General features: G+C 49.4%; 4 protein-coding genes across 5 annotated transcripts; 2 read left to right on the top strand and 2 right to left on the bottom strand.

The window, feature by feature from the left end:
* Positions 1-1,641: 1,641 nt before the first annotated feature.
* HINFP (histone H4 transcription factor) lies at positions 1,642-8,437 on the bottom strand. The gene is made up of 9 exons (XM_063178365.1): positions 8,248-8,437; positions 7,356-7,582; positions 5,319-5,430; positions 4,715-4,867; positions 4,123-4,200; positions 3,894-4,014; positions 3,651-3,789; positions 3,431-3,555; positions 1,642-2,891 (listed from the first exon to the last, which is right to left on the bottom strand). Exons 1-9 carry the CDS (start codon positions 8,414-8,416, stop codon positions 2,381-2,383), a joined length of 1,635 nt encoding a protein of 544 aa, XP_063034435.1. The 5' UTR covers positions 8,417-8,437; the 3' UTR covers positions 1,642-2,380.
* A 1,745-nt stretch (positions 8,438-10,182) lies between these two features.
* POU2AF2 (POU class 2 homeobox associating factor 2) lies at positions 10,183-20,898 on the top strand. 2 transcript variants are annotated; one of them, XM_063178457.1, is made up of 5 exons: positions 10,183-10,452; positions 12,405-12,505; positions 17,146-17,188; positions 18,192-18,496; positions 19,941-20,898. In XM_063178457.1, the coding sequence occupies exons 1-5, from the start codon at positions 10,443-10,445 to the stop codon at positions 20,337-20,339; spliced, it is 858 nt and encodes a 285-aa protein (XP_063034527.1). In that variant the 5' UTR covers positions 10,183-10,442; the 3' UTR covers positions 20,340-20,898. The 2 variants fall into 2 exon arrangements, with proteins under 2 accessions (XP_063034527.1, XP_063034526.1); XM_063178456.1 differs by having other exon boundaries at positions 12,396-12,505.
* Positions 20,899-23,714: 2,816 nt separating this feature from the next.
* POU2AF3 (POU class 2 homeobox associating factor 3) lies at positions 23,715-30,597 on the top strand. Its single transcript, XM_063178304.1, has 6 exons — positions 23,715-23,908; positions 25,990-26,107; positions 27,663-27,735; positions 29,063-29,289; positions 30,048-30,172; positions 30,284-30,597. The coding sequence occupies exons 1-6, from the start codon at positions 23,715-23,717 to the stop codon at positions 30,363-30,365; spliced, it is 819 nt and encodes a 272-aa protein (XP_063034374.1). The 3' UTR covers positions 30,366-30,597.
* A 15,150-nt stretch (positions 30,598-45,747) lies between these two features.
* Positions 45,748-58,762, bottom strand: POU2AF1 (POU class 2 homeobox associating factor 1). The gene is made up of 5 exons (XM_063178381.1): positions 58,558-58,762; positions 50,295-50,422; positions 49,322-49,364; positions 48,969-49,243; positions 45,748-47,861 (listed from the first exon to the last, which is right to left on the bottom strand). Exons 1-5 carry the CDS (start codon positions 58,571-58,573, stop codon positions 47,550-47,552), a joined length of 774 nt encoding a protein of 257 aa, XP_063034451.1. The 5' UTR covers positions 58,574-58,762; the 3' UTR covers positions 45,748-47,549.
* Positions 58,763-60,948: the final 2,186 nt, after the last annotated feature.

Here is a 60,948-nt window from a genome sequence, read left to right as displayed (position 1 = left end):
GAGTTGAAATCCGCCTCGGGCCGCCCGCAGTTCACTGAGGACAGGGATGGAGCCAGGGTGGCAGCCCGGGCAGGGGGACAGGAGTCCCCAGGGCTGAGGGGACAGGGGCTGCGCCCTTCTGGCCGCGGGACAGCCGCAGGCGCCACCAGGCAGGGCTGAGCGCGCCCCAGGCTGTGTCCCCGCCTGGCCCAGGCTGCTGGAGGCGCTCACACTTTGTGTAAGTGTGGCACAAAGCCCTGCAGCATCCCCAGGGATCCCCCGGCTTTACCTCTGCAGAAGGATTTGTAGCCCAGCCAGCAGCAGCTGCCGTTCCCACACTGGCTCCTCTTCAGCTCCTTGTGCCGCCCCTTGCAGCCCCCCAGGCAGATGGGGGCCGTGCCAGACCAGTACGTGTCCAGGTCTCCTGGGGCCACCGGGGCAAGGACAGCACTGCCAGCCCTGCCCAGCCCTCCTGGGGCCACCGGGGCAAGGACAGCACTGACCCAGCCCTGCCCAGCCCTCCTGGGGCCATTGGGGCAAGGACACCACTGCCAGCCCTGCCCAGCCCTCAGAGCCCCACAAAAGCCACCCCAGCCCTCCCCAGCCCTGCTGTGAGTGCAGCCACTCAGCTCCCACGTCCCCGTGCCAAGCCTTGCTCTTGCTCTTTACTGGGCACCCCATAAACCTTTCCCTCATGCCCCAGACCCCCCGTTACCTTCTGGCTCCTGGCAAGAGGTGAGCGTGGCCAGCACAGCGAGGAAGAGGAGGCCCAGTGCCATCATCTGCCTCCTCCCCTCGCCCCTCCAAGCCCAGAGCCCTCTGTGCTCGCCCAGGAGAAAGTGAACTTGGTTTGCACACACCCCCCAGGCCCGGGATGCTGCAGGACGGGGGGGAGGGAGGAGACATTGCCTTTAATGCCAATCCTCTCCCCAGCAGATAATCCCTGGCAGCTGAGCCTGCCCGAGGCGGTGTTAAAGGGACACTCCAGCAGCAGCCCCAAGGCAGCAGCAGCAGCAGCAGCACAGCCCTGCCTGGGAGCTGCAAACAGAGCCAGGCTGGAAGTGCTGCGAGCGCAAACCTGGCACGGGGCCCTTCTGTCCTGCCCTCGAGGGCAGCTGAGCCCAAGGCAGGGGCCAGGCTGGGCAAGGCAAGTGCCCAGGGCAGGGATGCTGTGCCCCCAGCAGTGTGTGCTCCCAGGGACAGCTCCTGCCTCTCCCCGCAGCTCTGGGATCAAGGAGTTTTCCCCAAAATCCAGAAATTCCAGCAGCTTTTGCTCAGCTGCTTGAGAGGGAGCAATGGGGAAAGTCGGTGCCCAGCCAAGAGCAGCACTGTGTCCCCCTGGGCACATCACCTCCACACACAGGGCAGGGAGGGCACTCCAGGGACCCCAAATTCACACTGTCCTTGTCCAGCCACTCAATAAAGGATGAGCTGGCTCTGCTCCCAGGCCCAGGACACTCCCCGTATTCAAACAAACCCTGGGGAGGCACCAAAACTCAGCCCCACAGCAGGACCAGAGTGCCAGAGCTAAACGCGGCCCTGCAGTGCCACCTCTGGGGAGCAGCACACTGCAGTGCCAGCTGCACAGTGCCAGGAGAGCCTGGCAGCTCCTCAGTGCCCACCTCCCACCCTGCACCACCCCACAGAAACAGCAGACACCGCTGGGCCTGGCAGCCTGATGTTTATTTGTCTCGCCAAAGCACACCCTGCCCAAGCAGGAGCCCAAACCCCAATGTGGGGAGGACACCCAGGGGATGCCAAAAGCAGCCAGAAGCTCCCAATGTCCCAGTGCTGCCCTGGCCTCCTCCCAGAGCTGGTTCTGGGATCAGGGGAGCAAACACCACCAGCAGCAGCAGGTGAGACAGGAAATGTGTGTAGGAAGTGCTGATGAAGGCATGAAACCCCGGAGAAGGCATGGATGGGGCAGGACAGGCCTGCCAAGGGCCACACGTGTTCCCAGGGAAGAGGCTTCAGCACCAGAGTGTGCTCCACACACCATCCTGCCCGGGGAACAGGCTCAGAAGGGCACAGCTGGTGAGCACTCCACCCTGCCAAAGCTCCCAGAAGGGTGGGAGAACCCTGACAGACCCCAATCCCCAAAAGGAGGAGGCAGACAGCTCCTTCCAGCTCAGATCACACCTGGGGGATGTGTCCCTCCCCTGTCCCCATGCTGACCAGAACCAGCAGCACATCCTCAAGCCCTCCTCCAGCAGCACATCCCAGGAGGCTGAAACTGTGCTGCAGAGGGGCAGCCCCTCACAGATCTGGATACCCTGCAGCCCCTCACAGGATCTGGATGATGCCCAGCAGCCCCTCACAGGATCTGGATGCCCTGCAGCCCCTCACAGGATCTGGATGCCCTGCAGCCCCTCAGAGGATGTGGATGATGCCCAGCAGCCCCTCACAGGATGTGGATGCCCAGCTCCTCAGCTGTTTTCTGCAGCCTGTCCATGACGTTCTCCTCCAGCTCCAGGGCTGCAGTGCCCTGCTGCTCCGAGGCTGTGCTGGCCAGCACGTAATAGACAGTCTCACTCTGGCCCTGCTCGTTGGTCCTGCTCACCACACGGATGATGGGGCTGCTGCTGCTGCTGCCTCCTTGCTCTGAGGAGGAGGAGGATGAGGAGGCAGCTCCTGGGAAGGGGCTGGGCCGTGCTGGCTCAGGGCTGGGAGCAGAGCACAGGGCAGGGGGCACAGGCAGCTCTGATGTGTTCTCTGCTGGGGCAGGGTTTGCTGGAGGCTCCAGAAGGATTCCCTGCAGGCTGCCCTCGCCCTCAGGCAGCACCATGCACTCGCTGGAGCCATCCAAGGCCTCCCCACGCTTCTCCCTGTCCTTGAGCAGCTGCTCTGTGAGCTCCACGCTCTCGTAGCGCACCAGCTGCAGCCTCATGTAGCCGTCCTCGTGCTCCCTGTACCTGGGCACAGACAGGAGGGGTCAGCCTGGCACATTCCCCTTCCCAGGAGATGGGCAGCAGCCAGGGGAAGGGCACAACAGCCAAGGTTCAATCCCCGTGCTGCACAGATGGTGTTTCAGCCTCTAGTCCCAAAGGCACACCCACGTGGCAGCTTCTGAGCTCTGTGCCACGCACAATGCCCTCCCCAGCCCACCTCCTTCCACCACTCTGCTTCACTGGGACCATTTCATGTCCATCCTCTTCCCTCCCAGCTTTCAGGCTCTGGAAACCCTCTGGAGTTTCCTACAGGGGGTGCAGCAGAGGTTTCTGTCCCAGGACTGATCTCTCTAGAGGGGGACACCCTGCCAAGCTCAGAAGTGTCCCAGCAGAGGGAGCAGTGATGGCAGCACTGCCCTGGAGCTGCCAGCCAGCACTGCTCAGGGCTCACTGAACATTTACTGCCCTCCCAGCCACTGGGAAAGGGTCCTGAACACATTTACAGAGCCCAGGCACTGCCAGCACCCCGCAGGATGCACTGAGGAGCTGCAGCTGAGCAGTACCTGAAGCGAGGATGTCCTGAGGGCCATTTGAACTGGTGCTTCTTCCTGAGGTGCACAGTGAGGTTGTTCCCCCGTGTGAAGCACTTGTCACACACGTGGCACTTGTACCTGGGCTCGGAGTCACCCTGAGGGACACAGAGCGATGTCAGCACCCACAGGGGCAGGGAAGGACACAGAAAGCTCTCTGAGAAGAGCAATGCAAGCTCTGCTGCCTTCCCACCTCGTGGACCTTCCTGTAGTGCAGTTTGATGGAGCAGAGGGAGCGAGCAGAGAAGCTGCAGGCCTCGAACTCGCAGCGATACGCCGGCTCCTTGCTGTGCGTGTCCAGGTGCTTCCGCAGGTCAATGAGGTTCTTGCAGCTGGAAGCACAAGGTGAGGGAACAGAGCTGCAGCACACACACACACACACACACACACAGAGGCCTCAGGGGGGTCTGGGGAGGGGGCCAGCCCTGGCCCTCACCTGTAGTCACAGTAGTCACACTTGAAGGGGCGCTCCTCGCTGTGGCGGAAGCGGATGTGGTTGCGCAGCGACGAGGGCAGCGGGCAGGTCATGTCACACAGGGGGCACTTGTAGTGGTTCACTGGGCCAAAAACGGGGAGAGATGCCAGCCCAGAGCAGGGCAGGGCAGAGCACACAGCCCAGGGGCTGAGCTGGGAGCAGGGCCACTCACTCACTCTCACTCACTCACCGTGGTTCCTCATGTGGTCGCGGAGCAGCCTCTCGGTGGCGAACCTCTTGGAGCAGTGGGAGCACTGAAACCTCTGCTCTGCACCAGGGGCAGGGAGGGCACAGAGGACATGAGGGCAGGGAGAACAGCACGGGGAGCAGTGAGGAGAGGGGTTCCAGGGGGCTGCAAACCCTGGTGGGCAGCCCTGGGTCCCCGCAGGAGGAACAGCCTCCATCCTGCCTCTGCCAGGAGACACTTCCCAGGGGACACAGACTAACGGTGGGCCAGGGGAGGTTCAGGTGGGATTTCAGGAGGAATTTCTTCAGGGAAAGGATGGTCAGATGCTGGAAGGGACTGCCAGGCCCTGCCCCCTCCCCTTTGAGGCCCTGCCCACTCGCTGCCGCTGCCCAGGGGGGTGGGAGAGTCCCTCCCCTCACGGCTGGCTCACAGGTGAGGATCAATCCCAGAGGTCTTTTCCCATCTCAGTGATTCTGGGGCTGCCACCACTCAGCAGCCAAGCACACCCTCCCTTGGCTCACAGGGTTTAGGCACCTCCAGCAACCCCACCAGCCCAGGGCAGCCCTCCCCAGCCCCTCCCTGCCCCAGGGCTTACGCTCCAGGGCGGTCTGGCGGCGGATGTGGTCGAAGAACTTGGTGTTGTTGGCAAACATGCCCCCGCAGGTGGGACAGGCCACCACCTTCTCCTGCGTGTGGCTGCGCAGGTGCTCCCGCAGCTTGCAGCGGCCCTTGAAGCTGCAGTTGCAGTCTGGGGAGGGACAGCACAGCTGAGAGCCCTCCCAAAGGACACAGCCTCACTCAACAGCAGATTCCTCATCCTGTTTGGGCCAGCAAGGCTCCAAAATCCCCACAGAGCAGGGTGAGATCAGCACAGGGAGATCACAAGTGGTTCTAGCACAGTACAACCAGTGTGGCCCCTCAATCAGTTAAAGCAATTGCAAACAGAAGAAATTAATGAAAAAAGTCAAAGTAAAATAAATCAGCTGTAGCCTTTTCTCCAAGGTACTGATTACACATAAATAGGAAGTTCTGAGCACTCAAGTGGATTCCCTGAGGGAACTTCTGCAGGAATCTTTCATGGTCAAAACCATGGAATTTGAAAACCTATTTTTGAAGGCCAAGGGGCTCTCTGAAACCTGTTCCCATGTTTGCCACCCAGCCCAAAGCTGTGAGGAGAGGCCCTGCAGGCTCCCACAAACCTTTCCAGCCACAGAGCAGCACGTGGTTCTCCTTCCCTGCTGCCTTGTACTCGGAGCAGAAGCTGTGATCCTCCACGTGCCGGTAGAACCACTCGGGGTTGTCAAACGACCTCTGAGGGGACAAGGACACGCAGGACAGGGTGAGACAGACCAGAACAAACCCAGATGCTCCCACATGGCTCCAGACAGAGCCTGTAGTTGTGCAGCACAGCGGCAGAGATGATATTTTTGCCGTGACAATGGGAGAGAATGATGCATCTGACTCCACCTTATCAGAAGGCTAATTAATTACTTTATTATACTGTCTTATTCTATGTTATATTGCACTATGTTTCATTACAGCTAAACTGAATCTGCCAAGCACTCAGCTGCACTGAATCTCGTGACTGTCAGCCCACAGTCCTGACACACACACACACCTGGCCCTGACAGGCCAAGGAACCAAAACCCCATCACTGTGGGTAAACAATCTCCACATTGCATTCAGCTTTGGCACAAACACGGGCACAGCAAATGAGATAAGAATTGTTGTGATCATTCTCTGAGGTTCAGAGAATGTGAAACCCAGGAATATTCTTGGGAAGAATTGTGCCTTGCTTTTCTCTGTGAAGAGAAATGTGGTAACACGTCACGGTCACATTTTCTGAAAAATCTCTTTGCCAGGATTTCTTCTCCAGGGAAGCTGAGAAGCCTCAGAGAAAAATGAAACCAATAATTATCTGATTGCTTCTCCTGTGTTTGGCTGCTTTGGAATGTGGTCTGCAGATTTTTTTATCCAACTGGTCATTGTTTGATTGGCCATTAAGTAAAAACAACTCACATGAAACCAATCACGGCCAGCTGTGTCAGACTCTGAGGAGTCAGTCACGAATTTTTATTATTCATTCTTGTTAAGCCTTCTGTCTGTATCCTTTACCTTTCTTTAGTACAGTTTTAGTATAGCATATATATAATATATATAATATAATGTAACATAATGTAATATAATACAATGTAATATACAATGTAATGTAATGCAATACAATGTAATGTAATGTAATATAATATAATATATCAGCCTTCTGAGAACATGGAGTCAATCACGAATTTTTATTATTCATTCTTGTTAAGCCTTCTGTCTGTATCCTTTCTCTTTCTTTAGTATAGTTTTAGTATAGCATATATATATTATATATATATAATATAATGCAATGTAATGTAATATAATACCATGTAATATACAATGTAATGTAATGTAATGTAATATAATAAATATAATATAATATATCAGCCTTCTGAGAACATGGAGTCAGTCATGAATTTTTATTATTCATTCTTGTTAAGCCTTCTGTCTGTACCCTTTTTCTTTAGTATAGTTTTAGTATAGCATAATATAATATAATGTAATGTAATATAACATAATGTAATATAATGTAATGTAATGCAATGTAATATATAATGTATGTGATATAATGTAATATTATGTAATAGAATGTAATATAATGTAACATAATGTAACGTAATATAATATAATGTTATATTATATTATATTATATTATATTATATTATATTATATTATATTATATTATATTATATTATATTATATTTACACATTCATATATATTAATGCATATATAAATGTATAAAACGTATTATATATTAATGTATAGTATAACATATAAATATATTAACTATAATAAATATAATTAATATTTATTATATATTAATTATAGATTAGTATATATTAGTATGTATAATATATAATGTAGTATAATGTAGTATAATGTAATATAATATAATGTAATATAATGTAATATAATGTAATATAATGTAATATAATGTAATATAATGTAATGTAATGTAATAGAATGCAATGTAATGTAATGTAATGTGATGTGATGTAATATAATATCATATAATATAATATAAGCAATATAAGATAATATCATTATTACAATATAACAACCAATCAGCCCCTGAGCACATGGAGTGAGACTCACTCCTGTCCCAGCCCCTCCTGGGCTCCCCCACAGCAGCCCCCCGTTCCCCGGGCCTCACCTCGCAGTACTCCCAGAGGCACAGGAAGCTCTCCTGGATCTCGGGGATGATGTTGTGGCTCTGGAAGTCCAGCTGGCAGTGGCTGAGCTCCGCCTGGCCCTGCAGGGCCCTCAGCCCCCACTGCTTCAGCTTGGTGTGGTAGCAGTGGAAGTAAACGTGGCGCACCAGCTCGGCCGAGCTCGCCGGGGAGCAGAAACCACAGTCCTGCCACAGGCACGTGTACTCCTCTGCAACGGACAGACAGGCTGCTGCAACCGACAGACAGACAGACTGCTGCTCTGGAACAGACAGACAGACAGACTGCTGCTCTGGGACACACACAATTCCTCTGGAACAGACAGACAGCTGCTCTGCAACACACAGCTGGTCTGGAACTCAAGCAAACAACTGCTCTGGAACACAGACAGCTGCTCTGGAACTCAAACTGCTCCTTTGGAACACAGACAGACAGACAGACAGCTGCTCTGGAACCCAGACCGCTCCTCTGGAACACACACAGACAGACAGACAGACAGACTGCTGCTCTGGGACACACACAATTCCTCTGGAACAGACAAACAACTGCTCTGGAACACAGACAGATAGCTGCTCTGGAACTCAAGCAAACAACTGCTCTGGAACACAGACAGACAGCTCCTCTGCAACTCAAACTGCTCCTTTGGAACACAGACAGACAGACAGCTGCTCTGGAACCCAGACCGCTCCTCTGCCCCACACAAGCACAGCTCAAAGGTCTCTCTAAGCAAATCCGCTCCTCAAGTCCCTTCCCTCTCGCAGTCCCTGTCCTGCTGTTCCCTGCGAGCACAGCCCGACCTCCCTGGCTGTCCCTCCTGTCAGGGGCTCGTGCAGAGCCACAGGGCCCCCCTGAGCCTCCCTTTCCCCAGGGCCTCACCCAGCGGGTCCATGTCGGCGCTGGGCCCGCCGGAGCCGGGCAGGTGCTGCTGCAGGTGCTGCGCCACATGCGCGCAGAACTCCTCCATGCCCGAGGCCACGAAGGAGCACTGCTGCCACTCGCACTGCAGCACCACGGCCGCCTTACCGCCCGCACGGCCGGGCGCCATGGCCGGGCTGCTGCGGGGCCGCCCGGGGCTGCCGACCCCGGCCGGAAGCGGCGCCGGGCCCGGCGGGAGCCGCGGGCTGCGGGGAGAGCGGCGCCGCCAGCCCGGCCCGCCTCGGCCCCGCGGGGGGCCCTGCACCGCGACGCACCGCGCGCGCCCGCCCGCCAATCAGCGCGCAGGAACCCGCTGACTGTGCCCGGAGGCTGAGAGGTCCCGCCGGGAAGCAGCGCTATGGCACAAAGGTTCCCAGGCTGTTTGGGGTCGTGGGTAATGGCAGTGTGGAAACGCCAATCGCTTGCTTTTAAAATTTAAATACTTTAATAGTAATAAAACAGTAATAAAAATAGAAATATAATTAGAGTAATAACAATTTGGACAATTTGGATTAGGACAATATGAGACAATAAGAACAAAGAGTTACAGACAGTCTGGGTACCTTTTCTGGGCAAAATAAGCCCAAAAAAGGCCCCACATTAACAGAGGATTAACCCTTAAAAGCAACAGCCTGTTGGATATTCATACAGCTCATCCATGATGCATAAATTCCATTCAAACACAGGATTCTGGCTGGGCAGTGTCAGCTTCTTCCCCTGAATCCTGGTGGCGTCGCTAAGCCTGAGCGAGGCAGGAAGAAGTTCGTTTCTTCTGATAAGGGAGCAATAAATTTACTTCCTTGTCAGAATAAGTTAATAATAAATAAATAAATAAATAAACAAACAAACAAACAAATAAATAAATAAATAAATAAATAAAAGAATTCCCTTTCTCTCTGAAAGATTTAGGTGTCCTGTGGCTGCTATCTCACAGCAAGTCCTTCCTTAAAAAAGGTATCTTACCTAGCATCGTTTCTATTTTAACATTTTGTTATAACCTAAAACTATATTTAACACAGCACTCAAGAGAATTAACACAGCATCACTTTCTAACACAACACATATAATATTCATTTGAATATTTGTGAAAAGCCAATCATAAAATACCCATTTTATTGTTTACATTTCGTTTCTGAGGCTTCTCAGCTGCTCAGGACAAAAGATCCTAGCAAAAGGATTAAAGGATTTTTCATAAAATGTCTGTGACACCCAGAGTGTGTCGTGCCAACACACAACAGCCTCTGCCCTGATGTGAGTGGCAAACACGTGCCCAACTCCACCAAACTCCCCAGAAAATGTGGGTGTGGTGATTTTTGAATAGAAAACCCCACGCAAGAGGTTTTCATCTCAAAGAAGCCTGGCTGAGCTTTTGTTCTCTCCCTGTTTTCAATGGAATTGCTTTGCAGCCAGCACAGCAAACACCTGCCCTGAGCAGCCACAGGATGGGGATTTAACTGTGTGAAAAACGCCAATCACTTGTTTTTAAAAGTTTAAAAGTAATAAAATGGTTATAAAATTTCCTTTTTCCTTTCCTTTCCTTTCCTTTCCTTTCCTTTCCTTTCCTTTCCTTTCCTTTCCTTTCCTTTCCTTTCCTTTCCTTTCCTTTCCTTTCCTTTCCTTTCCTTTCCTTTCCTTTCCTTTCCTTCCTTCCCTTCCCTTCCCTTCCCTTCCCTTCCCTTCCCTTCCCTTCCCTTCCCTTCCCTTCCCTTCCCTTCCCTTCCCTTCCCTTCCCTTCCCTTCCCTTCCCTTCCCTTCCCTTCCCTTCCCTTCCCTTCCCTTCCCTTCCCTTCCCTTCCCTTCCCTGAAATTTCTATCCCTGAAATTTCCTTTCCTTTCCTGAAATTTCCTTTCCTTTCCTGAAATTTCCATGGAATGTCAGCTCAGGCAGGAAGGAGCTCCTGGGGAAGGACCCACACTGACCATGCAAAGTGGAGCCAAACACAGATCCAGGGATTTGCATTTAAGCAAATCCCAAACGAGGCACGGTGCTGGAGACATCCCTAAATTCTAAAAACCCATTTCCGCCCGGCTCAGCTGGAACTTCCCCAGGGAATGATGAGCACGGGCTTCACTCTGCTCTGGGAAGCTGATGAGGGACAGATCTGCCCCAAATTCCTGCAGGATCTGGGAGCTGGGACTCGTCAGCAGCACCAACAATGGAAGCAGGTGAGTTCCAGCAGCTCAGCTCCTCAGAAACTGAGGAATCTTCATGGCAATATCAGGGAAGGAACAAGCTGTGCTGTCCTTGGGCTCCTATTGAAAAAAAAAAAACGCAAAAAAATCTGTCTAGAATAGACATGTGACATCTTAAATGTCCAAGAATTTAATAGTATCAATTAATATTCTGCCTTCTCCAGAATGAATTTATATTCCTTCACAGGGCAAAGCTTTGTTCCTATTTTTATTTTTTTTTTCAAAAGGCCGTTAGATCAAAGTGATGTGAAATTGGATTCAGTTTGCTTGGAAATGATTTAAACTCAGGCCTGAATCAGCATTTTCTTCCCCAGTGCTGCCAGTGGCAGAGTTGTCTGAAGATTTTTGGATAATCCACTGGCACCAACAGGTCCAGCTGTGTGACAGCTTCAGCCCGGGGTTAGAGGGCTGAGTGAGGCTGAATTAAAACAATTTGGGCAGAGGAATAAGTGAGGATGTGAGAACAGAACAGCAGAGGGCTGTGGAAATGATTTTCTAATGCCTTCAGAGCACAGCAAAGGTGTCAGGAAACCTGCAGAGCACCAGGCCTGCTGGAATTCCTCCACCTGGGAGAGCTGATGTCCGTTTCTGGCCACTTTTGTTGCTTTTTTTATTTTGGTACTCTCATCTCCACCTCATTTTTGGGAATCTCTCCCTTGCTTTGTGTTTGCTTTGTGCCTGGCCTTGGCTGAAGCTCTCTGGTCAGCACTCAAACACCAACATAAAATTCCTCTCGCCCAAATTTGCAGCTGCTATGACCTCAAAAATAATAAAAAACCCATTTGGGGCAAGGCCAAGGCAGCAGTGTGTTGTTTAAACCCTCCCACCTCTCCTGGTATGTGCGTGTGTGCACCTGGAGCCACAATGGCACCAGAAACGGAGCCAAGGGACACATCCTGAGGGGCAGAAGAGCCAAATGATAAATCCTGGAGATCAAACACATCAGCTGTGCCCTGGCAGTTTGCTCTGCCTCGGGAGAGCGTGCCTGTGTGTTTTCCGAGGGATTAGCTTCAAAGGCAGGCGGGTTTTTTCCGGGATAATTCAATAAAAGCCCCCGTGGATGCTCCTCCCTGGCTCCACAGGTGCCAGCTGGGTTCAGGCAGGATAAAAAACTGTCCCTGCATTGTCCCCCAGCTCTCACCTGTGCCACAGTCTCTGTGCAAACCCCCAAATCCAGCCCGGGCTCAGGGGGAGGGCAGATCCCTCGTGCCAAAGCCACCCAGAGCTGGTTTGGGCTGTGCTGGGCTCCAGGGCAAAAAACAGAGCCAGACCCTGCAGGTGCCAGGGCAGGGAGCCTTTGTGCCTTCCCAAAAGAATATTCGATTAATATCAACACACAATATTTTATTGATATTAATATTAATATTATCTATTTATATAATAAATATATTTTCTATATTTTCTCTCTACATATTTCTATATATGGGAATATATATAATTTATTAGATATATATATTCCCATTATATATATATATAAATATATAGAAAATTAATATATTAGATATATTATATATTAGATATAATATATATTAGATATAATATATTCTTATATATTATCTATTATATATAAAATATATAATGCATATAATATGCAATATACAATATATATAATGTATAATATATAATATATAATATGTAATATATAATATATAATATATAATATATAATATATAATATATAATATATAATATATAATATTGAAAATATAATATATATATTATATAATTACATATATAATATATAATAGATAATTTCCATACCTAGAAAGATATCTGTTTCTAGATTACAAATACTTCTGTATATCTAGATCTAAGAATTGCAGATTTGTACTTTCCCCTCCCAACCCGACGCACAGAGGGGCTGAATTTGCCTCTCGCGGCTGCTCTGTGCCCTCCCTGAACCGTGCCCTCGCTCAGTCCCTGCAGATTTCGGCAAACGCGTGTACCAAGGGGTGCGAGTGAAGCACACGGTCAAGGATCTCCTGGCTGAAAAGCGATCCCGGCAGAGCAGCGGCTCCCGCTTCAGCGTGAGTCCCGTCCCGTCCCCCACCCCCTTTTTAACCCCATAAATTCCCTCATCCCACCCTCTGCTTCAAAACCAGTCTGGGACACTGCCAATATTGATAGAATTGATATAATTAATATAATGCATGCCCCAAAACATGATGGCTCCTTGACTTTCAGATCTCTCAACCTCAAATGCCTCAAAGCCCTTTTTTTCCCCCCTTTTCCAAGCATGGCAGTGATGTCAAATTCCCTTTTCCTTTCACATCCCACGTGTGACCCCTTCCCAAGCCAAGTTCCTTTTCCAGCAGCTACACTTGGACAAGTCAGTGCCCTGAAAATATCTGTCCTTCCCCGAACGCTGAGCTCCTTCCAGCTCCTCTCAGGGCGCCAGGGGAGCTGCAGGGATGTGATGGGCTGGAAAGAGGCCAAGCATCAGCTTGGAAGAGATGATTTCCTCTTCAAGTGCCTCTATGGCAACAGCAAACCCAAGTCCTGCTGCACTACATTGGCTTTATGTCTCAATTGCCAGCCAGAAAAGTGAGGCTGTCCCAGAAGGGGACACGATATTGTGATGGCAGGATGTGGTGGCATCCAGAAGGGGACACGATATTGTGGTGGCATCCAGAATGGGACACAATATTGTGATGGCAGGATGTGGTGGCAGCCAGTGGCACAAAGAACCTTCCCTGGGTGCTCCTGGCACTCCCCTGTGCTGGGCAAAGCTCCTCTCCTCCAGCTGGGGCAGTGGCAGAGGAGCAGGAGCAGGAGCTGTGCCCTGCAAGGAGAGAAAGGGAGCAGAACCTGGGATCACTGACAGCAGAAATTGGGAGTTCTGATGCTTTTTTCCCCAAAAACCATTCACCTCTGCCTTCTTTTTTATACTGAAGGAGTCTCACAGTGACTTACTTGCTGTGACTTTCAGGCCCACTAACTCTGCAACAAAACAGGCAGGAAAAAAATCCCAAACCAGGATTGGGCATCACCAAACAGCAAAATCCAGCCACTCATCCATCCCCACAGGCTCAGCTGCTGCAGGCAGGCAGAAGCCCCCTGAGGGAAGAGTCACAGGGCAGGGCACACTCCCAGCAGGCAGATATTTAGGAAGAGTTCTCTTGGAATCTCTCGCTGATCAGAGTGACCCTGAGAAGAGTTTGAAAGTCTCTTTTCCCAGCCCAGAGCTTGAAGAAGGAGTCAGGGCTCTTCATTTCTCGGTCCCAAAGTTGTTTATTGTATCTTATGTATAAAAATTTTTCTCCTGCCCTGCTGAGGTCCATCCAGCAGGACAGTTCCAGGCACTCTGCCTGCCCCAGGGCAGTGTTATGTCTTTATACTAAAAACTACCTGCAATATTTACAATTACTTTCCAATACACATCACCTGTGTTAGACAGTGAGCTTCTACTCTAAACCAATCCCAAAGTGCCACCATCACAGCAGAAGATGGAGGCCAAGAAGAAGAAAGAGAAAGGCTGGACATGCCCAGATCCCTCCATCTTGCCCTCTGAACCCTCATAGCAAAAACCCCAAAATCTACTTTTCCACCCTGTGATAACTTCACTATTATTCTACCTAAACTGCTGTGGCTTGCTGATCCTCATACAAGGTTGGTAATTTGCTCCATGGGTCATAATCAAACCCACGGGGGCATTTTGGGCTCTGTGCCAGGGTCTCTGAGCCCCCTGGCAGGGTTTGGGCTGCTCAGGACAGCCAGAGGGATGTTCTGGGTCCTGGCAGAGTTCTTGGGAAGCAGCTGAGAAAACAGCTCCTGTTGGTGCTATCACCAGTGACCTGCTCCCTGTGCGGAGGCGGCAGCTTCAACAGCCACAGAGGAAACGCCCTGGGACTGTAAAACCCTCCTGGCTTTATTGTCCTGGGCTTTGTGCTCAGAGCCCAGCATTGTGTGCGTGTGTGATGCAAAACCAGCCCTGCTGCTCATTCCCTGCGAGAGACAAAAAATGATTGTGCAGGGCAAACATCCGTATTTGCTTGGACGTATCATGAAAAGAGCAGCTGGGAGTGCAGCTCTGTTTGTCTGGCAGAATATAACCCAGAAAACAAGCCAGGGGCAGATAACTGAACACCCCTGTGGCTGTTGGTGATGCAGGGTCATTTAGCTGCATCTTTTGTTTGAGGGTGATCTTTGCTCCAGAATTAAACCAGCCCTGGGCAGTTGTTGGTGCCAGGCCTCTACCACCACCCTAGCCTGAACCTCCTCACTCATCCTCCTCCTTACCCTAGGAATAGTCTATGAATGAATTCAAGGCGGATTAGAATGAGCAGAATAACAGAAAGTTAGTCTAACTTTGAGTTCAAGGCAGATTAGAATGAGCAGAATAACAGAAAGTTAGTCTAACTTTGAGTTCAAGGCAGATTAGAATGAGCAGAATAACAGAAAGTTAGTCTAACTTAGAATTCAAGGCGGATTAGAATGAGCAGAATAACAGAAAGTTAGTCTAACTTTGAGTTCAAGGCAGATTAGAATGAGCAGAATAACAGAAAGTCAGTCTAATTAAGACAGTTGATTTCGACTAAATAAATGATAGCTCCCACCCTATAACTTTCTTTATGTCCTACCTCCATCTAAGCTTCTCCTCAGCCTTCAGCCTCAGCAGAGCAGAGTTTTGGGATGAGGTTTCAACAATTTCCTGGCAGCCAGGCCCTGCACACATGGAGTGATGGAAATCAGGGGGTGCTGTGAGGAAACCCACCCAAAATCAGGGCTCAGGGCTGGGATTTAGGGAGGCTCTGGATTTTCCTTTGCGTAGGGGGAAACCTGCAGCTGTTCTCTGCAGGGTGAAAGGATTCCTGTGAAAAGATTCCTGTTTTCTCTGAGGTGTGGAAGGGGGTACCTGCACAGGTGAAGCAGTGCAGCGCTGTGGTTTAAAGAGGATTCATTGCTCAGCGCTCCCAGGGCAGGGACACACAGCCAGCACTGCCCTGCCCAGGCCCAGCTTTGCTTTTAGGGAGGATTTCTGTTCCTTCAGCTGCTCCACTCCCCCAGAGAGGGCATGCCCTGATGCCAAAGCATTGCCACAGGGCAGGGCCAGCTCACCATTAGGAGCTGGATCCTTGAATTTCGGCAGGTTTGTAGGGGAGTTCGGAGGCAGTGAAGCAGCAGAGCAATCCTGGGCAGGATCTGTGGCTGGCCACGGGCAGGGCAGGCTGAGCCCAGCTTATCAGCAGCTGGACACACTCTGGGCCCCAGGGAGGCTGAGCAGAGCTGCACGAGATCCAGGCTCCCATTGCCATGGCAGGCAAAGGAAGCAGAGCAGGGAGGAAATGAACTAATGGGTCTCAATTAAGGCAGATAAGGAGCAAGGAGGGGAATGAAATGCAGGGCTCTGCTCTGATGAGGCCAAGGATGGGCTGCAGCAGAGGCTCCTGCACTGAATTCAGGCAGACAAAGCCCTGGTGGCTCCTGGCACCTCTGGGACTCCTCAGCACAGGTGTGTACACACAGCCAGGCAGGTCCAGGGGCTGTTGAACAGACAGGATCAAAGATTAAATGCTCTGGTGACTGGAAATGATCCCTGCTGGAGGCTGCCAGCCGTGCCCAGGGAGCTGGCAGAGCATCCCAGCTGCCATCCCTGCAGCCCCTTGTGCTCTGGGCAGCAACTGAACCTCCCAGCTTGGCTTTTCCCTCTAAAAGTGACCTGGATTTGCATGGGATGGCTTCAGCTGGGGACAGGTGCAAGCCCTGCCCGTGTGACAAGGACACTCCTCTGTCCACAAGCCCACGGGCTCCTTCCTGTCACCTCCTGTCACCTCCTCAGCCCGTGTGGCCCGTGCAGGCTCAGGGCTCATTTCCATGGCGCAGCAGGGAGCAGCTGCAAACCTTCCCTTGCAGCAGAAGGAAGTCCTCAGAGCTGGCAAATTTAATTCAAATCTAAACCTCGAAATTTGGTTGCCTGCTGCGGCAGGAACCTCCTGTTTGCACTATGCAAACTGGACAGAGCGTGCCACCAGCATGGCAGGGGACAGCAGAGTGACAGCAGAGTGACAGCAGGGCAGCTGGGGGCTCTCTGTTCCTTTCTGGAGCCCCCAAAACCAGAGCTCAGGGGGATTCCAGAGGAGCAGATGCCTTGGCCAGGTGCTTTGTAAGGAATTAGGCGCTGGGAGCGCCACTCCAGGGGTAATTCTCTTTTACCTGGGAACAAGAGGAGAGGATGATGATGATGATGATGATGATGATGATGATTATTATTATTATTATTATTATCATCATCACCATTGCTGTAGGACCCAAACAGGATTTAGGAACTCTCCACCCACCCACCCTGCCAGGAAGGGCCAGGTAAAGCAGCCCTGGGGCAGCAGAGCCAGCCCAGCTGAGCTGGAATCTGCCCCTTTTGGCCACTCAGATCTCACATCTCACCTTGCCTGGTTTGTGCCAACACCCAAGGACTCCTCAGTGCTCTGCCTGCCTTGAGGAGCCTGTGGGACAGGAGGAAGGAGCCAGTTATGCTGATACTCCTCCTCTTAGCAGCTCTGCACAAGACCTTCACAATCTCTGCTTAGCCTACATCTGTTAATTCCTGTGAGGAAATCATGGAGTTAAACCCCTCACAGCAGCCAGGCTGAAATAATGTGTGTGAATCCCACTCAGAGAGCCGCCTTGCTCTGGAAAGTCATTCTTTCAAACATCTCTTTATCTTTTGCAGGGCAGCACCAGCACGGCACAGTCACCCTTTGGCCAAATGCCAGGTGAGGTTTGCCCTCCATGCTAAACACCTTCCATGCAGGTGGGAGGGTTGGCACAGCCCTTCTGTTCTCCTCCAGAGGATGTGGAACAAGCCCCAGAGCAGGGCCACCCCTCAGAGGGAGCCCAGGAGGAAATAATTAAAAGAATAAAAAAAAAAAAAAAAGAACAGCAATAATTTGTATAAAATCCTCAAACTGAGTAATTAAAGCAGTTCCCACCTCCTTTAGCAGAGGAGCTGTGCAGAACCCCTCCTTTTCCTCCTGTGTTTTCCCATTTTCCCTGGAGCTCCTTCTCCTCCTGTGTTTTCCCACTTTCCCTGGAGCTGCAGAGAGAAGGCACAAAAGCAGGAGCTGTTTCATCCCTTGGCTCTCGGGCAGGGAGAGCAGAGTGAGGCTGGAACCTCCTCCCCAGGGCTGTGGCACAGCGAGGAGGAAGCACAGGCTGAGCCGACCTCCATCCCCCTGCCCTCCTATTTAAAGCTCCCCCAACACTTTGGGTTTGCTGCAGATGGAGTCACCAGGTGGAACCAACAGCACCTCTGTGCTCACACACCTGTGTCAGGGCAGGGCTGTCACCCTGATTTTTTAAGATTTTCTAAGCCTTCTGATGTTTACATTCTTGTAGCAAACTTTCTCACACACTTTCTGTAAATAAAGTGTGTTTATATATTCATTGTTTTGCATTCCTTCATGGAGGAGGAGAAATTTGATGGGCTGTTGGTTTGTCCAGTGTCATTGGAGAGGCGGCACTGTCACCCTCCAACCCACTGTCACTTTTGGAGATCTATAAAAGTTGGAGTCAGAAATTAAACTTCCCTTTTTACCTTGAGAGCAGCAGTGTGTGCTCACGTTGTTTCGTGTCCTACAGTGCCACAGGGTTGGTTCCTGGGTGATGCTGGAGAGAAAAGAGCTCTGCTTTGCACCCATAGAGGTGTCCATCATTCTGTGGCAGCTGTTAGAATTTTCTTTACACTTTTCCCTTTCCCTCCCCATTTTCTGTCCCCAGGCTCTCCCACCACCCCTGGTTACTACGGCGTGCGCAGACCCTTCCCACCCGAGCTGGATTTCCACGGCACCAAGCAGTTTGGCAGCGATGCCTACCCCTCCCCTCTGGCCTCCAAGCCCTTCTCCTGCGACCCCTCTGCCCCCCAGGGCTGCCCAGCCCTCCTGGAGCCCTATCTCAGCGAGCAGTTTGGGGATCACCGTGCTGCTCCTCCTCCTCTCCCGGCTGCCACCAGCTCCTTCTTCAGCGCTCCGGCCGTGCCCCCTCTGCTGCCATCCTTCCCCAGTGACACGGGACACTTCCTGCTCGTGAGTGCCTCCATGGCTCTGTCCCCAGGGCAGGGTCACCCCCTCTAATGTGGGGTTCAGCCAGGGGGGCTCATGGGGGACGGATGTGGCTGTCCCAGGAGCAGCCATGGCAGGTGGGACAGGGCTCTGCAGGGAGGGTTTTTCTCTTTGGTTCCATCTAAATGTGGTTTTTCTCTTTGGTTCCATTTCATTGTCCCCTGTTCCTGTTGGAGACATCCCTGGAGACTCCCATTCTGCCCTGAACAGGACACTGCCCCCAGGCTCGGGGTGGGATTGTGCAGGGCCAGGAGCAGGATTTGATGGTCCTGGTGGGTCCCTTCCAGCTCAGGATAACTCTGTGATTCTATGGTTTTATGAATCCCTCCCTCCCTGAGGTTCTAGAAACAGCGCTTGGTGACTCCAGGCTCCCTATCCCAGCTCCACTCACAGCCCCACCACAGAGCTCCTGGATCCTGTGGGATCAGGGCTGCTCAGTCCTACTGGGACCCTGCCCCAGGCCCTGCTGCCAGGATGGAAGTTCCCTTCCACACTTAAAACCCCAAACACTGCTGATAGGAGGGATGTTCCCTTCCACACTTAAAACCCCAAACACTGCTGATAGGATGGATGTTCCCTTTCACACTTAAAACCCCAAACATTGCTGATAGGAGGGATGTTCCCTTTCACACTTAAAACCCCAAACACTGCTGATAGGAGGGATGTTCCCTTTCACACTTAAAAGCCCAAACACTGCTAACAGGATGGACGTTCCCCTTAAAACTTAAAACACCGAACACTGCTGATAGGATGGATGTTTCCTTTCACACTTTAAACACCAATCACTGCTGATAGGAGGGATGTTCCCTTTCACACTTAAAACCCCAAACATAACTGATAGGATGGAAGTTCCCTTTCACAGCTCAAACCCCAAACACTGCTAACAGGATGGATGTTCCCTTGCACAACTCAAACCCCAAACACTGCTAACAGGATGGACATTCCCTTTCACACTTAAAACCCCAAACACTGCTAACAGGATGGATGCTCTCTTTCACACTTAAAAGCCCAAACATTGCTGATAGGATGGATGTTCCCTTTCACTCTTAAAACCTCAAACATCACTGATAGGATGGATGTTCCCTTTCACAGCTCAAACCCCAAACACTGCTAATAGGATGGATGTTCCCCTTAAAATTTAAAACACCGAACACTGCTAACAGGATGGATGTTCCCTTTCACACTTAAAAGCCCAATCACTGCTGATAGGAGGGATGTTCCCTTTCACACTTTAAACACCAATCACTGCTGATAGGATGGATGTTTCCTTTCACACTTTAAACACCAAACACTACTCCAGAGCCACAGAAACCCTTTGGGCATTCCCAGGGATAGATATTCCATTGCCTCCAGGACAGGCTTTTGTTCCTAAGCGTTCTCCTTGCCTTCTCTCCCTGTTTCCCTGCAGAGAGAGCCCTGGGAGCAGCCCTCACCCGAGAGCCTTGGCCAGCCTGACAGTGCCTGCTCGGAGCCCCTGCAGGCACTCCCTGCCACCTCCAGCTGCCTCTCCCTGCCCGAACCCGGAGCCGCTTCCCCGTTCCGAGGCTCAGGTTGGAGCCCAGCCCTCCCTGGAGCCCAGGCCTACCCTCTGCACCCCCTTGAAGACGCTCACTACTCCCCCAGCTACGCTGCCACCTCGCCCTACAGCCTGTCCCCGTTCATGGCTGTGGCCAGCGAGCCCTCCAGGATGAGCCACCTGTGCCCAGAGCCACCCTCGGAGCCACCACACCTTCCCGAGCACTCTGCCTGGGCCAAAGAGGATGGAAGTGCCCTCTGGGGGACTTATGAAGGCAGGAGAACTTACTGAGGAGAGAGAAGAGCTGGAGGAAAGAGAAGCAGACCATTATAAAGCAAATTTTACCCTCATTCCTATGGTGGTGTTCGCAGGGGTCCCAGGACGAGGGAAGAGATGAGAATCTTGACTCCATCTTTCAGAAGGCTGATTTATTATTTCACGATACATATTATATTAAAAGAAAATGATATATTAAAACTGTACTAAAAGAATAGAAGAAAAGATTTCATCAGAAAGCTAGAAAAGAATAAAATGATAATAAAATCTTGTGGCTGCTCACAGCCTCGACACAGGAGGCTGTCATTGGTCATCAAGTAAAAACAATTTCACATGTTAAGTAAACAATTCTCCAAATCACATTCCAAAGCAGCAAAACAGGGAGAAGCTGAAGCTTCCCAGCCTCTCAGAAGAAAAGATCCTAATTAAAAGATTTTTCAGAAAATATCTCTGAGACACCTTCCTAAAACTGCTCCTCCAAGCGTGATGCTTTGTGCTCTGGTCAGAAACACAATCACTGGACACACCACACTGAGCTCGGGTGGTGCCTTCTGGTGCCTCCAGAAAGGGATTTCTCCCAGCCCCACAAGTAAAATACCAGCCTGAAAAACCACAGTAAAATACCAAGTTGAAACCCTCTGTGCTCTTCAGGTTTTTTCTGCAACAAGGATCCCTCCTCAGGGGGCTTTGCCAGCCTAAATGGTCTGGGGGCTCTGGAGGGTGTGGGCACTGCCCTGCCTGCTGACCCGTGCCCGAGGAAGCCTCACCATCCCTGAAGGGCACCAAATACTCCATCCCTGACACCCCTTTTACCCTGAATGAGCTCACAGCACATCCACACCCAGCTGGTGAGCTGCTTGGGGACATCCAGGAGGGCTGGCACTGCCAACGGGACCAGTACCCAGCCCCAGGGGCATCCAGGTGTGCTGGCAGTGGAAGTGGGAGCGATAGCCAGCCCTGGGGGCACCCAGGTGGGCTGGCAGTGCCAATGGCACCAGTCACCAGCCCTGGGGACATCCAAGTGGGCTGGTAGTGCCAATAGGACCAGCCCCGGGGACACCCAGGTGTGCAGGCAGTGCCAATGGCACTGAAAACCAGCACCAAGGGCATCCAGGCGGGCTGGCAATGCCCATGGCACTGGTAACCAGCACCAAGGGCATCCAGGCGGGCTGGCAGTGCCAACGGGAGCAGTACCCAGCCCCAGGGGCATCCAGGTGTGCTGGCAGTGCCAGTGGCACAGGTCGCCAGCCCCGTGGCCGCTAGAGGTAGCTCTGCACACACGAACACCGGCATGGAGCCCTCCCAGAGCTGCACACCCTGCTCTGTCCCCGGAGGGGTCACCCCCTTCGGCCCAGCTCACCCCTAAACCTGGCACCCCCAGCAGCAGCAGCAGGAGGAGGCTCTGGAACATTCCAGCCCCAGGGAATGTGCGGGGATGAGGCGCTTCAATCCCTCCTTGCCTTTCCTCCTTAAATCCTGGGGAATTTGAAGCTTTCCCAGCCCCTTCCACTCAGAGTGGCAGCTGTGGAGCCTCCAGGGGTGACCCTGCCCAGCCAGAGCTGTTCCCCCATCAGCTCACGGTGTCTGCAGCTCTCCTGACCCCACATACAGCCCTGTTCCCCCCAAACCTGAGCCCAGTTTGAGCCTTTTCCACCCCACAGCTGTCAGCATTGCTGGGCTGAGCCCCAGCGTCCATCTGATCTGCTCCTTGTGCCAGGTGAGCAGGGCCACCAGGCCAGGGTGGCTGTGCTGTTCCCAGGCCCCGGGCAGAAGCAGGGACAGGGTTTTGAGGTGTCTTTGAGGTGTCTGACCCACTCAGGCATTCACTCCTAACCCAGGCAGGGTTTTCTTCATCCTGGAAAGGCTCTGCAGCCCAGGAACAGCCAGAACTCTGCTGGCTCCTGAGGGCACCCAGCTCCCCCAGGGCTGGAGCTGGCAGCCTGCAGGCTCTGCTCTCTGCTTTCGGGGGTGAACAATCGCCACCCCAGCACCCTGCAGCCTGCACACACCCACAGCAGCTCCAGCCCCACTGAGGGAAGGGTTTCAGATCCCAAATTCCTCAGTGAACCCCCTCCCCTCCCTGCACAGCAAATTCCTTAGGTGGGCTCCTCTCCTGGTGGGCTGTGTCCCTATAAAGCTGTCCCAGGCAAGGCTGGGACTACCAGGAGCTGCAGGGGCACATTTCAGAGGCAGGAATGGCCTCACTCCCCACAGAAATCAAGTGTTATTTGTTCAACTTAAAAGAAAAAAAGAAAAAAAAAAAAAAGATTCGGCTGTGACGACAGCCAGCCTGAGCTGCTGGTAGATGATTAACAGCCTGGCCTGCTCTCTGCCTCACTCCTGCCCGTGCCTCAGGCTGTGGTCCCCAGGGAAAAGCTTAAAAACAGCCTAAAAACCCAATTCCAGCAGTGCTGGGAGGGGATGTTCATCCCAAAACTCTGAGCCACACGCTGAGCCCCACAGCTGCAGCTCCCAGGGCAGGCCAGCACCGGGCTTTGTGAGGAAAAGGCCGATTTGTGCCGCACAGACAAAAAGCCTGAACTGGGGGAAAGCACAAATAAACTCCAGGGTGAGCCCAGCATCCAGGCAGAGGGAGGGAATGCTGTGGGGACAAGTGGGGCCCAGCTAACTTCAGCCACCCGGGTGCCCAGGGCAGCCTCTTTGTTAGGCCACGCCTGCCCGCTGCCATTTGGGCCCCAAAACCTCAGCATTTAGCCTTAAAATGTGAAAAAATGTGTAAAAAGCAAGTCAGTCCGTTGCAGAGTGCTCAGTGCAGGTAGCAAATGAAATCTGAGAGGGCTGGAAGCCAGCCTGTGCATCTGAGGGGAAAACACCGAGCTGCTTTGGAGGCATCTGCTTCATTCAGGGAAAGATGGATAAAACCCTGCAAATGTCCCAAAAGCAAAGGGTGGGGAGGGTGACCCCACCAAATCCTATTCCCCCAGACCCTCTGCTAGATGGGGATGTGCTCGGTTTCACAAAAAGATAGCCCATTTTGTGGAGCCTTTGAATATTCAAATTGAAAGTATCGCGCAATCATTGATTGTCAAATCATTGGTTTCTAGAGGTTTTAAATACTTGGCATTAGGAGAGAAAAACTCAAACTTATACCCGTAGGGATAAAACAATAATATTGTCGGGATCCACCTGCCATTGCCACCGGGCAGGCAGGTCCCCTCACCCCCAAATTTCGAGGCTGACTCCTCTTGCCCCCTTGGCCAGCTTGTGGGGCCGGGGCCACCTCTGCTGCTGCACCGGGCACCTGGCGAGGCGCTGCCCGCTCCGGCTCGGCATGTCCGGTAAGCCCCGCTCCGTCCGCACCCCCGCCGCCCCCGCACCCCGCTTTGGGGCCGTTTCGGGGTTCGCCGGGGTCACTCCGGCAGCGAGGCGATGCCGCCTGCCAAGGCAGGAGGGAGCGGGGAGGGCGGGGAGGAGGGAGGGAGGAGGCACGGCACGATCGGCTGCTGCCCGCCGGGTGCCAGCGCCGGGTGCCGGCTCGGCACGGGGCTCCGCGGGCACCGAGCGGGGCTGCTGCCGGGCTGGCACACGCGGCCGGGGGGGCACAGGGGACCCCGCACATCTGGGTGCCCGCCCCGCGCATCTGGGTGCCCACCCCACATCCCTTTGTGACCACACCGCACCTCTGGGTGCCTTCTCTACAACTGTGCCCACCCCGCACCTCTGGGTATCTTTGCATCTGCGCCCTCCCTGCATCCCTGTGTGCCAACCCCACACCTCTAGGTGTCTTCTCTGCATCTGTGCCCTCTCTGCACCTCTGTGCCCACCCCGCACCTCTGGGTGCCCTCTCTGCATCTGTGCCCTCCCCACACTCCTGTGTTCCCACCTCGCACCTCTGTGCCCTCCCTGCATCCCTGTGTGCCCTCCCTGCATCCCTGTGTGCCCACCCTGCATCCCTGTGTGCTCTCTCTGCATCTGCACCCTGCCCTCATCCCTGTGTGCCCACCCTGCATCTCTCTGTGCCCTCCCCACACACTCCACCCCAGCCACACCGCCCCTGAATCCCAGCCCCACTGTCCGACCCCGAGTCCACCCCCTGTCCTTGCCACCCACCCTCCCAGCCTTTCCCTCGATGCCCAGCACCATCTCTGTGCCCCTGGACCCCCAGCCCCATCACCCTGCTCTCTGTGCCCCAGAATCATCACTCCGTTCCCTGACCCCCGACCCACCCTCCTCCCTGAGCCCCAGTCCATCACCTTGCCCCTGAACCCCAAATCCATCACCCTGCCCTTGACCCCCAGCCCACCCTCACCATCCTGCTCCTCCACCCCAACCCCACCCCAGCCTTGTCCTTGTCACCCTGCTCCTGATTCCCCACCTGCCCTGCCCACCCTGTGCCCACCCTGTGCCCACCCTTGCCCCCAGCCCCATCACTCTGCTCCCTGCCCACCCTGTGCCCACCCTCACCATCCCATCCCTGCCTGCAGGGAGCTCTGGTAATGCCATGTTCTCCTTAAATCCCACCTTCCCCGCCTCATTATCCCCTAGCTTGTTGAACAGAAACAAAGCACCAAAACACGAGCCGAATAATCCCCAGCTGAGCCCAGCTCAGCAAACCGCCCCGAGGGCAGCCCTGTCGCTCTCAGGAGGGCCCGGGGTGCCTGTCCCAGCTTGTCCTCCCCCAGATCACCCCGGGGGCACTGGCAGCAGAGGTTCCAGCACAAGAAGACAGTGCCTGCAGTGCAGGATTCCCTGGCTGTGTGGGCAGATCTGCAAACCCAGCGTTGTTTCTGTGCCAGGGTCTCCTGGCACCGTGCAGCTGCCCTACAGAAGGTGTTCTGTGCCCAGAGGTGGCACTGGAAGGCCGGGTTTAGCTCTGGCACTGCTGCTCTCCTGCTGGGAGTTTCTTTTTGGTGCCTCCTTCAGGGCTGTCTGCTCCCTGCTCTGGCGTTTTTTGAGTGTAGAGACCAGTCTGGGTGCGTTTCCTTTTATTGTGTGATTTCAATTAAAACACCAGCAGAAAGTTAGGACAGGAACAGCTGCCAGAGGAGCTGAGTGTTTTACCATGAGTGCAACAAGTGAAAGTGGTTTTTCAGAAGAAATAAATTTTTTATCATTTCCTGTCCTAAAAATCCCTCATTAGGTAGTGACTGGTGATTGCTGGCTGGTTTTGGCTGGATTAAACCCACCCTAAATTCTTGTTTGAAATAAATAGGGGCTGTACATGAGCAGAATAAAGAGATAATCTAGGCTTTGTAAGAAAACAGTAATTTTATTCGTGTTTTGTTGAGCTCTCTGAATAACCACCCACATATTTCCATTGTTTTATTCCTGGGTTTCATCTGCCAGATGAAACACTTCCCACATTTATTTTCAGGTCCTGAGAGAGGCAAATATGTCAGGAATTTAAATGAGTCCAACAGCAGCACCAGATGGAGCTTGGTATTGGGAAAGCTGGAAGGGGGGCAGGGGAAGAAGGAGATAGAGAAGAATAAACATGTGGTTTTAAAATATTATTAACAGCAAGATTTTCATGAGTGTCTGCTTGTCCCAGGCTGGAATAGCAGGTGTTGAAGAGGGCTGTGAGTGTGACTGCAAACAGAGACTAAAAATTAGTCATGTTAAGTCTAAAACTGTTCTCCACATTGAGCACACTGAAAAGCTGCTGAATTTGTTGTTTGCTCTGAGATTCTCCCTCCTTGCAAAGTGTTTTTCCACAAATTCTTCCAGGAAAGCCCAAGGTGTACCAAGGTGTGAGGGTCAAGATCACAGTCAAGGAGTTGCTGCAGCAGAGGAGAGCACGACAAGCAGCCACTGGTTCAGCAGTGAGTAAAATATTGTGGTGTTGGCTTTGTACCTTCTCTTTCAATGGTTTTTTGTTTGCCAGGACTGTAATTTCTGGGCCAAAATCTGAGTGTCACAGGCTGGTGAGGATAGGGGAAAGGAACATTCAGTCTGAGCAGCTGCAGCAGTGACCTAAAGGAGTGAGAATGTGAGGAAGAGAGGGAGAAAGCAGAGCTGCTGCTCCAGAAAAGTCACTCCCTCCGGGATGGAAGCACACCTGGGCAGCCCCATCCCTTCTGGAGGAGGGGCTGGAGCTCTGTGTGTGCACACACACCTGCACATTCCCTCTCATTCCCTCTCCCAGCCTTTGTAGGATTCCTCCAGCTCCAGCCACTCAGGGGATTTGCATAAAGAGCTTGGCAAACCATTATTTCTTCCTGGTTCATGACACTGCAGCTCTTGGAGCCTTTCAGATTTCAGCTTCTGTACTTTGTTGCGGCTGAATGCACAAAAATCAGCCTGAGATCCAGGGGCAGAGAGGTCTGGGTGAGGAGAATTGTCAGGTTTTGGAAATGCTGGGTCACTCGCTGCTCCCCTGCAGCCCCAAGAGCAGCAGCCTCTCCATCACAGCCAGGTGTCCCAGGGCTGCGTGGAACCGGTTTTCACTTCCCACCAGCGCTGTGCCCACACAGGAAAAAGTGAAAAGTGGCGGTGAGGGAAGTCACCTCGGTGACCTGCACAAGGTATGGCCCGCCCCAAAAGCCCCGGGGCTTTGGGCTGGCAGGATGTGCGCTGAGAAAAGCTCAGCCTGGGGACTCCATCGCTGCCTTGTCACGTCTGCAGCGGCGACAAAAGGCACCCCCGGCCCAGAAGAGTCACTGTTTCAGCAATTAAATGCACGGGATGTGCCAGGAAGTTGTTGCCAGGGAAATGAGCTGCTCGCTCGAGAGCATCTTGAATAAAGGAAATGAAGTGGAGGGCTGGATGAATTAAATTTGAGGGGAAAATCCCACCGGTATTTGTACTTGCAGAGTAAAATCCTGGCCCCCAAGCAGCAAAACTCCCGCTGCTTTTGGGGTGGGTTTCTTCCTTCCAACAGGTCAGGTTCTCAGAAGTGGTTGATCCGTCTTGCTTCAGCTTCCAGCAATCCTTAAAAACGAAGCTGTCCCTTTTCAGGGAGCACTGCCAGAGCTGCTTCTCAAACATCAATCCAGCCTGCTGGGACACCTGCAGTGGTCATTAGTTAATGGCTTGTTCCCAGTAATATCCATCCCTAGGAATTCCTTGGGATTCCCTCCACGGTGGAATTCATGCTCCTGGAAATTAACACACATTAATTTCAGAGGCAGCTCTGTAGAATCGGGAATGCAGCAAAAAGAGCAAAAAAAAACCCTCAGCTCGGAGCTGATTCAGGGGCTTCACCCCAGGTGGGTGCTGTGCCCAGCAAAATTCCTGTTGTGCACATTCATCTAGTGTTCTGGAGGTTTTCCCAGCCACAGCTAGGAGGGAAATAAGGTTTATTTCAAGAGTTTTCTCTGAAATCCAGACTCACCTCGCTGTGTGCCGCAGCTCCTCTCCTCCCTTGTCTTTGCTCAGGTTCCTTGGGACAGCAGCAGCAGCAGCAGCAGCAGCATCCAGTTTGCAGAGCCTGTGTCTCCGCCTCACCCAGGTCGGTACAAAGCCCATCCACACGGCCCTTCCCGCCCCATTCCCAATTTTTTCCCACCGCCCCGAGCCTTCCCAGCCCTGTTTGAGGCCGGGGGTGCGGCCAATCAGCACCTGCAGGGAGCCCGCGGGATGCAGATGAGGAGCTCAGAGCTCCTTCCCGAGCTTATCCTTCCCCCAGCAGGGAATTCCATCCCTTGGGGTAAAAGATGCTCATCCCGAGGGAATAACATCGCCCTCCCCAGGCTCTGGGGCCGCTGAGGGTCGGAGTGCCCCGGAGCCCCTGGCTGGGCTCTGTCCTCTCCTGCCAGCATCCACAGGAGTGAGAGAAATACCCGATTTTCAACACCACCAAGAGTTTCCTCCTCCTGCCCGCGAATATCCAAGGAAAAGGGGGAAGGGGTGAGGGGAGGGGCACTTTGGGCTCGCAGATCCTTCAGTTGTCCCCAGCCAAAGCACAGAGGAGAGGCTGGGCAGGTGTGAGTGCACGCGTTGCATGGACAAGGAAATTGTTAAATCATCGATAGCTGGGAATCCATTTGCTTATGTTAATAAAGAAACGTGAGACACGCCAAAGCTGACATGCCAAAGCCTTTTCAGGCTGGAAGGTCTCCATCAGTTTATGTATTTTGGGTGTTTCTCACTCCCCAGAGCCAGCTAAGCACTGCCACCCTTGACCTTGCAATGTGCACTTCAGACCTGTGCCCTTCATGTGGACAGGGCTTAAACCATGTTTGATCTTGGTGTGAAAAGATAATAATTCTGAAAAAAGCCAGATCTGCTGTCAGCTTTCCAGGAACTCACCCTTTGGCCAGCGACACTTTGTGTTCACAATGCCACGTCAGCCCTGCCTTGCTCCATTTGTTCTGCTCCTGTCTGGCTCTTTGGAGGATAAAAAAGCAAATTATCCTCCTGTTATCCCCTTTTTACTGCAGGTGTAGCTGCCCCGGGTCTGGAGATGAGGCAGAGGCACATCTGCCAGGCTGGGAAGCACAAATCACTGCCTGGCACCTCCTGGGGCTGCCAACAGGGCACAGAAGGGAGGCCAGAGGGTCAAGAGTCTGAGGGAGTTTCCAGCTGGATCCCTGTCCAAAATGCCTGGGGCCAGGAGAGTTTCCAGTGTTTAAAGAGGTTTATAGCTGAGGGGCCTGCCCTCCCTGAGTTATTCACATGGTTTTGAGCATCTCCCTCGTGGTTTCTGCTTTTAAAAACAAAAATTCAGGCCTTGAGAGGCCTGTTTAATGTCTGAATTCACAGGGTTACTGAAACCTGCCCTTTGTGAAGACAGACACTGATTCATGTGCTGCTGCCTGCTCTCCGTTCTCTCCTAGAGCCTTTTGAAGCAGAACCCATCCCTTCTGTGCCCAGCTGCTGCCCACCCTGGCAGTTTCCCAGCTGCCTGTCCTGTGAGGAAAGCCCTGGGTACCTGGAGCAGCTGATTGATTCCTGCCTGCAGTCAGATGCCCCCTCTGAGCCAGCCCTCAGTGCCTTCCAGCCATCCCCACACTACACCCCAGACACCTTCCAGCCAGTCCAGCTCTGCTTCAACCAGGGCCTGGTGAGCTTTGGGAGCCAGGGGAGCAGCCACAGGTGTCCCCAGGGGGAGAGGCAGTCACCTCGTGGGGCAGAGCAGCAGCAATGTGGGAATTTGGGGCTGCTTTTGGGAGCTTGGGATGCTCATGGGCTCTGAATGCTTTCCCATGGGGAGCACAGAACAAACTGGGAGAGGCTGCAGGATGGGGAATGTCCCTTCTTTCCCCATGGGGAGCCCCAAATAAACTGGGAGAGGCTGCAGGCTGGGGAATGTCCCTTCTAGAGGTCCTGCAGATTTTGTGCAAATGGCAGCACAGCTCCTGCAAGGGGTTATCCCTATAACAGAAACTGCCTTTGGGTTTAGACCTCCAGGATCTCCCTGGGCAGGGATTGTCCCTGTTAACATTGGGTTTAGACCCCAGGATCTCCCTGGGCAGGGATTGTCCCCACTAACATTGGGTTTACACCTCCAGGATCTCCCTGGGCAGGGATTGTCCCCACTAACAGTGGGTTTACTCCTCCAGGATCTCCCTGCATGGGGATTGTCCCCACTAACATTGGGTTTACACCTCCAGGATTTTCCTGTGTGGGGATTGTCCCCACTAACATTGGGTTTACTCCTCCAGGATCTCTCTGGACAGGGATTGTCCCCACTAACATTGGGTTTACACCTCCAGGATCTCCCTGGGCAGCCAGATGAGAAAGGCAGCAGCACAGCAATTCTGGCTGCTGGCCACATTGCCCTGAAATCTCTTTTTTCCCCTTTTCTCTCCCAATCTCCAGGCTGCCAGCTCCCCCAGCTCAGCAGACCTGCCCAGCCCGTGGAGCTCCAGCTGCTCTCCCCCCCAGCTGTCTCCCCTCACCCCGCTGACCCCCAGCCCGCCCTACAGCTGCCCCATGGAGGAGTGGCCCTGCCACCCCCCGTGTCCCCTGGGCAGCCCTGCGTGCTGCTGCCCAGCCTGTGGGGCGCAGGGCAGGGACAGCAGGGCCCCGCAGTGCTGCCCCTGCCCCAGCTCGGACTGCCTGGAGCTGCTGCCACCCCTGGCCGTGGCCGAGGACTTCTTCAGGAGGGACAGGAGCTGGGACATCTGCTACAGCTAATGGGGGCTGTGGTTTCACACATCCACTCTATCCAAATCAGATCAAATTGCCCATGAACTATGCAAAGTTTGCTGCCTAACACAGCCCAGTTTATCCTTCACTACTCACACTTTTTTACACGATGCTGTCACTACATTGATCTACGGTCAGGGGGGGTTTGTTGGTGGTTTGGTGGTTTGGTGGGGTTTTTTCCCTGTTTTTTTTCATTGTTGCTCTTTTTTAAAATAAATCTGAAGCTGCCTTATTGAACGTTTGTTATTAAACCAGATCTTTTTGATACAAATAAATCATTTGGTGAAATGCTGAAGCCTGCTCATTTTTCATGTGCTAAAGGTCAGTGCTTTTCTCTTCTGCTGCTAACCCTGCTCTCACAGAGGTGAGGATGAGATTTTGAGCAGCCTATTCAGTGACACAAAAGCTCTCACTCACCTTTTCCAGCAGATAAAAGTTCCATATTTAATCCAGCTTTCCCCAGAGAACTCTGTGCATCACCCAGCTCTGAGCTGGATCTGCAGCTCCTCACCTCTGCTGCAGCTCAGGCTGCCCTGGTGACATTTCCCAGTGCTTCTGGCAGAAAAGGAAAGTTGTTTGTCACACCAGGGTTTAGCCCGTGGCCCCTCAGAGGTAAAATCCAGAGCCAAACTTCTCTGGCTGCTGCTCAGCACCAGCTTCCCTGGGGAGGCAGAGTCCCAGGGAGAGGCTGATGTTATTCAGCAGCCCTTGGTCAGGTTTGGGCTGTTGATAAAAGGTTTTCAGCATAATCAGCTGAACAGGAGCTAAATTATTCAATTTTTTTAAAGTAGACAATAGGCAAGTTGTAATACCTGAGGGTTTCCTGCTTCTTGCACAAACCCAGAGCTTCCTAACATTTTGTCTTGCCTCCTCTTGGTGAGGCAAACTGGAAAGAAATAAAGAAGCATCTCTCCATATTAAATTCCACCAAAAAGAGAAAATAACTACACCTGTAAAGAGAAATATGAATTCTATCCATCTGTTTGCTCACCTCATCCAGACACTTGCACACTGAACTGAAAACATTTCCAGTTCCTTTAACCTGTGTAAGGTAGCAATGGTTGGGGTTTTTTTACCAAAACATGCTTTAAAAATATTTTGATACCTTCAAATAATATCTCCCCTTCTCCCCTGATTGGCCCAAGTGATAAATTCATGAGGTCACAGCAATATATATGTATATTATTATTATATAAATTGTAAAGAGCTGTAACTTTGCAGCAGTTAAAGGTGTGATCACCCCTGTGCAGGGACACCCCACCAAGTGTCATTTCAGTCGTGCTGGCAGCTGCTCCAGGCCCTGAGGGATCTTTTGGAGCGCTGAAGGGCTGAAATTCTGCCCCAGAGCTCACCCAGTGCCAGCTGCTCCTGCCTGCTGCCTCAGGAGCGGGCACTGCTCCAGCCACATATCAGAACCTCTTATCAGCAACAAGAAAAAGCCAGAAAATGAGGCTGAAACAAGAAACTGGAGGCTTCTAGAGGAAATGGGGTGCCCACATCCTCCCCATGGCTTGGCAAGGCTGGCCTGAGCTTAGCAGAGCCAGGGAGACGCTCTCAGGGAGGAAAGGGCACCATGAAATGATAAATAAGGGTTTAAAAACAATCCATAACACATCTTAGAGCAGCAGCCTGTAGTGCTGGAGTCTGACAAGGTATCTCTGACCTGCAGCTGAGGTGGATGCTTAATTCTGATAGGTTTTTAGTAGATTGCACACTTATCAATATCTCGTGGTGTGGATCCTCCCCAGGACTGCTCTGTGCAAGGGCTGGGGTTGTGCCCATCCTGATCCCATTGCTGGCACAGCCAGGTACCAACATCAGCACTAAAACCACCCTAAATCCCATCCTGATCCTTGGATGATGCCTGGCCCAGGCCAAAAAAAACCCTCCTCGGTGGGGGAGACCAAGATATTTCCAGCAGAATATTCCTACAGACCAAAACCTGCCGGCTGTACCAGCTTCCACCCCATCAGCAGCACCATTTCCACCCCTTGCAGCCTCTTCCTCCTTCCCTGCTGCTCCTTCTGCACTGGTTTTGCAATCCTACCTGTGCCAGACTGGAAACTGGTTTGAGATGCTGTCAGCAGCCCCAGGGACACACTCAGGACAAGTAGAAGCTTGCTGGCTGTTGACACAAGGCCTTGTTGACACAAAAAAGGGAAAAAAACAAAACGGAGGAGCCATTCAAACGTTGATGGTGTGTTTTCTGGCTGTGAGAAATGTATTATTTCCATCTTTCATCCCTCCCAAAAGTAAAAAGGAGTTAAAGGAAACACTTAGACCAGAGCTGGCTCTGCTGCAGGGCTGGCATTTCATCAGTCCCTGCCAGGTGAAGCCCTGACTGCCTCTATAAACACAAACCCGGGGATCATGTCGTGCTTACAAAGCCACGAATAACTCCAGAAGTCACCCACAGTTACAGAGAAAAGAAAAAGTTCTTATTTTCAGCTTCTCTGCCCGAGAATTTGATCTAAAAGTTCCCCTTGCCAACCGACTGACAGCTTTTCTATGGAGCCACTTCAGAGCGTTTGTTTGGTGATAACGAGCCTTTGTTATTAACAACTTATCCAAAGCCACAGGTAGGAAGAGATAAACTGTGCAAATAAAGGGATATCACACACTGCCAGCAAGGCCGAGCTTTGAGAAGTTACATTTCCCCTGAAAGAGCAATAAAAATTTGAGGGGTGAGCTCTGAACTGCTCAAATCAGTGAGACGAGTAGAGAAGACACTCAGGTGTGAGATTGAAAAGTGAATTTCTTCACAGCCAGGCCAGGAATTGGGAAAGGAAAAGGGAAAATTTGTTTTACACCCAGGGGGAAGCAGCAGCTTCCAACAGCCTGGTGGCTCCAGTCCAAAGCCAAGAGGAGCAGCTTGGGGATTGTGGGGATTCAGAGGAGGCCTCTGCAGGCTGGGCTTTGGGCAGCTGAGCACAGGCAGGAGGAATCCTGGGCTGCCATGGCTGCAAACCCACTGCAAACCTCATCCACCAGCTCCCAGCTGCCAGGGGGATGCTTTAATTCCTGCCCTCAAAGGTATTTTCCCTGATATTCTGGGGATGGTGATGGTTCCAGACTCCCATTGACACTGCTTTGTATGAAAGTCCCAAGAGATGACACAATAATAAAGAGAAAAGCCACTCAAGGAAAGAAAGCTCCTGTATTTTCTCACTGCCAAAGGACTTCAGTCACCTCAAAGACATTTTTAGGTGGCAAAAAGCTTTTTACACTTTCACATTGCTCACAGTTTGACAGTTCTGCTGGTTCCAGAAATTGATATTTTATCCATCATTGCCTTGACACACGGTACAACCTCCCTGATACACTTCTCACTCCATTCAGGGCGCGTTGTGACATCCTTCCAAGTGAGACAGCACTGGCTTTTGCTGGCCTGTGCTCAGATACATGAAAATTTATGCAAACACATGCAAATACACGTCTGCTTCTCTGTCAGCAGGATTGCAGGTACCTGTAGTGAGAGGCGATGGCCCAAGAGCAGAGAGGAGGGCTGGAAAATCGAGATCTCTGCATTTCTTAAGAGCTTTTGTTCCTGTCAGTTGTTCAAACACTCCAGGCCTGCCAGTGCCTCAGGAAATCCCAGCGAGGCAGCAGCCAGGGGGTGCTCAAGGAAGTGGCTGCAGTGATTTAAGAGCTCTGCCCTTCATCTCCCTGTTCACCCTGCTGGGGAACAACCCGAGCACACTGAGGAGCCAGAAAAATCCAAAACACAGCCCAGAGTGAGCCCCAGCCTCTGCCAAAACACGGCCTTGCAGAGCCACTGATTGCACAGCAATCCACAAATCATTTCACAGAAACGCCAAAAAGAATCTGCCAGACCCCCTCAGGTGGGAAAGGGAGCAGGGGAGCACTCCCTGCACACACCCACAGGGCCTGCTGCCCTAAAGGCTCTGGGACACCCAAAGGGATTCTCTGTCTGCCACGGAGGTGAGGTCAGCTCCCACCTGAGCTGAGGGGCTTCCAGAGCTGGAGACTGGGATGGGATGGGATGGGATGGGATGGGATGGGATGGGATGGGATGGGATGGGATGGGATGGGATGGGATGGGATGGGATTGGATGGGATTGGATTGGATGGGATGGGATGGGATGGGGTGGGATGGGATGGGATGGGATGGGATGGGATGGGATGGGATGGGATGGGATGGGATGGGGTGGGATGGGATTGGATTGGATTGGATTGGATGGGATGGGATGGGATTGGATTGGATGGGGTGGGATGGGATGGGATGGGATGGGATGGAATTGGATTGGATGGGATGGGATTGGATTGGATGGGGTGGGATGGGATGGGATGGGATGGGATGGGATGGAATTGGATTAGATGGGATGGGATTGCATTTCACTGCATTGCATTGCAATGAATGTGATTGCATTGGACTGGACTGGACTGGACTGGACTGGATTGGATTGGATTGGATGGGATTGGATTGGATTGGATTGGATTGGATTGGATTGGATTGGATTGGATGGGATGGGATTGGATGGGATGGGATGGGATGGGGTGGGATTGGATTGGATGGGATGGGATTGGATTGGATTGGATTGGATTGGATTGGATTGGATTGGATTGGATTGGATGGGATGCGATGGGATTGGATGGGATTGGATTAGATGGGATTGGATTAGATGGGATTGGATTAGATGGGATTGGTTTGGATGGGATTGCATTTCATTGCATTGCATAGCCATGAATGGGATTGCATTGGATTGGATTGGATTGCACTGCACTGTATCGGAATTCTCCCCTCAGCAGCCTCACAACCCCACCCCATGCCCCTGTTCTCACAGCAGCTGTTTCTTTCCCTGGGCTGGCCCTGAGGAGCTGCTCCAGAGCCCTTCCAAAGTGCTGGGAATGGCAGCTCCAGCTTGCAGGAGCCTCCCGTGGGGCTCGTGCCTTTGGATGTCCATCCCCTGGGCTGACTCAGGTTCTCCATCCAGGCTTTCCCCCTCAGGATGCTGCATTCCCAGGGGAGCAGGGTCAGTGGGAGCTGCACATCCCAGAGGCTGCAGCATTTCCAGCAGTCCCTGTGCACAGGCCCAGCCAGAGGCACAGTTTGGGGGTCTCAGAGCAGCATTTCTCAACCTTTTACAGCCAAACTGTCACCTTGTGCTCTGTCACCTCCAAGGGTTTCAAAGCTTGGCTGTGCTTTGAACTTATTTGGAATATTTACTTATTCATATAGCAGCTCCTTGATTTGCTCACCTCCTTGCTGGAGGTTTATTCACATTTTCTGTCACCAAAATTGAGTTTTCAACCATTTGAAAGCTCATCTTCTGCTGTCTGATGTGCTGCTCGTGGCCACAGGTTGAGAAAATTCCCAGCCCAGCCTGGCTGAAGCCTGCAGGAGCAGGGGTGTGCTGTGGAACCACCCTCACAGTTTTTATAGGAAGCAGAAGCTGGAGCTGAAGCTGTTCCAGAAATTGCAGATAAATCAGGATCTGGCATTTCTGTGGCAGGAGTTGAATGCAGGCGTGACTTTCCCTTTCTTCAGCAAATTCCTGACCTGCCAAAAAATGTGGAATTTCAGGAAGCACCATCTGAGCCACCAAAACCACTCACACACACAATTATTTACATGTACATGTGGACCTACATAAACGCCCAAACACATCAGGAATATTTTTATATCCACAAGCATAAAACCCAGCCCCCCCTGGAGCGTGCAGGTGTGAGAGGGAAGAGCAGCAGTGAGGATCCCATACCTGATCCCCAGCTTTTCCAGCAGGGGCCATGTGGATGGGCTGGTCATTGTCCAAATTCCTGATGCTGGGGTCTGCCCCGTGCTCCAGGAGCAGCTGGATCATTTCTTTCTGGTTCTTGTCCCCAGACAAAGCAGCTGCCATATGCAGGGCTGTGTTTCCATGGGCCTAAAGCAGGGAGAAGGGAGAAAAAAGGAGTAAAAAACCCAGATAAACTCCCTCGTGAGCTGTGCCATCTCCCCAGAATCATCCTAGAAAGGGAGAGGTGAAATGAGAGAAGAATCCTCATGGGATTTGTCATCAGCAGCTGAGGGAGGATCTCTGCTCTGCTTCTCCCAGGCAGGAGATTTGTGGATTCAGATTTTTTTTCTTTGCTAGTGCACCACAAATTGAGAGGCATTGATGTTTTTGGTGTAGGTGATAAATAGCCCTGAAGCAGGAACATTCCCTGGCTACATAAATTCCCCAAAATCATAGCCTGAATTCTGAATTCCCACTTAAAACTGCTCCGAAATCATTCCTTAAATCACAGCCTCATGTGTGATTGCACTGAAATCCCCCATTAAAAAATCACTCCCTAAATCACAGCCCCATGTATAATTGCACTGAAATCCCCCATTAAAAAATCACTCCCTAAATCACAGCCCCATGTATAATTGCACTGAAATCTCTCTTTAAAAATCACTCCCTAAATCACAGCCCCATGTATAATTGCACTGAAATCTCTCTTTAAAAATCACTCCCTAAATCACAGCCCCATGTATAATTGCACTGAAATCTCTCATTAAAAATCACTCCCTAAATCACAGCCTCATGTATGATTGCTCTGAAACTTCCCCCTAAAACTGCTCTGAAGTCACCCCTAAAATAGCATCGTGTATGATTGCTCTGAATTCTCTCTAAAACTGCTCTGAAATCATTCCCTAAATCACAGCCTCATGTATGATTGCACTGAAGTCTGCCATTAAAAAATCACTCTCTAAATCACACCTTCATGGAAGCAGAGACCTGGGGAGTTACTGGAAAAAGAGAAAGCTGTGACAGGCATGGAAATATTTCACTGGGGAGCATTCAATTATAACAATATAATAAATAACACTGGATTATAGACACCAAACACATCACACTGCTGCCCACCACACAGAGCTCCACTGCACCACTCCCATTTGTGCTCCACACATTTCCCCTTTCCCAACACTACCAAATGCCAGGAAGATTCCAATTCCCAGGGCCAGGATTGGCACAGCAGGGACGGAGCTGGCTGTGAAGCCAGGCATGGATGGAGGGGCTGCAGAAGCTCTGGTGCCACCAGACCATGAAGAAATCTGTGTCCTGTCTGGTCAGGTATGACTGGTAACGGTTGGAAATGAGAAAAAGCTGATAAACAAAAGCACAAGGTGAGGTATTTTTAGTCTGCAAGAGTCTCATTGAGGCAGCTGTTTGGGTTTTTTACTCTCAGAGACAATCATGGGTTTGTCATGGCATTGGGATGGTTGGGCACAAACTGCAGCCTGTGTTAATATTCCAGTTGTTCAAATGTGAAATGAAAAATGTGATTTTCAGCTCCTGTTAACCACTGAGACATTAGGGAGAACTGAAGCAGAAAATAAAATTGCAGAAAATAAAATTGCAGAAAATGAACAGTTTTTCTCAGACAAGGCATGTTTTACAAGCAGATCCTTGTCAAGTTTATTATCCCAGAAAGTCAAGGGATGGTTACAAGCTCTTTACAGGGTTTCTTGTTAAAATGGAAAGATCTGCACTTGAGAGATTCCAAATGCAGGCATGGGCTAAGATAAATCTGACAAGGCCTGACCTTGAAGCCTCAGGCTGACGTTAATAGGTCTCATTGGAGACAAAGTGGGCTCCAGGAATCCTGCAGATGGAAAACACCTCCAAGGCTCCAATATTTTTCTCAATGTGAAAATGCCGTGGAGACAGATTTGGAGTGAGACAAACAAAAGCAGTGGGTGGACCAAGGAAACCTAAACATGGCTGTTTCCTTGGCTTCTTCATGCTCTGAAGAGCTAAAAAATCCAGGATATCCCCCTGCCCCAGACAGCTCAGCAATGAGACTGAAGACTCTGAGTGATCCTATCACAGGAGGAAGCTCTCCCAGGATTGTGATCAAGAGACAACAGAGACTCCCCTGGACAGGCTCTCACCCGCCTCAGGGTCTCTAAAGATACACAAGGAATGCAGTGAAAAGACTTCACTGGACAGAAAAGCCCCAGCTTGGCGCCATCACCCACAAACACAACCCAAAATAGGTTTTATCCAGCCCAACAGAAATCTGGAGGGGTAAAAACCATGGAGCTGCTCTTTGTCTGCCTCGGTGAGCAATGGATTGACAGAGACATTCAGTTCCCTCCTGAGGGACACAAACTCTGGGGAGCAAGGCTGAGGCTGGAGGTGCTGCAATGAAACAGGGACCCCCAGGTTTGTCCCCTTCCCCAGAGGAGGAGGACAAGGGGGAATCTCAGGATCTGCTCAGGATCTGCTCCCAGGGGCAGCTCTGGGTAGGTTTCCCCCTTGCTTTACCCAACCTGGTGCTGGCTGTGCCAGAAAATCTGCAAATAATGTTTAAGGTAGAAAGAATCCCCGTGTCCCTTGACAGAAGCAGGGACTTTGTCCTTCCTGTGGTGCCACATCTGTCAGCAGAGATGAACTGATTGATACCTGGCTGCCCTGAGTGCCACCTCTCAGTGTCATGCTGCTGTCACACCTTGCATCACTGCAGGGCTGTTTGCTCAATCCTCAGCCTGATCTAAAGTTCATGTTGCTCCTCAAGCAACCATTTCCCCTGTTCTTCCTCCTCCCTGCTTATCTCCTTCTCATTCTCTCCTCTCTCTTTTCATGACAGAGTTCAAGCCAGGTGCTGTTTTTCTGTGAGCTGTCTGTTTACTGGAAAATGCAGTTTGGGGTTGAACAGAAGTTCAGATTAGCAACTTTTGCCCTTTCCCTCTGTAAAAAAAAAAACCCTTTTGTTGATAAAAATTACCTTGTTGTTGACAAAATCCTTGCACTTGAAAGCGTTCAGCTCCAGGAAGTACCTGAGCAGGGAGACATTCCCATCCTGCACCGTGTAATGAAGAACTGTCTTGTTGCTTTTCACATCCTATTTCAAAACACAGAAAAAGAATGTGAAATAAACAAGCCAAATAAGAAATGTTCAGCAGGACAATCTGGAGAGATCCATAAATACAACAGAGGAAGCCCAGCTGTGCAGCTGATGGGGAGCATCTCCCTCCCTCCAGGGACCCTCTGAGTGTTGTGTCTGTTCAGGAACTCCAAAAGGCAGCACTTGTTGGATAATATTTTTTTTCTTGACTTAGAGATGGGGTAATTGAGAGGTGTTTTAAAAACTTTGATTTGATTTTTAGTCTTATGAGACGACTGAGACAACCCAGATGCTATAATTTATGTTATTACGATTAGAAATTAACTATTTTAAAATTATAATACACTGTTATAATAGTAACAATAATCACATAACAAGCACCTAACCCTGCCAGCAGTCCCTTGGAAGGAGAACGGGCTTGGCACATGTGCACATTCCTTCTCCAATCCTGTGTTTTGAGCAGGAGAATGGGAAGGAGAGTTCCCAGACAAACCCAGGGATTACCCAGGGATTACCCAGCCCCTCCTCACCCGGCTGTAGATGGAGGCTCCAGTCTGCACCAGGAGATGGATGCAGGATTCCAGCTCCCTGCTCTGCTGCTGCAGCTCCTTGTGCTGCTCCTCTGCCACTGCCTGCCTGCCCTGCTCCCTCAGCAGGGCGTTGTGGGCCAGGACAGCGCAGTGGAGAGGGGTATGGCCTGGGAAAGAAACAGGGCATGGAGGGGAGCACAGTGCCAGGAAAACACTGATGTGCAGAGAGGAGGCAGGGCTGGCACAGAGAGCCTTCATCCAATCATTCATTCCACCATTCATTCCACCATTCATTCCACCATTCATTCCACCATTCATCCAATCATTCATCCAATCATTTATCCAGTCTGTGTAGGTGTTGTCAAGGCACAAGCCCATCTCAGGTTTTTTCTCTGCCTCTCTGGACACTTTTTGGGGCATTCCAGCATGTTTTTAGCTCCAATGTAATCCCCCCTGAGCCATCAGCACCTTTGGATTTCGTGGCATTTGGGTGCACAGACACAACTCTCTCTCCCCCAGGAATTTTCTGAGCCTGCTCCGGCCTCCCAGCACACCCCAAAACCCAACGAGCATCAGGCAATGAAATATCCAATGCAGTTTTCACACCACTTGTGCGAAGGCTTTTACCTTCAAAATCCTTCATTTCCAAATCCAGAGGGAAACCCAGCGACAGGATAACCTGGAGGCAACAGAATTTTAGTTCAGCAGAACACTGTGCAAGCCAAAACCAACAACATGCAAAACCAAACAACATCAGATAATGATATTTTAATTACAAACCATTATTTGACACTAGATTCCAGTGCTGTGAATGCTCCCAACAGGGACACTCAAGGTGATCACATTCCCTGGTTTCCTAAGTCCCACCTAATTATCCTTTCAGGTTCTCAGCTCAGAACAGTGAATTCAGTCTCTGCCCCCAGCTCAGGAGTGCCAGACTCCTCACTTTCACCCCGGGTTAGGCAAAGCCAGCAGTGACACCAGGACATGTTTACTCTGAGTGATCCTTGACAAGGACGAATTAAAATCCCTCCTTGACAGGTGTAGCCAAAGTTTATGGCCTTAAAGTTTGCCAGCATTGACAATTCTCAGGCTGGATTTATTTACTTTTTGTGCAGCAGTGTGTGAAGTTAAAGCCTCAGCTTGTGACAATGAGGCTACAGAAACACCAGGAATTGTGATCTGCAGGTGAGAATTTCTTGGATTTAGCAGAGAATCAAAACTTTAAAACCCTCTCTTTAATATAAGAAAATTATAGATTTAACATGATGGAGTTAAGTAGCTCCTTGTCTATATTATTTCAAAGAATTTATTTCTTTCTTTTGATTGAATAAAGCAAGTTGTTCACATTAAAGGCTGAGAATTTTTGCAGTGACTCATCAGTGTGAAGCCAGACAAGGCTCAGGGCAGAATCCTCCCACTGAAAGATCACCCAGAACGGTTAGGGCTTGACTTATCACCTTCTAACAAAAATAAAATATGTCCAGATCAAATATTGACATCTAGCTCTGAGGTGCTTATTAGAGATTAGATAGTTAATCCATTAGGAAAAAAAAACCAATAAAATAAACAAACAAACCATAAAGCCTTTCATGGCTCTGACCACATCGAGGAGCGAGTCTCTGCCCGTTGTCCCTTTTTATGTCAAGGCAAAAAAAACCAACAAAGAAACCCACAAAAGAAAAACCAAACAAAGGAACCTTGCAATCCAAACCACCACGAGGCACTCTGAGAGGCTTTGTTGGCATCATCTGGATCAAACCCCCTTTTCCTACTTAAGGAAACACCTGTTTTCCAGAGAACTGGCTGTGTTACACATTAACTGCCCTGGGCACAGCTAACGAATGCTGGACGTGGTGCCAGCACCACGGGCACCCCCTGGCACCTCACCCCTGTCCCTGCCCTCAGGGAGCTCAGCAGAGCCCCAAACTCTGCCTGTGCTCAGCCCTGACACAAATCAAGGCAGGATTTTTAATTAATTTCATTTTCTGAGCACCCTGGCACCTAACTCCTGTGCCCTGCCCTCAGGGAGCTCAGCAGAGCCACCAAACTCTGCTTGTGCTCAGCCCTGACACAAATCAAGGCAATTTTTTGGATTAATTTTATTTTCTGGGCATCCTGGCACCTAATTCCTATCCCCTGCCCTCAGGGTACTCAGCAGAGCCACCAAACTCTGCCTGTGCCTAGCCCTGGCATGGCTCAAGGCAGGATTTTTTATTAATTTCATTTTTTGGCCAATAGTGAAGCATTTTAGACTCAAAGAGTGTTAATCCCTGCTGAGGAATCCCTTCCCAAAGTGCCCACAGGGTCTGTTTAAAGCGTTAATTTGCTGTTCAGGGCTGGCACAGAGCTTAGGTGCAGAAAAATCCATGAAGCAATAGGGAAGCAAAGATTTGCTCATGGAAGTCAGGTTTTGAAGGAAAATCTGAGGAATGTGCCTCATTTTGGAGACTGTGCCTGACTGCAGGGTCACAGCTCATCTCTCTCTTGCTGGCTTGAGCCTGGACACAATTTTTGCCCCTGTGCGGAGGACAGTGACTGCAGGGAGGGATTTCACCCTGGTTTTTGAGCTGCCTCTCCTCACACCTCATGGCTGGGGAACACCCTCCAATGCTGAAGCACACTGGGGATGCCACCAGCACATTTAGAGCTGTCATCTGCAGAAATAATTTATTTCTCCCCACAGAGCCACTAAAGAATTTTCCTCTGTAACAGCGGGCTGCAAGCACAGCCCTAAAATAGGGATAAAACCCACCCTGGGAAGTCAATCCCTGACACAATGAGCCTTTGCTCAGCCTCCATCTCTCATTGAGGTTTATTTAAAGACACCAACAGCAACACTTTATATTATATATACATTATATATATACATGTATATATGTATATTACATATACACCTATATATGCATATATATGTATTATATATAAATGTGTAATAGATATACATTATATATACATTATATCGATGTATATATATGCATATATGTACATATATATTGTATATATATTGTGTACATATACACATATACAATATATACACAAAATATATATGTACAATATACTGTCTATATGAACAATATACCATATATATATCATGTATACTATAACAATATACCATATATACTATAAATATATATAGATATATATTTATATGTAAAATATATCCAATTTACATTTATATATAAAATATATGATTTATATTTATACATAAATATATATTTATACATAAATATATAATTTTATATGTGTATATTTATACACTATATATAAATAAATATATCTTATATATACATATATATAAATAATACAGATATATACATATATGCCTATAAGTAAATATATAATATATATAATATATTTATTTATATATAAATAGATAATGCATATATATAAATATATCTATTTAAATATATGTATATACAATACATACACTTTATATTATTAATCAGCAATTAAAACCATCCACGTTCCCCTACCTGGAGGACCTGGGTGTAGCCATACGTTGCAGCAAGGTGCAAAGCTGACTGGCCCTTGTTGTCCACGGCGTTGACATCTGCTCCTGCCTGGATGAGGTCGTGGACGATGGCTGCCTGCCTGGCAGTGACAGCCACCAGCAGGGGAGTCTGCAAGGGCAGCACAGACAGCTGTGAGAGCTCAGCCTGATTCCAGAGCCTGCCAGGGATGCCTTGGAGGGGCTGCCTAAAACAGGGGCTAGGCAAGATTAACAGAATAAAAGTGGGTTTTTCTTGAAGCTCTTCGACAGGTACAACTTGGGCAGTCAAAGCCTCCCTGAGGCTACACCCAAACGGTCATGGGTTTTTCAAACAATTGTAAGTTTGGTCATACCAGGGGTTAATCCTACAATTACTTCAAGTAATGAAGTAATCAGGGGTTAATCCTCCAATTACTTCAGCTTCAGGTAATGAAGTCATTTACCCCAATTTACTCCTCCCCAAATTCACTTCTGTTGATACTTTTTAGGGCTGAGACAGTGAGCTGTCCTTGAATTCCAGACCTACAGAAGAACTATTTTGTCTGAATAAAATGTGAGAGCAGTAGCTGACAGGCTATGGAGCTTTAGAGTTACACACTGAAGAATTGCAGGATTATAAATATATGAAAAATATAAAATCCTAAGGCGTCAGCAGCAGCTGCTGGTGTAAAACAAGGAGTGGGGCAAGTGCTGGCTGAAATCCCAAGGACTGTGGTGCCAGGAATGAGCACAGCTCACAGGATGGTTTGGAATCCCACATGAGATGGGGATTTCCAGCTCTTGCTGGACTTCTCCTGCTGCTCTTCAGCCCATAACTTGATGGCAACACAAACCCAGCATTTTTTAAACCCCAATTGCATCAGGTCCAGCACAAGTCAGTTGGCTGTAAACCCTTCAGCCTCAGAGACTGATGCCAACACACAAACATTTCACTGGACCAGTGTTTTCACACATCGCTCATGGGCTGAAAAAAGAATGGGCTCATTCTCATCCCACCTGATTTATGACCATGCCACTGAATTTTACAATCCTGCCACCGAATTTTACAATCCTGCCACTGAATTTTACAATCCTGCCAGCACCAAGCTTTCCTTGCAGGGGCAGAGCTGGATTTTGAGGGTACCTTGCTGTCTGTCATGCCAAGCCTGTTCCCATCCCAAACCTTGCTGTCTGCAGGAGAAAGTGGCCCCTTTTTTACCCTTTTTACCTTTCCTCTGTGCTCCTTGGCATCGAGTCTCCTCAGGGCTCTCATGCGCTCTGCGGCTGCCAGCGTGTGGGCCCGCAGGCCTTTAGCTGCATAAATATGCAGAATTCTAAGACAGCAAATAAATAAAGACACCCATCACTGATGGACCATGCACCACGCTGGGAGCAAACAGTTTTACAGGGTAGCCCTGTCACTTTTTGGGGTTTTACAGCCAGGGTTGCACAAATCCATGCCATGAGCTCCAAAAATTCCCATTTTCATGGGAAAGGTTTTGCCCTTCCAGCAGCTGCAGAGTCCAAGAGCCCTCAGAGCTCCTGAGCTTTGCCTGCTGCCTCCTTCCCACCTCAGCACCTTCCTGCAGCTGAGATTCACCACTGGGAGGTGTCAAAGTCCTCCACCATTCCCAATTTGGAGAATTGGATGTATAAATCCCTTTTTGGGGTGATACAGCTCTGGGTGTGTGGGTGAAACCTCACCATCAGGGGTAGCAACCACTCCCTAATTGATGTATTTGTAACATATCAGCCTGTTAAACTCTCTATTGATGCATTTGTAATATATCAACCTGTAACACTCTAATTTCTATCAAAACTCCTGGTGAGAGGAGTTTTATTTATTTATTTATTAGTTATTTACTGTCCCTATATTTTGCACCAGACAAAGAGTTGGCACACCCCAGGGAGTGGTTGGTGGCCCTCAGTGACGGAGAGAACATTTCTCTGCTTCACTTTGCTCATCTGGCTCTGGCTGGAGCCACTTCCATTCCCCCAGCTCCTCCTTGAAGGAAATTCCAACCTTCTGAAACAGGAGGAGCCCATCCCACACTCAGTCACACCAACCCCTGGCTTCATTCTGCTGCAGACAGAAATATTTGATGCTTTTCAGGCAGAAGGTGGTGGGAGTTGTTTCTCTCCTTGGGTAGTTTCTCTCCAGAGCCACTCCTTGCAATCTCAGGAAGTGGAAATACAATTTTCTGGCTAATCTGATTTTCAGTCAAGCTCAGCATTAGCTGTGGCTGCACACCCACACATCCCCAAGGGTGCCAGGAGAGGATAAAAGTGATTGAAGCTGAACTGCAGGAGCAAGGACTGCTGCAGGAAATGCCTCCAGGCCACAGCTGGATCAAGGAATTCCTTCTTAGTCTGCTTCATGTGTAAAATGAGCACAAAAGTCTGACAGCTAGCCTCTGGTTCTAGCCTGTACATATATTATTGAACTAATTGATTGCTAAACCAATGCTTGTGGGTAGGAAATAAAACACTCTAGGCATAGCAAAGTTACTGTAGATCTTTATTGAAAAAAAAAAAAAGAAAAAAAGAATTTGTCTTTTTTTTCTAACCAGAACAACCCAGAAAGAAATGATGAAACAGTTTCATCTTTGTTTTATGTTCACACACAGAATTTACATACATTGGAGTGAAAGGAATTGAAAAGCAATCAAAGCAACCACGAGCTTGATTCACAACTGCTTTATCCAAGTTTGACCTAGGGAATATCTCTGAATATCCTAAAACTGGAGGAAGCAGTGGTGAATTAAGCTCCTTGGAATTAATTTCTTTGCTGGGTTTTTCTGCAAATATAAGCCACTAATTTCAATGCCAACCTCAACTGCTGCTCTTTTCCAACGACTTTATGATCACTTACATGATCTAGTGCTTGTGTCTTCCACATTTGTCAATATTCAATTAAAAATACTCTTGGAAAGTCTTTAAGACTTTCAGCCTGGGTTTTCAAACCTCACCCAGGAATGAACTCTAAGGCCAGCTGAAATATTGCCTGGGTGGCAGCTGGACTCCAGGTAATAAAGAGTACAAGAAATTATTTTTCAGTTAGTCTTGTAAATAATAAAACCATCTAACAATCCTGGGCTTTAGAAAGCAGAAAAACCCAGAGAAATTGTGTTCACCAGCCAAGAGCCTCTTGTTTGTCAAGAAAGCAATAAACAGGGTTCAAAGGGGATGTATCTCCTGAAATACATCAATTTATTTGCCTGTGCCATGGCACTCCTGAGCCTCAACCAAAATATTTACACTCTCATCATGGGGAAAAGTGAAGCTACTCATTCTCCAGGAAAGGAAATCAGAAAGCCATAAAGGAATTGTGTGCACCTCTGGGCCTGGGGAGCTTTCCAAGGAAAGGCCACCAAAGTTCCCTGGCTCAGCACATCACACTCAAACACTACAGAAAAGCAAAAATATTGCCAGATAACAGCAATGCCATGGAGTCCTTGTTGGGCTGCAGTCCAGGGTCTGGAAAATTCCTGTTTTCTCAGTGATCTCCTGACCTAGGGCCATGAATTCAGTCCTGACTCAGACAAACCTCCCAGAGACTTCAGTGGGACAGGATCTGTCACTAGCAGCGTTACCAGCCAGCCACTAAATCAGCCCCACATCTCAAATTCAGACATTTCAGAGCCCCAAACCCCTCTGCAGCTGAAATAACACGGATTTACCCTCTGCTCCACACCTGCAGGGCTGGGCTCAGGGGCAGACAAGGGGCACAGAGCTTCCAGGTACGCCTTGGTGTGAATTCCTGCTCTGCAAACAGGAATCTCTGACTGCTCTGGCATTTAGCTCAGCTTTATTGTCACACTACTGCACCTACCTGCACCAGCAGAACAAAGCTAGGCTTTATGTTTTCCTGATTTCCAAAGGAATTGTAAAATTTAGGAGAGAAAAATGTCAATTTAGGCTCACCCCAATGTTTTCTAGTGGCCTAAATCTAGTGAGAGTTCCTCCATGGACAGCTCAAAGACGCAAACAATGACTTTACACAAAAGCAACCCTAGTGAACCGGGTTTGGCAATATTTAGAAACAGCTGTACCCTCACCAAATGCTACAGCTGGCTGCGGCTACACTGGAATCTGTCATTTTGAGGCCATGAGGGTGAAAATCACCTTGTGCTGGTGCTGAGCAGAAGTGTGCAGCGTCCAAACCTGCCTGGGAGCGGCAGCAGGATCTGGGACAGCAGAGGAACCTTGTGCTGGGCGCCAGGACAAAGCAAATTTCCCTCACCGCACAAATCACAGCGTGCCAAAACTCCCACCCCACCCTGCCTGATCCCAAACCCACTGAGCTGCAGGGTGGAGCTCCAGATGTGCAACCTAAATCCCTTCAACAGAGAGAGCATGGCTCAACACGTACGTATCATTGTCCTCATCTTCCAGCAGCAGCTTCTCGATGGGCAGGGCGCCGATGGCTCTCCGGGCATCCTCCAGCTCCTGCGGGGCTGGCTCGGGGATGGAGATGGGCACGGGCACCAGCTGGGGCCCGGGGAAGGAGGAGGAGGCTGCAGGGTACTGCAGGCTGGAGGCTGGCAGGGCAGGCAGGGGCTGTGCCCACGGGAAGTAGGGCAGGGGCGGCTGCTGCTCCGTCACCTCCAGCGGTGGCACCACGGCCGGGGCGCTGCTGCGGGGCTGCGGAGGGCACAGAGACACGGCAAAGTGAGACAAGCAGGGTGCTACTCACTGCTGGGGGAGGTGGAACGGGAAAGCCTTATCGTTGTGATTGTCTGGTAAAAGATTTGGAGAATATAGAAACTAGAATTGAAATGAAAGCAAGCTTTGGGATCCCTCAGTCACTGAACAACTGGAAAACAATGGTGTGGCTGCTGAAGGTGATCCCCTTTTGATGGAACAACAGCCTCTGCTTGCAGACAGCTCCAAGGGTCAGAGCAGACTCTACAGCTCGGCAGAAGGGGCCCAAAGAGGAGTTTTTAGGGTTTAAAATGTAACACAATACGGTAATGTAATGATTCTTATAGGCTGTATGGAAATGCTGTAGGATTTGTAATTGTACTAGATTGGTTAGGGAGAATCAGAATATTCAGTACAGAAGATTTATGGTATTGGAAGGGGAACCTTACTCTCTTACCCTCCTACTCTCTTATCCTCTCTCTCTCTCTCATCTATTTACCTCTCTCTCTTCTCTCAGGCCTGCTCTGAGCTGTGGCTGGCAGCTCCCAGCAGGGCCCTGCACCCAAGCCCTTTGCAATAAACCCCAAATTCCATGACCTGGCTGCAGAGATCTCTTGTTTCCATCCACCCCAACTGTTCTACCCCGCCGACAACTCACGTATTTCTCTGAGCAGAGAGAGACATCATTCTCTCTCCCAGCATTTCTCCTGGGGAAGGCAGTGAGAAAGCTCAGAGAAAGAAGACAAAACAATTCTTATCTCTACTTGCTACCCCTGTTGTTTGGCACATGTGGAATGTGTCATGGAGATTGTTCACCAACAAGGGATTTGTTAATTGGACTCTGGTTGTTTTGGGTTGATTGACCAATTAGGTCAAAGCTATGTTGTCACTGGGTTTTTCTTTAGTATAGCTTTAATATAGTATAGTATCATTACAACACAACTTTTTGTCCTGCTCAAATCATATTCCTGTCCTGGGAACTACATGGCAATGGATGCAAGAACACACAGCATTACAGTAATAAATAAATTAGTCTAATTCCACCCACCCCACAGCTCTTAGAAGGTGAGAAATAATGTAATTTCCAGCTTGGTGCTTTTGACTTACTGCAAAATTGGTGATGAGAGGCTGGGAGGTGTAGGTGAGGACAGAGGAGGGTCCCACCAGTGTGTAGCTGGGGCACACGGGCTGCACGTACATATCTGCTGAGTAGGGACAGCTGGCAGCCTCGTGAGACACGTAGTCAGGGTAAGGGCTCCACTGAGCCAGGGGCTGCAGGGGGGTGCCAGGGGCCTGGGGGAGCCAGCCAGAGGCCACAGCTCCTTCCTCTGGGCCAGGCAGAGCAGCAGGGCCAGCAGCGTCCATGTCAATGCAAGGCTGGCCTGCAAAACAGGACAGGATCAAAGCCCAGCTCAGCACAGTCTCCCCTGGAGAGCCCCAGAGGGTCAGGGATACTTTACCCATGGGTGAGTAGGAAGGGACTGGCTGGTGGGGCAGAACAACCTGGAAGAGAGAAGAAAAAATCAAAATCAGAGGTGAAGCCCATCAGCATTAAAGTCAATCCCTTAGAGGAGCACAGAGCAGAGCACGCACGCAGAAGAGCTGAACCTGGCAGCCGGAACACAGCACCCCAAACACCCACAAACACCTCAGCTCAAGGGGACCTTAAAGTGTGTTTAGATTTTGTATAGCAGAGAGAAAAAAATAAAAATCAGAGGTGAAGCCCAGCAGCATTAAATTCAATCCCACAGAGCAGACCAGGCATTATCAGCTGGTTATCAGTGCTGGGTCTGAACTCTCCCACCCCACACAAGAGCCAGAAAAGCTGAATCTGGCAGCCAGGACACACCACCACAAACACCCACAAACACCTCAGCTCAAGGGGACCTTAAAGTGTGTTTAAATCTTGTGTAGCAGAGAGAAAAAAATAAAAAATCAGAGGTGAAGCCCATCAGCATTAAATTCAATCCCTTGGAGAAGCACAGAGCAGACCAGGCATTATCAGCTGGTTATCAATGCCAAGGTCTGACCTTAAAGTGTGTTTAGATTTTGTGTAGCGGAGAGAATTTACACAAAAGCAAACGTATTGGGGTTGCTGCCTGCTGGGAGGGCAAATCCAGGCTGAAAAGGAGCAGCGAAGAGCCAGGGATGGCTGGGGATGGTTTCCTGCTGCCTCCCTCCCGAGCCTCTTTCAGTCCCCAGCCAGCAGGTCCTGCCAAGTGCAAAGCACTTCCCCTTCCCATGAAGTGGTGGAAGGTGCTCAGCACATAAAAGCACCCCAGCTGAAGGGATATTAATGGTATAGCAGGTAACAGCAGGGCCTTCAAAATGCTTCAGAGATGCAAAGGTTTCTTTCATTGGCTCCGTGGTGCTGGGGCTGGGCAAGCACTGAGCTCCTGAGGGAGAATTTTCCTCCTGTCTGCTTTTCCCTACCGTTGCAGCTGCAGCTGCACTGGGATTCTGTGCATTCCCCCTTTTCCTCTTCAGCAGCTCCTTCACTGGCTCCTTCACTCGGACACCTTGGTAGGGGCGAGGCTGTGGCTGCTGCTCCGGGGCAGAAGCTGAGGGAAAAAAAAATAAATTAAATATTTATGCAACATTTATTGTCCTCCTAGGGACCCCAAATCCTCACGGCAGCCTGGTGGCTGTAACAGAACACATTTATTTTGTTCTTCCTTAAATTTATTTTGTTCTTCCTTTCCTTTGTGTCCCTCAGTGCCACTGACCCGCAGAGCAGCTTCACACACTCCCAAAAGGAAAATCAGACCAAATATACCCAAAAGGTGACACACCAGAATTGTTGGCCAGGCAGGGACATAAAAAAGCAGAGATTAGATATTTAAAAGTAATTGATTCACTGTTTAGGTAGAAGGTATAAAACCAACCCAAATCAGGAAAACATCCTCACTTGAAAAACCATTTAAACATCATTAATTTGACTTAAATATCTCATTTTGAGATCAAGCAGGTGCCGAAGTCCCAACTAGACCAGAGTTGTATTTCAGTTCTGAACAAATTTTGCTTATAGCCTGGCCAGGAGGTTGATGAACAGGAGACAGCTCATCAGAGATCCTGCACTCAAAAACCTCCCAGCTCCCACCCATAAATTCTGCTCCATTTTGAAGAATTAAATTTAGAGCCAGAATTTTTAATTTAATTAAAAATTAATTTGCAAAATTAGGTTTGCAGCTCCAAAAGCCTCTCCCAAAGCCATGTGAGCAGCAAAGCAGGGGAAGCACGTTTCTGCCAGAGCCAGCATTAACAGCTCATATTTTACTGGAGTGTTTGAGGGATTGATAGCAGAATTAAAGTAGGGGATATCAAAGCCTCTGTTTGTAAAGGCACCGATAGCAGAGGTGGCTGCCTGCCCCTTCCACTGCACTTTAGTGTGCAAATACAGAAATTGATAAGTTTTCCATTTTTAACGATTGGAACTGGCCTTTGGTTTTGAGGTACAGGTGTGTGTCCAGCTCCAATCTGGATTTTAAACTGTTATTCCACCCCAGGAGCATTTATTTAGATTCACATCCTACAAGAATGAATAATTTCACCTCAGATCATCTCTCCCAGCTACATTTAATTCTGAGCACACTGAGATGTTTCTGCCGCACCTTCCAGGGAGGAGGAAAATGGAGCTCTAAATACAGAGATCATAAATCCACCACAAAAATTACTTAACGGAATAAACATTTCTGCTCTAATTTCTTTTCAAAAGTACTTTTTTCCCTTCAGCTTGGCTCTTCTACTAACTCATTATACATAATTTAATTATGAAATTTTGATTGGCCACTATAAATCCTTTTAGGATCAGACAGAACTCCATTTATGCACTGAATGTTGCCTTTGTTATGCACATTAAGGAAATATTTTACTTTTAATCAGTTGTTGAAGCAAAGATGATTTTCCAGCCTTTGCCTGATCTACCTTTGCTTTTTGTGGACATCCTTTGTGGCTCTTTAAATCAGATTTCTTCCATTCCCGCAAGTCCTGTGGCTTTCAAAATGGAATTTTTAAAAGAGAATAAATGTTCTTTAAGCTCCATACAAACAACCACAATGACTTTTAATACAATTCACGTTTTGCTTTTTCAATTTAACTGGTATTAATTTATTTGAGTGCAAATAATAAAGAGTTCTGGTGTTCTTGGCGCCACGTGAAAACATCAACTCCACAAATGTGGAGTGGCAGAAATGAACATTTTGGGGAGTTTCTCACCCCCAACTCATAAAGGGCCTCCCTGCAGAATTAGGGTGGGGAAGGATGGTGGTTTCTGGCTCCAGGTTTGGGGGATGGGAAAGAAGAAATTTACTGTAAAAGCTGACAAATATACCTATTCAGAGTTTCCGGTGTAAGTAAGCAGAGTAACCAAAAAAGAAAAAAAAAATAAAGAGAAAAAAAAATTTTTAAAAACCAAAGTCTGCAGATCATATTTCGGTTCCCCCAAGCTGACCTCCAGAAATAAAAATAATGTGAGCACAGCTGCTTTTCCACTGCTCAGGGGCCTGTGGGGTCTGAGCATCACAGACAGACCACAGCAAAATGGCTTTGGGGCTTCCGGGTGCAATTCCTCATCGAGCTGAAGGCACACAGCCAGTTACAAATGTCAGCATTTGGAGGAATAATGACAATTAAAATATCTTTGTAAATGAAGAACATGGATTTAGTCATCCTTATAGAAAGGTTTTAACAAACTATGAAGCTGTCTTGAACCAAGATTCCATTTATTTTAATTTCAGTCACGAGAGCCCAAGTTCCATTCAATAAAATGGAATTAAAGGAGATAAAGGAATACCAACACTGCAATCTCCTGCAATTCCAGGACCACAGAACACCCACATGCTGCAGGCACATTTTGATTTTCACCTGCTCAGTGGAGCTGGGGCAGTTTGAGACATCTCCAGTCGAGGAAGAAGAGAAGGAACCCAAACCCAACCCCTCTGCAATGGTTTCCACATTTCACTGGGGCCCATTTCAAAGCTTTGGCCAGGCTGCCCCAGCCCTGCTTTGTGCTCAGCCCCAGGCTCCCTCCATCAACGTTATCGCCTGATGTATTTGCTAAAAGTCCACAAAAGCCTTGAAGGCTTGTGGGCAATCTTTAAAAGCTGCTGCTGAGCACCAGAGCTGCTGGAAAGGCACCAAATGGCTCCAAGCATCAAGTGAGAGCAGCAGGGAGATGCTGGATTCCAGACCACGCTGCAGCTCAGCCTGGAAGCACCCAAAAATGTTCCAAGGGATCTGCCACCCTCAATTTATGCAGATACAGGCTGCATAAATACCTCAAAAATATTGATCTGTATCCCTGAAGGGGTGTCAGGGACAGCCAAAGGTGATGCAGAGACTCCATCATCAGGAAGGCACCAAAAGCACTTTAGAAATCTACAGTTCTTATAGAAATGATGGTGGATCTAAACCTGATTGCCCTGTAGGAATCTTCTCTCACACTATTGGTGAGCTGTGAACAGCACACTCTGGAGAATCATATCTATAAACAACTGTTACAGAAAGAGAAATAATAATTGTTTTAATTCTTTCTCTGAGCTTTCTCACAGCTTCTCAGGAAAATCCTGGGAGAACCATGTCTGTGTCTGTTCAGAGGATGTGTGATTACCACAGGAGGGAAGGCACACCAAGACACCACCAAAAATTCAGGCTCTGTCCTGCCCTGCACTTTGGTTTAACCATTGCAGAAACGGGAGGGAGGAGAGGCAGAGCAGCTGCTGGAAGGGTGCGGGCAGCGAAGCGCGGAGAGTTCCAGATCACTGAGCTTCCCCCAGCAGGGCTGTCCCTCACACACTCACACTCACTCACACACACAGAGGGGCTGCAGCTCGCTCTCAGCCTCCCAGCCCAGGCACTGCCATTTCCCAGCAGGCAGATTTCACTTTGAACCGCCCTGCTGGTCCTGCAGCAGCGTCCTGCTGTATGGCGCCCGATGTCTGTGCTGAGCTCCATGCTTTCAGAAGGCTAATTAATGACTTTATTATACTATATTAAACTATATTACGTTATATTACACTTACAAGAACTATCACTAACTAACTAACTGGCAAACCCATGACTCCTGCCCTGGAGTCCTGACACACACACACGGATCCAATTTTGGTCAATGAATCCAAAACAGCATCACCAAATCCCAAATAGCATCTCCAAATCCAATCAATCACCTCAGGCAAACAATCTCCAGAACACATTCCACAAATGGGAACAAACACAGCAGCAGCAAATAAGAATTGCTTTGATCATTCTTTTCTCTGCTTTTCTCAGGAGAATCCTGAAAAAGCTAAATCTCTGTTCACAGGGCATGTGACCCCCCCACTGCTGCCTCTCACAGATTTCTGTGCTCACAACCATGTGATAAAATAATCAATTGATCAGTGTTAACACTGCAAATAGTTTTCCCTTTTTTCCACCTCTCACCCTCCAGTGTAATAAATAATTGAAAAGAAGCCCAATAGTTTCTCTTGTTTGCAGTAACACCGAAAAGCAATCGCTGACTGCAAACAAGAAAAATTTAGATTTCAATTAGCAAAGCCCCGAGTTAATGGTTTGGACATTGGAGACCAAATCACATTTTTATCAGACTCAGTGAACTTTGGCTAATAAAAGAAGAAAGAGGCTTCGTTTCATAGGCTTGTGTGCTTAGAGTCAAATCAAAACCTTTTTACCTCCAAACCTGTGGCAAGGGAATCAACATTGGTCATGATCCTGTCCTTATTTCCTGGCTAATTAAAATTTCCCTCAAAAAAACCCAGGGTGATCTTTATCTCTGCTTTGTGGTCAGTCCATTCTTCATTTGACAGAATAGTTTAGATATTAATGCCCAATAGCTTCAAGTGTTGGAAGATTTTCCAGGAATCAAAGTAGCCTTGGATTCAGGCAAATCTCTGCCCCATGCTTTTCTTGAGGAATGCTTCTAATAACTCTAAAAAGTTATCAAAAAGTTATAACTTTAAAAAGTCCTTTAAAAATATTTCCTTCACACCTAAAGCATCTAAATGAGTGCAGAGCCTATATTTTGTTCCTACACCCAGAAGGCATTGCAGATGCACAAATACAGAGTGGATTTTAGATTTTTTCCACTTGGACAGAAACCAAAATCAAGGGGAGACACAAAATGCTGGCTAATCCCTGCTGCTCTGACTATTCTAATTTTAAAAAACCTAAAAACTTTCAAGTGCCAAATGAGAGCTGGATGTTTTGGCCATGTAGTGGTGAGGGCCACTAAAAATTCTCTGTTTCAGAATAAGAGGAGCCCTGGTGCAAAGGGGAAGCTGAGATAGACAGAAAGTGCCTTTAACCTTAAATCTCACCCTCAGGTCCTAATTCCTCCCAGCCCATAATACTCTTTCCATTTTAGTAATGCAGGCTTTCCATTTAATTGCTGCTGTGGTCATTCGTAGAGTTTGACACCTGCTCTGCAAAGCATGGATGGGCTCAGCTTTTGTGCTATCCCTCTTTCCTGGTGGGGTTTGACCAAAATTAGCGCTCACAAGGTGCAGAATGCTGCAGTTTCACCTCTCAGTCTCATTAGCTGATACTTTCAGGGTTGCTCTGTGCAGCCCCACATCTGTTGTGGGCAGAAAAGGTTTTTTATTCGCTTTAAAAGCGTTTGGGAAGGGATTTGCAGAGGTGTGAATTCACATCTCTCGGTGGTGAAGGGAATCAGAGCAGCTCAATCTCTGCCAGTGACTGCAATGGGAGCTGATCACCCAAAAAACTTGGGCACAGGCAAAACCAGCACCTAAATAGGAGATTCCTAAAGAATTAGAGTTAATTAGGCTGGAAAAGACCTTTGAGATCATCAAGCCCAAGCTGGTTCCACGCTTTGCAGAACACAAACCATTCGTACGGAAGGAGCGTTCGGGTCAATTTAAAACATCCACCACGGAGGTCACAACAAAAGCAAATCAAGAGGACAAAGCTGGTGCTGCCCATGAATTCCCCATCCCTGAGGGGCTGCTGGGGCTGCTCCTGTTCAGCAGAATCCTGGGGAGCCCCGACCAGTCACTTCTCCAGGGCCGTGGGAGGGCAGGCTTTCGGGCTGAGCCACCCTTGGGTGCTGAGCGGAACCAGGGCCCCCGTCCTGCAGGGGAGTCACTGTGCTGTGACCTGCAACATTCCCAGCCTGGCCAGGCTCTCTGCCCAGCAAAGGGACCCAGCTTGCCCTGTGCTCCTGCAGAAATGGCCCTGAGGGAGCAGGAACCCACCCTGAGGTGCCCTGAGATGGCCCCAGGTGAGGTCACACCTGCTGCTGGAGGGAGTTCCTGTGTCACCTCTGGGCTTTCAGAGATTCACAGAATGTTCTCAGCTGGGCAGGACCCTGCAGGATCACCTGTCACAGACATATCTTATGAAAAATCCTTTTGCTGGGATCTTTTCTCCTGAGAAACTGCGAGGCCTCAGAAATGAAATGTAAACATTGATTATCTGCTGCTGTGGAATGCAACAGGTGCATCTGTGATTGGTCCATGTCGTTGTTTCTAATTAATGGCCAATCACAGTCAGCTGTTTTGCACTCTCTTGCAGTCACAAGATTTTATTTTCATTCCTTTCTATTCCTTGCAAGCCTTCTGATGAAATCCTTCTATTCTTTTAGTATAGTTTTAGTACATCGTTTTCTTTTAATATAATATATAGCATCAAATAATAAATCAGCCTTCTGAAACACGGAGTCAAGGTTCTCATCTCTCCCCTCGTCCTGAGAACACCACCACATCTGGCGACCCCGAGTGAGGAACATTCCCACAATCACCCACTCTGAGGTGAGTGGCCCGGGCAGGGATTGAACCCAAAACCTTGGTGGTGTCAGCAGCAGATGACTCAAACCTCGGGGTTTCAGTTTGGAAAGTTCCCAGGTCACCTGAGCTCTGCCTCTGCCTCCATTTCTTGCCCCAGAGCAAGGCCATGGGGTGGGGACATCCCTGGGGTCACAGGTGGCCTGGGGCAGGTGGTGCAGGACACGTGAGCCGGTCACAGTGACAGGAAACAGGGGGGACACCAAGGGGACTCTCAGAGCTGCTGGGAACCGCAGCTTCCACTGAAACCTGAGGGACCTGGCACCTGGTACCTGCCCTGAGCTTGGGGGTCACACAAGGGTCACCCAGGGGTCTCCAGGATTCCCCTCCTTCCTTCAAAGACAGCACGCTGAAACGGCTTGGAAAAGCAGCAGCATCGATCAGATTTCCAGCACTTCCGTGTTAGAAAAGGGAATTGTGATAAAACTATAAAAGGAGGGAGAATCAAGCAAGATTCCAAGCAGAATCATCAATCAGATTTCCAGCAGTTCCATATTAGAAACAGGGGGTTCTGACAAAATTACAAAAACAGGGAGATCCAAGCAAGATTCCAAGCAGAATCATCAATCAGATTTCCAGCAATTCCATGCTGGAAAAGGGAATTCTGACAGAACTACAAAAGGAGGGAGAATCAAGCAAGATTCCAAGCAGGATCATCAGTCAGATTTCCAGCAGTCCCATATTAGAAAAAGGAATTCTGACCAAACTACAAAAGGAGGGACATCCAAGGATGAACAAGCTCAAGGGACACTGGCCAGGAGTTGTCTATAAATTATCATCAGGGAATGACTGACATAATTTGATTTGTAATTCCTGCAAGTGTCAAAGGCAAAAAAGCAAAATAAAAACACCAATTCGGTTCCCAATTTCCTCCTACCCAAAGCATTGTTGTTAGCATTGCTTTGTCACTTCAGGAATAAAAAAACCTCAACACAAATAAACCATTCAGGGTTAATCCATCTGAGATGGAAGATTAGAATCAGGATTTGGATGTGATCATCTTGCAGGTTTTTTACATATCTTGTCCTGAAAACTGCTCAAGGTGAAGGGGGAAATACAAACAAAACTTCCCAAATACACATTTGAGCTTCCAAAATGTTCAGCTGAAAAGAAAGAAGGGAAAAAACCAGAGGAAACAGATTTCAAAGCTCACAAAGGCACATGGTTGGTTTACTACACGCAGCAGAACAACCTACAAGCTGAGATAAAAGATGAGTAATGTCAGATAAGTCACTGGCAAGGGTTTAAGAAATTAATTTTTCCACTCAGGTGTGCTGCAGCATTCTATGCTAATGGAACAGCAGGGTGAGAGGCAAAGGGTGGCAGCACAGGTGCCAAAATGAGCATCCCCTACTGATGACAAGTGAGATATGGTGGTGATAAGAGTGAGAATGAAAACCTTGCAAGAAGCAAACACCTACCTGGAGCAGGATCAGTAAACTACTGCAGCAAAGGTGGGCCCAGAGGAGTGAAATTATCTTGAAAACAAGAAAACTGATTTCCTGTAAAGTCATATCTGTATTGCCCTCAACTGCTCTGTTCCTTATCTTTTTTAATTAGCTGAAAGAAGTACATATCAAAAAAAAAAAAAAGGCACAGAAATAAGATTTCTCACAGGTTTCACTTTTCAAAAGGAAAATTTTCTGCTACGTAACCACCGTAGCCTTTGATATAATACCTGCATCCTGTTATTGTTTTTATGAATCATAGTCTCCCACTTGATTCATAGTGATGAAAGCCAACAAAGCAGCCCTGAGCTCGGATCCCTGCTGGAAAATGAGCATCACACCTGAGCCCTGGCCTCCCTGGAGCCATCCCTGAGCATCCCCTCCCCTGCCACCCTCTGCTGGTTTATCCCTCAGCACCCAGAGGTAGGAGAAGCAAAGCCAGAGCTCACTTACATTTTTGCCAGTGCATTCTGTGGTGTGTTGGAGCTCTTCCCCCCTTTCTTGGCCGAGGATAACTGGGCTGTGAGTGTGTGTGTGAGGCTGCTGGGTGGGGATGTGACAAGTGAGGGTCAGGACGTTTCTTTCGGCTTTTTAAAAGCTCAGTGTTCCCGCTGAGCCCGGTGACATCACCACCCCTCCAACCACAGCCACTTCTACATTTTCCCTTTGCTCTCTGCTGCTTCTTCTTCTTCTTCTTCTCCTTCTCCTTCTCCTTCCCCACGCTCAGCAGCTCCTCTGAGGAGATGTTCTGCGTTAAAAAGGTGGCACCAAGATGGGTTTGAACGGCCAGAGGTGGAACCTGCCTCTCCTGGGATTTTCACCACACATTTGCAAGATCAGGGCGAAAGGCTGGGCAGCAGCAAAGGGTCTTTCAGGAAGGTTTTGGCCTCTCGTGGCACTAAGGAGGATTTTTGCTCATGTTCTGCTGCTCTGGATGGCACAAAACTCTTGTTTTCACACAGCCCCCAGGCCACGCCAGCCTGGCCCTTTAAATGTGCAACCCTTCTAAAACCCAGAATTGAAGAGTTAGCTCCTGCCTTATGAGAATCTCAACTCCCCAGGGCCACTAAATTTGAACTTGTGAGGAAACACCTGTAAACACTTCAAGCCCCATTAAGCCAGGGCGTCCTTCATTTAAAAAAGAAACTCCTTTTTTTTTTTTTCTGTTTTGCTTTTATCAAAATACAACACTTCCTACCCAGGGAGAAGCAGCCCTTCCAAAGGAGCCTGCAAAGCTGGAGGAAGGCCACAAAATCCTGGAGAACTCCTTGGCATTAATGACACCATGAACAAAACCCTCTTCCCTCTAAAAATCAGACCCTTGGGATCAATTTTCACAATTAACACTGATTTAGGAGCTTCATTCCCAGAGGAATGTTTGTTGGAGTTGCACAGTGAGGTCAGGATCTTGTTGTTCCCATGTTGCTGTTTAGTTTTAAATCATTCCCCAAAAATTTGCTCTCCCAAATTTCTCTTCCCATAAAAATAGCAAGGCAGGGTCTGGTGGGGTTTTTTGGCCAGGATTCTGCTGAAGGAATTTTATGTTTTCAGGTGTTTCAGGCAGCTCTTGGGATCAGATCCACTCTGTGCACCATGCCACGACACACCAATCTGCATTTAGTGGGGAAACACAGATTAATCAGATGAATATTTAATTACACTCACTCTACTTCAAAGACTTGTCCAAAACCCAAACAAGAAGCAAACCCCAGAGCAAGTGGAGTGGAAAGAATGAAGGGATGTGCCTGTCTGCCCTCCAGAGCAGCTCTCAGGCACCAGGGCATTGTTCAGCCACATTTTGCATATCTGAATTATTGCTGAGCACCAGCCCCACGCTGGGACATCCTCCCTGCTGCTGAAGTGCTTAGTAACAGCTGATACTGCAAAACCAGCCAGCCAGCCTGGGCCTGAGCTCCCAGCCAGGCCAGCAAAAGCTGGAGATTGGTTTCTCTGCAATTTCAGCCACTCCAGGGCACAAAGGAGCCGTGGGCTCTCCTGTCTGTGAGAAATCCATGGTGTGTTTCTCCCTAACCTAATGAAACTCCGCTTTAGGAAGCTCTTACATAGAATTAAGATGATGCAGCAGCACAATCTCCTCCTGGCAAATTCAAGCTGAAAGGCAGGGCCCTGAAGGAACCCTGAAGGACAGGGCAGTGCCAGGGGGAAGCTCTGGAGTTTGGCTGCAGCAAAATTTAGAGGGGTTTGAAGTGTTCTCTGCTGGAATTTTCCTGTGGAAAGCCCTGGATTGTGACAGCACTGGGGCAGAGCAAAGCCCAGGATGGAAAGCTGACCACAGATGCAAGAATATCTTTGTCCCTGTTTCCTTTTGCTTTTCGGTGTTTCCCAGTAGTACAATTGTCAGTGAAATCCTTTGTGCTTCACTGTGTGCCTTGTTGGAGGTGTTGCGTGGGGAGAAGAACCTCGTTGACAATATTTGTCAGTGCTGAGCTTTCTGTTCCTGGAATATTCCCTGCCAGGCAGCACAAGGAAATCATCAATTAGCAGGATCAGACCAAACAGAATTGCTCACTCTCAGATTGGTGCATTTATTGCTTTTGCTATTTCTCAGATCACTTTATTTCCCTCCTAGCTGGCCAGAGCCTGAATTCAAGGGCTCAGGCAGACCCTGGGCTGGTTTTTCACCCTGAGATTTCACCCTGTGCACACCTGGGTGTGATGGTGTTCACAGGGTCTGAGGGTGAGGGAAGAGATGAGGATCTGACTCCATGTTTCAGAAGGCTTGATTTATTATTTTATGATATGTATTATATTAAAACTATACTAAAAGAATACAAGAAAGGATTTCATCAGCAGGCTGGCTAAGAATAGAAAAAGAAAGAATGA

The sequence above is a fragment of the Melospiza melodia genome, chromosome 29, assembly GCF_035770615.1.
Source record: "Melospiza melodia melodia isolate bMelMel2 chromosome 29, bMelMel2.pri, whole genome shotgun sequence".
In the NCBI taxonomy this organism is placed as follows: Eukaryota; Metazoa; Chordata; class Aves; order Passeriformes; family Passerellidae; genus Melospiza; species Melospiza melodia.
The sequence above is the reverse complement of the archived record's forward strand: the minus strand, read 5'-3'. Positions and strand labels throughout refer to the sequence as shown.

Coding starts and splice junctions, on each gene's coding strand:
- POU2AF2 (XM_063178456.1), top strand. Junction 12,506..17,145: donor GCAGCGGCTCCCGCTTCAGC/GTGAGTCCCGTC, acceptor TATCTTTTGCAG/GGCAGCACCAGCACGGCACA. Junction 17,189..18,191: donor ACCCTTTGGCCAAATGCCAG/GTGAGGTTTGCC, acceptor TTCTGTCCCCAG/GCTCTCCCACCACCCCTGGT.
- HINFP (XM_063178365.1), bottom strand. CDS start 8,416: ATGGCGCCCGGCCGTGCGGGCGGTAAGGCGGCCGTGGTGCTGCAGTGC. Junction 4,015..4,122: donor CGACCACATGAGGAACCACG/GTGAGTGAGTGA, acceptor TTTTTGGCCCAG/TGAACCACTACAAGTGCCCC. Junction 3,556..3,650: donor ACTACAGGAAGGTCCACGAG/GTGGGAAGGCAG, acceptor TGTGTCCCTCAG/GGTGACTCCGAGCCCAGGTA.
- POU2AF1 (XM_063178381.1), bottom strand. Junction 49,244..49,321: donor CCCTTCCTACTCACCCATGG/GTAAAGTATCCC, acceptor CCTGTTTTGCAG/GCCAGCCTTGCATTGACATG. Junction 47,862..48,968: donor CTCTCATCACCAATTTTGCA/GTAAGTCAAAAG, acceptor TGCCCTCCGCAG/CCCCGCAGCAGCGCCCCGGC.
- POU2AF3 (XM_063178304.1), top strand. CDS start 23,715: ATGCCGCCTGCCAAGGCAGGAGGGAGCGGGGAGGGCGGGGAGGAGGGA. Junction 26,108..27,662: donor AAGCAGCCACTGGTTCAGCA/GTGAGTAAAATA, acceptor GTCTTTGCTCAG/GTTCCTTGGGACAGCAGCAG. Junction 30,173..30,283: donor AGCTGCCCCATGGAGGAGTG/GCCCTGCCACCC, acceptor CCCCAGCTCGGA/CTGCCTGGAGCTGCTGCCAC.